Source organism: Tasmannia lanceolata, unplaced genomic scaffold (genome assembly GCF_043159265.1).
Source record: "Tasmannia lanceolata isolate RefF3 unplaced genomic scaffold, GAP_Taslan_0.1 ptg000008l, whole genome shotgun sequence".
Taxonomy (NCBI): Eukaryota; Viridiplantae; Streptophyta; class Magnoliopsida; order Canellales; family Winteraceae; genus Tasmannia; species Tasmannia lanceolata.
Genome location: NW_027518685.1, coordinates 38,073,337 through 38,145,425, shown reverse-complemented (window position 1 = coordinate 38,145,425; position 72,089 = coordinate 38,073,337). Strand labels below are relative to the sequence as shown.

The 72,089-nt window shown below is 39.2% G+C and overlaps 1 protein-coding gene and 2 pseudogenes across 1 annotated transcript; 1 reads left to right on the top strand and 2 right to left on the bottom strand.

Annotated features, from left to right (window-relative positions):
• Window positions 1–7,340: 7,340 nt before the first annotated feature.
• On the bottom strand, window positions 7,341–7,751 carry LOC143882952 (secreted RxLR effector protein 161 pseudogene; annotated as a pseudogene).
• Window positions 7,752–29,580: 21,829 nt separating this feature from the next.
• Window positions 29,581–40,225, top strand: LOC143882950 (histone-lysine N-methyltransferase ATXR6-like; annotated as a pseudogene).
• Window positions 40,226–43,026: 2,801 nt separating this feature from the next.
• LOC143885309 (small ribosomal subunit protein eS12-like) lies at window positions 43,027–50,532 on the bottom strand. The gene is made up of 5 exons (XM_077389418.1): window positions 50,427–50,532; window positions 48,742–48,794; window positions 43,725–44,016; window positions 43,428–43,493; window positions 43,027–43,260 (listed from the first exon to the last, which is right to left on the bottom strand). Exons 2-5 carry the CDS (start codon window positions 48,750–48,752, stop codon window positions 43,201–43,203), a joined length of 429 nt encoding a protein of 142 aa, XP_077245533.1. The 5' UTR covers window positions 48,753–48,794; window positions 50,427–50,532; the 3' UTR covers window positions 43,027–43,200.
• Between the last annotated feature and the right edge of the window lie 21,557 nt (window positions 50,533–72,089).

Here is a 72,089-nt window from a genome sequence, read left to right as displayed (position 1 = left end):
GTGGAGGCGGGGATACGTAGGCTTCTTTGGATGAACATCATATCATCCAAAGACTCGGGTTTAGGCCTTAGAGTCTTAAGGTCTGTTGTTAGCACTTTAGGGTTTGTGTTTGTATATTGATTATGATTTCTTGTATAGGATTATGATAGTGTGTGATCATTTCTTTACTTATTCACATGTTAGCATTTACCTTCTTATTTACCTTACTTATATGCTTAGTTGTAGCTCATTTATCTTTCTAGCTTATCGTATTTGTTATATCTTGTGCAGACCTTATACCTTTAGCTGTAGCATGCATGTGCTTCCCCATCAGAACTTAGACACCAATTAGGCATGACACTTAAAACCTAGCTATTCTTAGGTGACATTTTTTTTTATTTCTTTTGTGCGAGCTTATTATTCATCTCCGAGACATGCATGACTAGATAGACGTCTTCTCGGAGATATATGTTCCCATTTCACATGATTTTCGCCCAAAACTCTTCAAAATCGATAAATAAATGGCATAAGAGACTAGGTGCTTGCACTTGGGCGGATGAGGTGCTCTTCAGACCTTCCAAATTCGTAACCAGGCACGAACCTTTTATATATCTCTAGTTATCTATTGCAACAGAGCATAGTATGGGATCCAGGGCTGACTTCCTTGGATGACGACTCTTCTTTGTTTAAGGTACGTCTTGAATCCGGGCTGGTCCCCGAATCGAGAGGTATCTCATTTTACATCGCCACTCATGCTGTGAGAGATACTTTCTTTCAAGAGTTCCTTGGTAGAGCTCTCCTTTACATGGATGATCTAAAGACTTTCGGGGGCTCGTCCCCTGCCTCTCTCGGATCGGGGTCCACAGGAGCACTTGCAAATTTTACATGATTAAGCAATGAAATTTATTATATATTAGAATTATTTAAATTGACCAGAGCCATTTCAATTGAAGGTTGCTAAGATCATCAAAGCCATGAAAACCATGGCTCACAATAACAAACCCTATTGGGATGATGGCATTTTGTTATCTTAACATAGGTATATTTTAGGATTTTAGGAAATTGTGTATTTTTCATAAAACATACATGACTGAATTGATGCATGACATGAAGTCTGTATTTCAAACAGCTGTCCATGTAACAAAAATGATCGTAGTCATTCCATGACCATGAAGTGTGTATGGGCTATATTTTCAAACAGTTGTCGATGTATCTAAAATGATCATGGCCATGCCCATGACCATGAACAGTATATATATCACTGAATTGATGCATGACATGACGCATGTATTTCAAACAGCTGTTGATGTATATAAAATGATCATAGCCATGGAAATGACCATGAAGAGTATTTAGCGTAAGAAAAATAAAGGCAGGAGTCACATTGCATTTTTTTTTACGGATGCGCAGGGGTAAGCCGTCCAAGGAAATGCCAAAAATGACACCAATAAAGTAGGCGCAGTGGGAAGAGCAGTCCAAAAATGGGCACGACAAGGGGAGAATTTATCAAAACGATGGGAATAGAAAAGCCCTGGGCTTTGAGACGCGACTGGAAATAAAAGGAAAGGGTGGAAGAAAAAATTCCACGATTTTGCCTTTATATATAGTACTTAGGATTATTAGAGTAGTCGACTCCCGCAACACTGGAGGGGCAGAGCGCGGGGATTGCATGTATTATATTAAGATTATTAGAGTAATATATTTTTTAAAGACTCTAGGATTCAATTAGTTGGTGGTTTAGATAAAATAGGTTTTGTTTTTTGGGCGATAATTTTTTTGCCCGTGTAGGATTATGCGCCCTCTTTTTAACGTGATTTGACGTCAAAAAGCGTTAAAGTCGGCCACCATTCACGTTAAAGGGGGGCTCATATCCTATAGGTGGAGGGGGTCAAAAAATCATCTCCCTTTGTTTTTTCCTATTTATGTTTGAGCTAGAATATTGTTGATGATCAACCAGTCCACAAAAGGCATCCCACTTGATTCCTCTTTATGGAATCTCCAATCACACGCCTATTGATGGATACAATTGTATCGTAACATTTCCTTTTCATTTTGTTCATTGTTGGGACTCTATTCTTAGAACAGGACAACAGCATTTCTTATTCCATTTATTTCATTGTTAGGACTGTTTCCTAACATAGGAAATTTTTATTGTTGTCTCTCTTGGTACAATGCTATATTATGCAATGTATTTTTCTCTCCCAGTCAACCAAGACAGTGAGTAGCTTCTCTCAAACAACCATTCGTTTTACAAATACTGAGTCATTGTTTGAGTTCAAATATGAGTCATTGTTTGAGTTGGGATTGAGGCTGCTTTGGTTTTCTATAAATAGAGGAAGCCCATATGAGTTGTAGCCAAGGCTTTATATAGAGAAGATTATGGATGCAGATGAAGATTGCAAACTAAGACTGATGCGGGTAGCTTTGGATTTTAGTTCAAAACACGCACGAATCTTGAAAAAGTGGAGGAAAAAGACCTTATTACCCTTCCTAACACCATCTGTACCCAAATAGCCTCCTCGGATTTGTTGCACAAGACTACACCTCAACGTATTGCTCGCCTTTATAAGAGACAGATGTTTACGTGTAAGCCCAAGGGTGCACATGGGTTCAATCATTCTCCTTACCTTCTTGTTTTGATGCTAGCAAACACAAATTGATTAGCATTGACAGACTAATGTGTTGCTTTGAGATGTTGTGTTGTATACAGAACTTTCATGTCATAATCGCCATTACACAACTATTCACAACACATGACTTGTGGATCAAGGATCAAAGGAACCAAGAGCTTGCACCTACAGTGAAGACATCCTCATCTGAAGATGTTCAAGTAAAGAAGCTCATCATGAAGAAGATCCCACAAGTTCCCTAAGCAAGTGTCAAGAAGAAACTTGGTGTTGAACAAGTCATTGGTGACACCTCATGCACCTCACAACATGCAGTGAAGATTGGAGGGTGTCACAAGAGCCAAGACAAAGTCAAGATGTTCACTCAAGCCGAAGAAGTCAAAGAAAGTGCAAAGGAGCCAAGACATTCCAAGAAGACTCAAGGTTCTTATTTTTAGAATGTATTTGGAGTCCTCTTGATTTTATATAAAATGCACCTTCAAAAGGTTTTCAAAATGGTTTTTATACTTAACATTTTACATCTTTGAAAATCATCAACACACCCAAAAATGTGTTTAAAAACCTTGGACTAAAGCCCAAAGACCATAGCCCAAAAGCCCCTAGCTTTTAAAGTTAAAATGGAATTTTACTCAGGGCCGGTCGACCGGGCTAGGCAGCCCGGTCGACCGCAGGATGGAACCTGGAAATCCAGGCCATCTCGAATTCTATCGAGCCGGTCGACCGGGGCAAGCCGGGCGACCGCGAATACGTTTCTGTTTCAAACAGAAACAATCCAGTATGGTGTGGGCGGTCGACCTCCATGGGTCCTGTCGACCGTGATAGTGTTTTGAGCAAAAATTTAATTCAAACAGTAAGCCCTCGCCGGGCGACCGCCATTGGGCCGGTCGATCGCGCCGGTATGAATTTTGAATTTTAAAAGAAGAGCTTGATAAGGGTGGGCGACCGCCGTGCTTCTGTCGACCGCCGCGACTGGGAAATAGATCTGTTGGGGCTTTCGCATGTTGACTTTTTCAACCCTGTAAATTACAGTTTTACCCCCAAACGGTCATATTTCTTTGTGGGCTATATATACACTATCAAAAACCTTTCTACACAACATCTTGCAAGATCAAATCCCATCCTCTTGAACCTAAACTTTTATATGAAAGGTTAAACCTCTTTGAACTTGTAATTTTACTTTCTATCAAGAGGATCTTCATAGGCTTTACATTTGTATATATTCCTTGGAGAGTTTGCGAGCTTTAAATGTTGTAATTAGCCTATCAGAGGCATTGAGAGTTTCTTTATTTTTATTTCTTCATTCTATGTTTGAGGGTCTCCGATTTGGCCCGGAAAGAAACGTAAATCAATTGTACGGGGAAGGTGTCCTCGGAAAGGCTTCGTGCAGAAAAGGGTGTGATCCCTTTGAAGAAGGAGTTGATGTAAGGTTTTGAGATTCGCCCTTTGAAGAATCTTATTGGTTAGTGAAGAATCCCAAGGAGAAAAACTTGGAAGAGTGGAGTAGGTCAAGTTGTGAGCGAACCACTATAAATCTTGTGTCTTGTGGATGCTTTCTTCTTCTCCTTCTCATTTGCACATTGTGGTGATTGGTAATCTCTAACCCAACTTATGTCTATATTTTAATTCAGCAAGAGTTAGTGAATGCATATTTAAAGTAACATCAAAACCCTAGCTCTTAATATCCTTATTGATTGATCAAGGGTTAAACATGTTAAGGCTTAATGTGTGAATTGATTTTAGTAACTCAATTAATTAAGCCCCAAATTTCTAAGTAGCCAATTCACCCTCCCCCTCTTGGGTTGTCACCTTGTATTTCATGACGTTTATAGAGTGGGAAAAATGCTGGTTCGACTACCTTAATAAATGATGGTTCGATTAGTGGATATAAAGGTTCGAGTGAAAATACACTGGCTGTATATTTAAAAACGTCGCCCTTTCTGATTGGGGCAATCGATCACCGTAATCAACGATGGTTCAATTAGTGGATATGACAGTTCGAATGGGAAAAACATTGACGGTATATTTAATAAAGTTGTTGTTTCTGATTAGGGCGATCAATTAATCAACGATGGTTCGATCAGTGGATATAACGGTTGGAGTGGGAAAAACGCTGACGGTATATTTAATAACGTTGTCGTTTTATATCTACCAACTGATTATCTATCTTAATCAACTCGGATCTAGTGGAAGGGATGATGCCAGCATACTTAATGACGTTGTCGTTCTTAATTAAGGGTTTCCGTTGGTTGGCAACGATAGGTCTATGAATGTTGCTGGTATAACTAATAACATGGCCGTTCTTAATGGTAAGGTTTTCATTGGAGGACCAGGTTCTGAAGAGAATTGAAGGGAATTGATGTGTATTAAATGCTAAGTGAGAGAGACAATCAGTAATAATAAAATATTCAAAATGGGACTGCAAAAAGAATGATTAAGGTTGGGCTCTGATGGTGTCAGGAAGGGCAAAAGGGTCTTTGTACCTCCACTTTTTCAAGATTCGTGATTGTTTTGAACTGAAGTCCAACACTATCTGCATCGTGTATTAGTTTGCAATCTTTATCCACATGTCGTGCTTTTCTCTTTTATATAAGATTTCTTCTATAAAGTGAAAAGTGTGGTTTTTGAGTACTTTTGTTTGGGTGATTCTTCTCTCCAATGATTGTTCTTCTTGGTACTTTGTATTCTCATCTCCACTATGTGCATCGACCTTTACAAGTTGGTAGCGTATTCTAAAACATTGACCTCTACAAGTACGTAGTATCAGAGCGGGATGATTCTTATACAAATGGTAAAAAGATCCAATCAAGGAAGAGGATGGCTGATGACTTGGGCATTTTTGTTTTTTCGAAATCTTAAAAACTCCAACCACGATATGTGAAAGTAGTGTATGGAGTCGTACATGCAAGGGAGATTAGCTCTGGCATGTGCCATGCGGTGAAAGCAGAAAACTGAAATTTGTGTCCCATGGATTCTTTGCCTCCTATGCCAAATCCATATCGACATATTTCGACACGTGTTTTGATCATAGATTCACATGGGACACAGTTAGATCTTGTTGTTATCTCTTTTAAAATGTGAATCATATATATTTTCCCGTTAAATGCGTTTTCTTCTTAACTATTTTTATAAAGCACCAACCGTCCTCTCTTAATAAAAATCCTAATGTCTCGACCCTCCATCCTCGAACATTGAACCCCTTTCCCCTTTTCTTCAACCCTCTTAATAAAAACCCTAACACCTCAACCCTCTACCCTCAATTTTGTCATAAATATATTTAAATTTTTAATTTTATTTAATAAAAAATACCGAATCTATGAATCCTACTTTTGGAGTTTGAGTCTGACACCAGGAATCTGTAACAGATCTCGAGGCATGAATCCAAATCCATGCAACACATTTTGCAGTAGATCCCGCACTGAAGATGAAGTGAAACGCTAAAGCCGGTAGAGCTTTGTATGCACTCAAGCAATCAGTGGAAGATGGCATGCTTGTTCTCATGCCACAGCAAACACAACAAAGAAGTTATTTGAGAAAAAAGATCAAATACTGACCACTTTTAGAGAAAGAGAATGAAAGCCTCGAGAGCAAGAGAAATTCTCCATAGAAGAGTATTTTCAAAAGATTGGAAGACTTCATGTAGGGAGCTATCCCTTTTGGATACTGAGAAAAAGATTTTAGAAACCATAGTGCGGGGCACACATTGCATCCTTTGCTAGATGGCTTAAACAACTTACTATAGATGAGTTGGAAAGTTTACTTGTCAGCCATGATATGGTGCTTGTGAATGTCGAAACCATGAATATCGAGGACAAGAAAGAGGACATGTTCTCCAAAAGTTCAAAAGAGAAGAATCGAGGCAAAACCTAAAGTAGGACTCGGTAAGGTGAATATAAGAACGGGAAAGATACTAGTAATAACGAAAAAGGTGTCATGAAGACACAAGACACGAAAGTCATACTATCATTGTGGCAATGGTTACATTGTATGAAATTACGAAGTGAAACTTGCAGCTGTCAAAAGTAGTTCTGCCACTGATGACCCACTGCATGAAGACATATATACATGTAGGTGATTTAGTGCATGTAACTGAAACTGAAAGGAAATACAAAGAAATAGAGACAGATGTGGAAGAGGAATTTTTATTAGATGAGCCACGTTGGTTCTTCTTCTTATCTGTTTCAGAGAATACAAGCCATATTTATAGCTACGTATAGGAACACTATTTGAGATAAAAATACATTTTTAATAGCCATCATAAATGACTAAAATTTAAACATGTGTGGTATTGGTAGCCACCATGGATGACCATGACCAACCACCATAGATGACCATGACCAGCCATCATTGATGACCTAGGAAAGAAGGGAGAGAGTCACATCAACACTCCTCCTTGACTCTCCTCCAGTGTACTCCGAGTTTTTCCCTTAGGAATTCAATCTTTGCTTTTGGTAGTGCCTTTGTAAAAATATCTGCAATTTGGTCATCGGTGCTACAATGAATGAGACTGATTTCACCTATGCTTTCAGCTTCTCTGAGGAAATGATACTTAATCTGAATGTGCTTAGTTTTCCTGTGTTGTATTGGATTTTTAGCAATCGCAATTGCCAATTTGCTATCGTAGTATAGCTTGGTTTGTTTGTGCTGTATTTCGCCCTTGTCAGCTAAGATCCTTCTGAGACATATAGCTTGATTTGCTGCTGCACAGCCTGCTATGTACTCAGCTTCTGTTGTTGACTATGCCACTGTATCCTGCTTTTGTGATAGCCATGAAAATACACCGTTGCCAAAAGAGAATGTGTAACCGGATGTAATTTTCATGTCATCTAGCGAACCAGCCCAATCACTGTCTGTATAGCCAATCAACTCTGCATGTTCAGATGGCTTGTACCAAATTCTGAAATCAACACTACCCATTACATACCTAAGTAATCTCTTTGTTGTGCCATAATGCATTTGACTTGGCTTCTGCATGAACCTAGACAATAGGCTTGTCGCGAACATGATGTCTGGTCTAGTTGCTGTCAGATACAGCAAACTGCCAATCATGCTTCGGTATTGTCGCTCATCTGCACTGGGTGAACCGTCTTCTTTTATCAATTTTTCATTCAAGACCAATGGAGTCGTGACAGCCTTACAGCCTTCCATCTTGAATTTTTTTAGGAGATTCTCAGCATATATTTTTCTAGCAAATAAAGATTCCAACATCATTTTGGCTGATCTCCATGCCCAAAAAATAGCTTATTAAGCCAAGATCTGTCATTTCAAATTCTTTTTTCATATCTTTCTTAAATGTTGTGATCATAGCGGAATTGATTCCAGTAACGATCAGATCATCAACACATAAGAAGACAATCAAGATATCATCAGCTCCTTGTGTCTTCACATAAAGTGTAGGCTCGCTAGGACTCCTCCTAAATCCAAATTCGCTGAAATAGGAGTCAATCCTACTGTACCAAGCTCGAGGAGCTTGCTTGAGTCCATACAACGCCTTCTTGAACTTGAGGACTTTTTCTTCTTCGCCTTCTGCCTCAAAGCCCGGTGGTTGCTCAATGTAAATTTCTTCTTCAAGATAGCCGTTGAGAAATGCTGATTTGATATCAAGTTGATAAAGCTTCCATCCTTTCTGAGCTACAAGAGCAAGAATGGTTCTCACGGTATCTTGTCTTGAAACTAGAGCAGAAGTTTCATTGTAGTCCACTTCAAATTGTTGAGTGAACCCTTTGGCAACTAGTCTTGCTTTGTGCTTTTGAATTGAGCCATCTGGATTTACTTTTGTCTTGTAAATCCATTTGACTCCAACGACATCTTTGTGAACAGGTTTGTCAACCAGTACCCATGTCTCAGTTTTTTTCAATCATCTTTATCTCCTCCTTCATAGCAAGTTGCCATTCTTTGTGTTGAGCTGCTTCATCATAACTCGTTGGTTCATGAACAGCATAATGACATGACTCACAAAATTCTGGATCAACATACCGTTGAGGTGGTCTGATCTGTCTACGCTCTCTTCCCGTAGCAATAGTGTATTGCTGCGGTTGCACTGGAGATTGTGAAGATGATGATTCACCGCTCCTCGGTGAGTTCGTCGGGGATGATATGACTGTAGGTTCTTCTGCATCTGAATCTGAATTGAAAATTTCTTCAGTCTGCATTTCTGGACTTGTTGGTTGGCTTGGTCCCTTATTTTGTTGAGTCTTTTTTCTTATTTTTGCTCTTCCAAATTCCAAGAAGCGTCTTCATTGAATGTGACATCTCTGCTCACCTGAATTTTTTGGGTTTGTAGATTCAATATAAGGTAGCCTTTGGATTGGGAGCTATAACCTAGGAAGATTCCTTTCTCTGCTTTAGCTTCCAGCTTGTGCCTATTCTCTGGTGGAACATGAATATAACACATGCATCTGAATACTTTCAGATGTCCGATTGAAGGCTTATGTCCAGACCAAGCTTCAAGTGGAGTCACGTCCTGGACAGCTTTATGAGGATCTCTGTTCTGAATATACACAGCAGTATATATAGCTTCAGCCCAGAATTTATTTGGCATGCCTTTGCCTTTTATCATGGATCTGGCCATATCCATGACTGTTCGGATTTTCCTTTCAGAAACGCCATTTTGCTGTGGAGTGTATCTAACAGTGAGTTGACGATGTACACCTTCTTCTTCACAAAATTTGTTGAACTGGGAAGAGGTATACCCGTGCCATTGTCACTCCTTAGTGTCTGTAATTTACAGCCACTTTGCTATTCTACCAAGTTCTTGAACTTTTGGAATGTTCTAAACACCTCAAATCTTTCCTTTATGAAGTAGACCGAAGTCATTCTGGAATAATCATCAATAAACAAGATGAAATACCGGCTATTATCCAGAGATGGAGTGCTCATTGGACCACAGACCGTGCACCAGTTGAAGTTTCTCGGAGGCTCTCCATGCTTCTCCTTTTGGAAATGGTTGTCAGTGCATTTTTCCGAGCAGGCAACCTTGACAAACCTCCGTGTGATCTCTGATAGCCGGTAAATCTTTCACCATGTTTTTCTGAGATAACATCTTCAGACTTTGAAAGTTGTAGTGCCCAAATCTTTTGTGACATAGCCAGCTGTCAATAGCGGCCTAAGACTTGAAGGATTTTTCAGTGGAGTGATTCCATCGAATAAAAAATTATTTGTTCTCCATCTTCACGCTTGCTATATGTATCTTCTGTGGATCATATATGTCACAAACGGAGCCATCAAATAGTACTGCATAGCCATTAATCAGCATTTGAGGTACGCTGAGCAAATTTGCATCGAGATCTGGCACATAGAGAACATCTTTGATATGTGTGGGACATGATCCCGCGAGAGGGGCGTGGGGCGCGAGCCGCCGCGCGCTCTCCTTTGGTCTCTCGTTCCCACGCGATTGGCGTGTGCATTTTAATATTGATTTGAATTCGTCTTTCCTGTGGACTTGGGATCACTAAGGCAATCCGAATTCCACACGAAAGAGACTGACAGAGTCGCCACCTAGATGTGGGATCTAGGACCCATAATTAACCAGAAATCTAGACTCGCTACCTGGTTACGAGAATGGAAGGTATGGGGAGTTATCCACCACATGCATCATTCTTGTCCGATAATCGGTCTTCGATTCCAAAAGCTAACTCTTTTAAATTTATTTTAAATGGCTCATTCAACTCTATGTTAATGTGCGAACTAAGTGACATGCATCCTAGAATCTAATTTCAATGTGAATCCTAGATGTGTATCTTGATTTATTAATTTGTCTGGATTCATTCTAAGTGAAAGTTCTCCTAGAATTCTAATTTCATGGAAAACCCTAACTGATTGGATTAAGTATTTACAAGAAAATTAATATACAAAACACCACAATTTGTTGTGGTGCCGACTCGCGGGTGGTATGCCGTCAGACATCCAAGCTGCCTACGTACCCAAGCCTCACTGGGATCAGAGTCGACGTAGTTCGGTGCACCTAAGCTAAGCTACATATGCCTAACTCAACTAGGACACCGACTTAGACGGATTTGACTGTTTCAACAGTTTTAAGAGGAATTATTTAATTCAAGTTGAGGATTTTATTATCTTAGGATTTCATCTAAGATGCTATATGATTCTTATCTGAATGCAAGTTGTCCCTTAGACTAATGCAGGTTTTGCCTACATCCTAGTTTACTAGGCTTGTCCTAGGGAAAGATCGGGTGACTAGTGTAACTAGACCTATGGTACGGTTGCTATTCATAGCAAGCGTCCGTGATGAGGCTGGACTCCTAACTCTAGGACTCCCTAAAACCTAGGACACGGCACGACACCAGTGTTCCTAAATTGGGCTCTAATGGTTCTTATATTGGAAACCATAATCCAATGGTTCCGAAAGACACAAGATAAATCGATTTAAGTTCTCGAGGTTAATGAGTTTCAGATTTCGAAGATTTTCAGTTTCTAGACATTTAAGGATTACCAATGGTTCTAGGGTTCACCAATTTCGGCCTTGAATGGCATCCAAAGGAGGGAATCGTGCGCTCTTTCCTTGTGCAATTTAATACTTAGGTTATAGCATCTTATTGCCTGGCAGAATCTCAGGATTTCCGTGGACAATAACCTCGGAGCCAACAACATGCTATAACTTAAATATTCAAATTGTCAAAGATCAAGTTGCAATTGGGATACGATTATGGATGCACTGGCCATTTTTCCAGGAAAATCTAAAGATCCTAAAATTTCTGTTTTAATGGATTAAGGAGTGAACATGTGACAGAATTTTAAAGTTCTTTAGGAATTTTTATATGATTTTCAATTAATTTCGAATTTTCCATGGATTTTATCAATTTTAAGCATACGAGCGGTTTTACAAGTGAAATTGTTGCAAATAAATTCGAAATGATTTGAAATTTCTACAGCAGCAAGATGAAAATGTATGTAGCTTACAGGATGAGTTTTGCATATTTTTACATTAAATTCACATTTAATCTTGATTAATCCATTAAATGTCCAGATTGCACAATTAACACATAAACTAGTAGAAATACAACTCTAAATTCTATGAAATTTCTACAGAAATACTATATGAATCAAAATAGCATGCAGTGAGATTTTCATGAATTTTAGAAATTATTTACTACCAATTTCGGATTTTACAATTTCCAGACCAGATTATAAATTAACACTACATCCCATATTAAAACAGATCCAAATAACACGAAAATTTTACAGTAACAAGTAATATGGAAGATAAGACTACTGTAAAAATTTTATGAATTTTAATGATGATCTGAGGTTAGTAAAAATTCTCCTAAAATCTGATAAGTTTCAAAGAAAATATTAAATAATATACCAAATAAACTCCAAAAATCTTTATAAATTCATGGTAAAATGAATCAGTAACATATTATTTTCCCACGAAATTTCATTAATTTTAGAATCTGTTTGGTATATAATTTAATTTTTCTTCGTCAAAAGATGTTTTTTGAAGAGTTTTCCATTTTTAAAACACAATTTGCGGAAAAAATCAGAAAAATTCGGAAAAATACAGAAATATTTTGAGAACAATGCACCTACCTGTGGTGAAGATCTCCGCCCAATCCAAAAAAATATAAAAAATCCTGCCGCCGCCGATCCGCTCCGCCGTCTTTCGCTTTCTCTGGAGTGTTTAGAGGGAGTGATTGAGGGAGTGAAGAGATAATGGAAGAAGAATATTAGGGAGAGGGATGGAAGAATATCTTGAGGAAAGGGATTGGAGGGAGTGATTAGAAGAGATAATGGAAGAGAAAGAGATAATGGAAGATAAATTTCTTTTTTTTTCCTTTTCTCTTATGGATGGGAAGGGAGATATATATAGGGAGAGAAAGAGAGAGAGAGAGATATGTTGGTGGAGAGCTCATCATGTTGTCCCTCTTAGTGGAGAATCCATCATTATTGTTCTTAGTGGAGGGCCCATCATGTTTCTTAGTGGAAAGTCCATCATTATTGCTCTTAGTGGAGGGCCCATCATGTTTCTTAGTGGAGAGTCCATCATTATTGCTCTTAGTGGAGGGCCCATCATGTTTCTTAGTGGAGAGTCCATCATTATTGCTCTTAGTGGAGGGCCCATCATGTTTCTTAGTGGAGAGTCCATCATTATTGCTCTTAGTGGAGGGCCCATCATGTTTCTTAGTGGAGAGTCCATCATTATTGCTCTTAGTGGAGGGCCCATCATGTTTCTTAGTGGAGAGTCCATCATTATTGCTCTTAGTGGAGGGCCCATCATGTTTCTTAGTGGAGAGCTACCATCATTGCTCTTCATAAGAGGCCTCACAAGAGGCCCCACTGAGGCCCCACAACGCGGGCCCCACAATGTGGGCCCTCGGTTGATTCGATTTTAAACAAATGTTCAATGCGGGCCCACCAAACGAGTCCAAATTTAATCAAAATGCATCATGCGGCCCCACCAAATGGGTCCAACTTTCTCGATCCAAATTTAATCGAAGCACCCAATGCGGGCCCACCAAACGGGTCCCAATTCTCTCTGGTTTAGATTTTTCTGAATAATCATTCTCAACATTTAGCGGGAAAATACGAAACACGACGGAAACGACCAAAAATATTTAGAAATGTAACAAACGGATGCGGGAAAGAAAGACATTGGAAAACCGACGGAAAACAAACCCTAATTTCTTTATCGATTAAGGTAGAGCAAAATGGGGTGTCTACAGATGCCCCTCTTTGGTAGAGATGACGTAGTCATCGAATACCAAAGTCAAAATGACAGAGCCATTTTGCGTAGCTTTAATCGACAAAAGACTCTACACAAACGGAACTTAGACGCAAACATTTACTACCTAATGCAAGGCCCTAAATGAAATCCTAGAATTAGAACATAATAAGAAATCCTGATGCGGTGCCGTTCACAAACGGGCAACGAGAGAATGAGATACCACTTTCGAATGGATTCCGAACAGAAAGAACAAAGATCGTTCTCAAGCGGTTTTTTTTTTTTTTTTTTTTTAAAAAAAGAAAAAAGAAAATGAGACATCTTTCACAAGCGGGCTCAAGGAGGATAAGAGACCATTCACAAATGGATTCAGAAAATGAGGTACCGTTCACAAACGGGCTCAAGGAGAAGACGAGACCATTCACAAATGGACTCGAAAATGAGGTACCGTTTACAAACGGGCTTAAAGAGAACACATGACCATTCACAAATGGACTCGAGAAACGAGGCACCGTTCACAAACGGGCTCAAGGAGAACATGAGACCATTCACAAATGGACTCAGAAAATGAGGTACCATTCACAAACGGGCTCAAGGAGAATAAAAGACCATTCACAAATGGGCTCAGAAAATGAGGTACCGTTCACCAACGGGCTCAAGGAGAAGACGAGACCATTCACAAATGGATTCGAGAAACGAGGCACCGTTCACAAACGGGCTCAAGGAAAACATGAGACCATTCACAAATAGACTCAGAAAATGAGGTACCGTTCACAAACGGGCTCAAGGAGAATAAAAAGACCATTCACAAATGGGCTCAGAAAATGAGGTACCGTTCACCAACGGGCTCAAGGAGAAGACGAGACCATTCACAAATGGATTCGAGAAACGAGGCACCGTTCACAAACGGGCTCAAGGAAAACATGAGACCATTCACAAATAGACTCAGAAAATGAGGTACCGTTCACAAACGGGTTCAAGGAGAATAAAAAGACCATTCACAAATGGGCTCAGAAAATGAGGTACCGTTCACCAACGGGCTCAAGGAGAAGACGAGACCATTCACAAATGGATTCGAGAAACGAGGCACCGTTCACAAACGGGCTCAAGGAAAACATGAGACCATTCACAAATAGACTCAGAAAATGAGGTACCGTTCACAAACGGGCTCAAGGAGAATAAAAAGACCATTCACAAATGGGCTCAGAAAATGAGGTACCGTTCACCAACGGGCTCAAGGAGAAGACGAGACCATTCACAAATGGATTCGAGAAACGAGGCACCGTTCACAAACGGGCTCAAGGAAAACATGAGACCATTCACAAATAGACTCAGAAAATGAGGTACCGTTCACAAACGGGCTTAAGGAGAAGACGAGACCATTCACAAATGGACTCGAGAAACGAGGCACCGTTCACAAACGGGCTCTAGGAGAACATGAGACCATTCATAAATGGACTCGAGAAATGAGGCACCGTTCACAAATGGGCTCAAAGAAACAAGATAGCTTCAACCACGAAGAATTTAGAGATTTTTCATAAACTTGAATTTGACGTAGGATTGGATTTGATGAATTTTTGATTTTTCAGAAATAAGGCAGCGTCCACAAACGGGCTCAAGGAGGACATGAGACCATTCACAAATAGTCTCAGAAAATGAAGTACCGTTCACAAACGGGCTTAAGGAGAAGACGGGACCATTTACAAATGGACTCGAGAAATGAGGCACCGTTCACAAACGGGCTCAAAGAAACAAGATAGCTTTGATTGATGAACTCAACAACGAAGAATTTAGAGTTTTTTCATGAACTTGAATTTGACATAGGATTGGATTTGATGAATTTTTTATTTTTCAGAAATAAGGCACCGTCCACAAACGGGCTCAAGGAGGACATGAGACCGTAAATGGACTCAGAAAAATGAGACACCGTTCACAAACGGGTTCAAGGAGAAGACGAGACCATTTACAAATGGACTCGAGAAAAGAGGCACCGTTCACAAACAGGCTCAAAGAAACAAGATAGCTTTGATTGATGAATTCAACAACGAAGAATTTAGAGTTTTTTCATGAACTTGAATTTGACATAGGATTGGATTTGATGAATTTTTGATTTTTCAGAAATAAGGCACCGTCCACAAACGGGCTCAAGGAGGACATGAGACCGTAAATGGACTCAGAAAAATGAGACACCGTTCACAAACGGGTTCAAGGAGAAGACGAGACCATTTACAAATGGACTCGAGAAAAGAGGCACCGTTCACAAACAGGCTCAAAGAAACAAGATAGCTTTGATTGATGAATTCAATAACGAAGAATTTAGAGATTTTTCATGAACTTGAATTTGACATAGGATTGGATTTGATGAATTTTTGATTTTTTTGAACTTAATGAAATCGAGGATGTTATAGATCGTGCCTGACAAAGATATCGGAAACTAGGACTTTGACGAATGATGAAACGGCAAACCGAAGAACCATTACTAACAAGAATGGATTAGAAACACTTTTATGAAACTTCAACAAGATTTTTCTCAAAGAGACTGCTGGTCTTGTCTTTGGGGATTTGGATGACTGAAACCTTGAACAAGACACTTGAAATTGGTAATCTAGAACAACGGCTCTCTTGGATATAATCATGGAAAAGTGGGACTTGCCTCTTGATAGGTGTTTAGATAAACATTTCTTGACCAGGAAAGTATTTAACTAACTGGAAGGAAATTCTGAATTTTAACGGTTCATCTTTCTGAGAAATTGGCTCGACCATCATTGCATCTGAGGCTCTTCCAAGCTTAAGATGCCTTCCTGGGGTATGATCTTTTTACGGAAGCTGGGCTTTCTGATGTTTCTACTTCTGAATTCTTCTGGGTCGATCATCTTTGAAATATAGCTGTTTGACTAGATTCTTGAACTTTTTCAGGTACAATCGCAGGGAGCTGACGAGGCCGGGCCTCCTTCACCGAGACAGTTGCATCATTTGGACATATGGATGACGATTGACTCTTTTTAAATAGAAAACTTAGATAAAAGGCACTACTCAAAGGATTGAGGAGCTCTAAAGGAGTGAACATAGAATAACAATGATTGATTAACTACACTGACAGACACAGTAATGCTTCTGACTTAGTTAACGTTTTATTTGGTAAGTCTATCCTTTCAAGGAATATTTTTTTCAATTGGTAAACACTGGACTTTTTCCTTAAAACAGTAATGCCTCAATGATTTAATTACAACTCCTAGGATTGCTTAGCTCCAATGCCCCCAGTTTTGAGGATGTCACTTGAATTTGTTTGAACTTCAATTGATCTTCAGTCCTGATACCGGCTGTAAACTTCTTATAAATTTGCTTGAACTTCAGTTGATCTTCAGTCTTGATACTGGCTGTAGCCTTCTTATAATGATTCTCTTACCGTGACCAAGTCACCTCTTCAGGGTTTTTAACTTGGCGGACCGTGGTAGCCTTAACTTTTGCCTGAACCGTCTTTCTAGGTTTTCGATTCAGCAGGCTATCCCCTTAGCTTTTGCCTAAGCCGCCCTTTCGGGTTTTCAACTTAACAGGGGAATGATCTTAAATTTTGCCTAAACCGCCCTTTCAGGTTTTCAGTCTAGCAGATCTTCAAACTCCATTTTTTTTTATTCATCATCATTTTTTATTTTTTTTTTGTTTCGGGACCTAGATCATTAGTTCTGAACACCGGAAGGACTTTATAGGTAGGATAGGGCTTTTCAAAGAATGGCTTAAGGTTCAACAAAGATTTCGACCGAACCTGTGAATAGGTTGCCTACATATCCCAAGGTAGGAATCAGGTCGTGTATAGTTCAGGGCGAATGCCCCTAGTTTGAAGATAAATTGTTCGAAAGTTTATTGATTTTTCTTTTTTTTTCTTCTTTCTGGAATAATTGACTTCTCTTCTTTAGGAACTTGTCCCCTTTTTTTTCTGAAAGGATTGAATTTCTCTTTTTTTTTTTTGGATTGATTGAATTGCTTTTCTTTTTTGAATTGACCGAACTCAGTTTAACCGAGCTGCCTACGTACCCCAGTGTAGGGATCAGGTCTCGCGTAGTTCGGGGCGAATGCCCCTAGTTTGATGGGTTTTCAAGAAAATTTCATTTAGGCTCGAAGGGTTTGCAAACCAGTATTCTTTTGACGTTGGGTTCTGATTTTGGGATTTATTCGGCCAAAGGAGGCCTTCCGATGTTCAGATTGGGAGTCGATCTAGTTTACTAGAGTCCCTTTGGTACTGATTATTTATTTTTTTATTTTTTTTTCACGGAGCTTGACGGCATTTCCAGGTAAGATAATGGATCTTCTTCTTTCAAGATTCTAATGCGTGCTTTAGACTTTCATAGAGCGAAACTTGTTCTTTGACATCCTCCATCTATGGATTTGTAACTCTTGATATCTGATGATCACTTTTCAATGCTTGCTCTTGAACTTCTTATCTCGAATTTGATGGCTTTATGTTATGGATTTAAGAACCAAGGTCATTGATTGGAAATATGAAAGTTGTTTCCACTCCATGCCCCTTGCATAGCATATGATATTCACTTCATTCTTTCTTGAACCTTCTATCTGGGTCTTTCTCTTGGCATTAATGGTAACGCTTACCGGACCATCTTTTTATCCTCAAAATGGGTTTACCAATTCTTTACACTCTTCAGAGGGTAATGTATTTTCAATCGGCATTTACTGGATCAAGGTTTCAGTGCCAGTGTTTACCACTTCAATTTCATCTTTGAAAGGCTGAGATTGGCGCTCCTCCTCTTGTTCAAGTAATCGTTGTGACTCAAGTGGAGTTTCGTCAATTTTGTCCTCATTCGAGGAGGGAGTCTTATTTTAAGATCAGAAGCACACTTAAGAAATAGACACAAGTGAACTATTGGAACTGAAATTTTATTTAAAGAAAAAGATACTACATCTCACAACCTATCCTGAACATGTTCAGGATTCACAACTCTAAAAGAAAAGCAAAAGATAACTTGCCTGGACTAGGCATTAACCTTGAACTGTAGAACCGGACTCAACAATTGTACTGACCATGATGGCTGACTCAAAATAAAATAATAAATGACTAAAACTTTAACTGCTGCAACTGTCTAGCTTCGGAGGCTCGGCGAAAGCTGGTTCACAAGTAGTTGGGACAATAGAATGAATCCTAAAGGACCAAGACATGACAATGATGACAGATTCGCATAGGGGAATGCCCTTAGTTCAAGGATTATGAGAGTAAACTCTGAAGGATTTAGCAGAAATATTCTTGAAAAATGTTGCCCTTAGAGGAGGAAGAGACCAAGGGTACAGGCAAGATTGGATCATCAAGATTGCACGATCAAATGATTGAGACACAATTTCCGCCAATGAAGACACAATCGAATCCCACAAGAGACAAATGATAGACACATGATCAAAATGTGAGATTGCATAGGACTATTTTCAACGGATAGATCATGAATGACTAATCCTATGAGATCTTTGAAAATGATGGGATTTATATCCTAACCCCAAAGGGAAAATTTTTAATCTTCACACATTTTATCAGTGTTACCTGAAGGCATCAACCTTACTCCTAATCTAGCGGAGTGGAGAGAGGATCTCGACTCATGACTTTGTTCGTGTATCTAAGGACCGATCGTAGCCATTGGAAAATGGACTACGGCCTAATCTAGACACAAATGGGTAGGATATCCTAAACTAGGCTCACACACGTGATGCACATGTGTTCGTATACTACATGCATGTGTGGGTTAATCTAGGGGTAAGGCCAAGAGTTCCCTTAGCGCGAATCCATGTTCGATATACTGTACCAGTGTCCGGCGTATCAGTACGTGAACAAGAGATCCGTTTACGCACCATAAAGGTACTAGGCTAAGGGTGGAATGCTTCTCTAGCACAGAGGCACCAGGTGATGAAATCCCAGTCAACCATGCTAGATAACACTCCGGGTTCCTAAAATAGGATGTGTGTGCATGTGAGATGCAGGGGTTTAGATGAAAGTGATGTAAGTGTGTGCAATAAGTTCGCGCAATCTATGATGCCTTCAGGTTTTGTTAGATTAAGTTTGAGTATATGTGATGAGAAAATAAAGCATACAAACTAATCTAACAAGCATAAAAGAGATAGAGTTTTCATGAGCCAGTTAAAATAGATTCAAATGAGTTATCCTTTGGAATTGTAATGAAGTTAGGTGGTCCCCAGCAGAGTCGCCAGACTGTGGGACATGATCCCGCGAGAGGGGCGTGGGGCGCGAGCCGCCGCGCGCTCTCTCTTGGTCTCTCGTTCCCACGCGATTGGCGTGTGCATTTTAATATTGATTTGAATTCGTCTTTCCTGTGGACTTGGGATCACTAAGGCAATCCGAATTCCACACGAAAGAGACTGACAGAGTCGCCACCTAGATGTGGGATCTAGGACCCATAATTAACCAGAAATCTAGACTCGCTACCTGGTTACGAGAATGGAAGGTATGGGGAGTTATCCACCACATGCATCATTCTTGTCCGATAATCGGTCTTCGATTCCAAAAGCTAACTCTTTTAAATTTATTTTAAATGGCTCATTCAACTCTATGTTAATGTGCGAACTAAGTGACATGCATCCTAGAATCTAATTTCAATGTGAATCCTAGATGTGTATCTTGATTTATTAATTTGTCTGGATTCATTCTAAGTGAAAGTTCTCCTAGAATTCTAATTTCATGGAAAACCCTAACTGATTGGATTAAGTATTTACAAGAAAATTAATATACAAAACACCACAATTTGTTGTGGTGCCGACTCGCGGGTGGTATGCCGTCAGACATCCAAGCTGCCTACGTACCCAAGCCTCACTGGGATCAGAGTCGACGTAGTTCGGTGCACCTAAGCTAAGCTACATATGCCTAACTCAACTAGGACACCGACTTAGACGGATTTGACTGTTTCAACAGTTTTAAGAGGAATTATTTAATTCAAGTTGAGGATTTTATTATCTTAGGATTTCATCTAAGATGCTATATGATTCTTATCTGAATGCAAGTTGTCCCTTAGACTAATGCAGGTTTTGCCTACATCCTAGTTTACTAGGCTTGTCCTAGGGAAAGATCGGGTGACTAGTGTAACTAGACCTATGGTACGGTTGCTATTCATAGCAAGCGTCCGTGATGAGGCTGGACTCCTAACTCTAGGACTCCCTAAAACCTAGGACACGGCACGACACCAGTGTTCCTAAATTGGGCTCTAATGGTTCTTATATTGGAAACCATAATCCAATGGTTCCGAAAGACACAAGATAAATCGATTTAAGTTCTCGAGGTTAATGAGTTTCAGATTTCGAAGATTTTCAGTTTCTAGACATTTAAGGATTACCAATGGTTCTAGGGTTCACCAATTTCGGCCTTGAATGGCATCCAAAGGAGGGAATCGTGCGCTCTTTCCTTGTGCAATTTAATACTTAGGTTATAGCATCTTATTGCCTGGCAGAATCTCAGGATTTCCGTGGACAATAACCTCGGAGCCAACAACATGCTATAACTTAAATATTCAAATTGTCAAAGATCAAGTTGCAATTGGGATACGATTATGGATGCACTGGCCATTTTTCCAGGAAAATCTAAAGATCCTAAAATTTCTGTTTTAATGGATTAAGGAGTGAACATGTGACAGAATTTTAAAGTTCTTTAGGAATTTTTATATGATTTTCAATTAATTTCGAATTTTCCATGGATTTTATCAATTTTAAGCATACGAGCGGTTTTACAAGTGAAATTGTTGCAAATAAATTCGAAATGATTTGAAATTTCTACAGCAGCAAGATGAAAATGTATGTAGCTTACAGGATGAGTTTTGCATATTTTTACATTAAATTCACATTTAATCTTGATTAATCCATTAAATGTCCAGATTGCACAATTAACACATAAACTAGTAGAAATACAACTCTAAATTCTATGAAATTTCTACAGAAATACTATATGAATCAAAATAGCATGCAGTGAGATTTTCATGAATTTTAGAAATTATTTACTACCAATTTCGGATTTTACAATTTCCAGACCAGATTATAAATTAACACTACATCCCATATTAAAACAGATCCAAATAACACGAAAATTTTACAGTAACAAGTAATATGGAAGATAAGACTACTGTAAAAATTTTATGAATTTTAATGATGATCTGAGGTTAGTAAAAATTCTCCTAAAATCTGATAAGTTTCAAAGAAAATATTAAATAATATACCAAATAAACTCCAAAAATCTTTATAAATTCATGGTAAAATGAATCAGTAACATATTATTTTCCCACGAAATTTCATTAATTTTAGAATCTGTTTGGTATATAATTTAATTTTTCTTCGTCAAAAGATGTTTTTTGAAGAGTTTTCCATTTTTAAAACACAATTTGCGGAAAAAATCAGAAAAATTCGGAAAAATACAGAAATATTTTGAGAACAATGCACCTACCTGTGGTGAAGATCTCCGCCCAATCCAAAAAAATATAAAAAATCCTGCCGCCGCCGATCCGCTCCGCCGTCTTTCGCTTTCTCTGGAGTGTTTAGAGGGAGTGATTGAGGGAGTGAAGAGATAATGGAAGAAGAATATTAGGGAGAGGGATGGAAGAATATCTTGAGGAAAGGGATTGGAGGGAGTGATTAGAAGAGATAATGGAAGAGAAAGAGATAATGGAAGATAAATTTCTTTTTTTTTCCTTTTCTCTTATGGATGGGAAGGGAGATATATATAGGGAGAGAAAGAGAGAGAGAGAGATATGTTGGTGGAGAGCTCATCATGTTGTCCCTCTTAGTGGAGAATCCATCATTATTGTTCTTAGTGGAGGGCCCATCATGTTTCTTAGTGGAAAGTCCATCATTATTGCTCTTAGTGGAGGGCCCATCATGTTTCTTAGTGGAGAGTCCATCATTATTGCTCTTAGTGGAGGGCCCATCATGTTTCTTAGTGGAGAGTCCATCATTATTGCTCTTAGTGGAGGGCCCATCATGTTTCTTAGTGGAGAGTCCATCATTATTGCTCTTAGTGGAGGGCCCATCATGTTTCTTAGTGGAGAGTCCATCATTATTGCTCTTAGTGGAGGGCCCATCATGTTTCTTAGTGGAGAGTCCATCATTATTGCTCTTAGTGGAGGGCCCATCATGTTTCTTAGTGGAGAGCTACCATCATTGCTCTTCATAAGAGGCCTCACAAGAGGCCCCACTGAGGCCCCACAACGCGGGCCCCACAATGTGGGCCCTCGGTTGATTCGATTTTAAACAAATGTTCAATGCGGGCCCACCAAACGAGTCCAAATTTAATCAAAATGCATCATGCGGCCCCACCAAATGGGTCCAACTTTCTCGATCCAAATTTAATCGAAGCACCCAATGCGGGCCCACCAAACGGGTCCCAATTCTCTCTGGTTTAGATTTTTCTGAATAATCATTCTCAACATTTAGCGGGAAAATACGAAACACGACGGAAACGACCAAAAATATTTAGAAATGTAACAAACGGATGCGGGAAAGAAAGACATTGGAAAACCGACGGAAAACAAACCCTAATTTCTTTATCGATTAAGGTAGAGCAAAATGGGGTGTCTACAATATGTCGCGCACCTTTGTTCGTCTCGATGGTGATGGTGCCTTTGCCTTTGGATTCAACAACAGCTCCATTTCCCTTTGATAGGAATTTTGACTGTAGGGTCAAGCTGGGTGGAAAAATATCAACTTTTTGTCATATGATTAGTGCACCCGCTATCAATAAGCCAATGATCATCTTTCTTTGCCTGATTTGCTTGGCAGGCATAAAATAGATGATTTTCATCGGCTATAGTCTCTGACACGCCGGCTTGTTGGTTGTGCTTGAATCTGCAGGTTTGGTCGGTATGACCAAACTTCTTACAGTTGATGCACTGGGGCTTCCCTTTGTACCAAAATCTCTCTCTTGGTAGGACATTTTTTTGCAGATTCTGCAAGGAAGGAATTTACCTTTCTTTTCTCCTTCTCTGTATCTGACTGTGTCTCCATGCTTGTTACCGCCATTTCCTCGGTAGTTGTTCTGACCTTTTGTGGATTGGAATTTATTTTTGTTCTTCATTTGGAAAGCACCTTTGGTAGAATTTTCTGTCCACCTTGACAATCTTTGCTTATGTGCTTGCAGAGAACCTACAAGCTCCGTGACTGAAAGAAGAGAGAGATCCTTTGATTCTTCAATGACACTGACAACAAAGTGTATTTGTATGTTAGCGAGATAAAGAGTTTTTCAACTACTCGTTGATCGATGGTACCATCGCCATGCACCCAGAGTTGATTAACAACTTCGATAACCCTAGTAGAAAAATCTTTAATTTTTTCTCCTTTCATTCGGAGATTTTCAAAATCTCTTCTAAAGGTTTGAAGCTTTATCATCCGAACTTTGATGGTACCTTGAAATTCTCCTTTCAAGGTGTCCCACGCCTGCTTTGCAAAGGTGGAATTCATGATTCTTGGAAATATCGAGTCTGAGACGGCTTGATGAATTTTGACAAGTGCATCAGCATCTTTTTTGTGCCATTCCTTCATCAAACCGATTTCGGAATCGGATGAGCTTTCTGTCGTGGTTTTAGTGGGGGTACCTTCTGCAGTATCCTTTTTTGCTAGTGAAGGATCTACAATTTGTGGAACACCATTTTCCACTATTTCCCACAAATCATAGGCTCGAAGAATGGTTTTGATTTTTATACACCAAAAATCATAATGTTCTCCGGTGAAGAGTGGGACTTGATGAGTCAAGTTTGAAGCCATAATCAAGAAGTTGAGTGGTGCGGAATAGTGCTAAAGATTGTCCAAAGGATAGTGCCCTTCTTTATCGATTCCAGCTCTGATACCAGATGTAGGTGATTAGTGCATGTAACTGAAATTGAAAGGAAATACAAAGAAATAGAGACTGGTGTAGAAGAGGAATTTTTATTAGATGAACCATGTTGGTTCTTCTTCTTATCTGTTTCAGAGAATACAAACCATATTTATAGCTACGTAGAGGAACATTATTTGAGATAAAAATACATTTTTAATAGCCATCACAAATGACTAAAATTTAAACATGTGTGGTGTTGGTAACCACCATGGATGACCATGACCAACCACCATAGATGACCATGACCAGCTATCAATGATGACCAAGGAAGGAAGGGAGAGAGTCACATCAACAATACACATGCACACACACTTACATGAGCACACAGACATACACGCAAACACATACATATACACACAAATACACATAGGAACACATACACACATATATAAACATACACACGCAAACACACACATACAATCACACTTTCACATACACACAGCCACACGTACAAACACACATAGACATATACACACATGCACATACACACCAAGAGACACCCGTGCACAAACATTAGCCGAGCTAATTACGACGAGATGCACAAAATGACAAAAACTATGGCTGGGTACAACGTCTGGAGGGCAGTTCGTCATATCAGGTTCGTCTAAACATCAACCAAACTAAATATGACGAGGTGCATAAAACGACAAAAATCCCTAGAGACACTTCGACGTGTCCAGCTCCGCTTAAACAAAAGCCGAACTATGTGTGACGAGACACACCAAATGACAGAGGATCCCCTACTCGGAGGGCACATTGGAAGGCGCACCTTGGATTATTCATGAGCTGATCTACTTGCACCAGAGCGAACTAACAGAAGAATACCAATTATCCTGATTCACCTCGTCTTCGAAGTTTGGCTGACCGTCGAAGTGACTTCTGTCCTCCTGAAACCCTTCGAGGACTCAGACTTCTTTTGGAAGTACCAATTCGGCACTTCAGCCTCATTGGGCAACCGACCTCACCAAGGAAAACTGTAGAGGACGAACTTAAGGTTAGAAGTGTTCCATTTAATTCGCTGGTGCCTCCTTTCTTCGCTACTCCCTTGGCCAGAATTTGCCCAAGGAAGTGGGGACATCTGATGTGGGTAAAAACAACTACCCAATCATGGGATGCCGCGTGTCCAAGGGTAACAGAGTAATTCCTCCTCATTAATGGAAACCTTAGAGAGGATGACACCTAATCGCAGACTGCCATGTGTACAGGGGTAATAGCGTAATTCCACTCCGTGAAAGCCACTACAAACCCTAATGTACTTTCCCAAAGCCAAGGCCCTCCGTCTATATAAACACCCCTTTGGCTCAAAAGTAAGGGACCAAAACCCAAAGCTTTTTTCCATTTTCATTTATCTGTTGTTGGTCACTGACTTTAGCAGCAGAGGGCCTTTCCGGAGACTAAACTCAGAGTAGGTCTTCTGACCGTTTATTCATGCTCACAAGCAGATCTTCTCATCTTTAAAGCCACATCAGCATCATCCAGATTTTGGCCACAACACCGCTATAAATATATTTTACCGCTATTAAAAACTCTGAATAAGTTTGCCGCTAGAAGTAAGATTTACTGCTCTTAAATCATTTATTGCTCTAAATTTTTCAACTCTCCAAAAATATTTTTATTGTTCTAAATAAGTTTTATCACTCTTAATATTTTACTGTTCTAAATTTTTATCACTTTAAATTAGATTTACTGCTCTAATTAAGTGTTGCCTCTTAAAAATTATCGCTCTAAATATGTTTTACTACTATGATAAAGATTTGCCACAATTGGTGGTGTATTTTTCTTATAAAAAAAAAGGGGGTTCGAAGATATACCATTCATTTGTTGTGCCCCGGATATCATCTCTATCGGATGATCTTAACCCTCGGATCTTTAGAGGCATGGTACATTATAGAAACCTATACCGATGGAAGGATCAGGATCATCATATCGAGATGATATTCTGGGCACAACCTATTTACTTTGCGACCCAACAAATATATGATTTAGATCTTCAAATAAGGTTGGACTAAATATATTTTTTAAAAGGGATTTGCTAGCGTCCATCGCAGAAGGCATTTCGTGGATGGTGTTTGCATGTCAACCACCTCATGAATGAAGACAAATACTGAAAAGTGAGCCTTGGTGGCTGCTCTGACATGCAACAAACCATCCGCAAAATGCCTTTTGCAATGGATGCTAGCAAATCCCTTTTTTAAAAAATATGCTTAGAATAAATAAAAATTTATTTTCGTGAATAGTGAAATTCTAAACTAAAGGGTGCCCTTGCAAAAATCGATGGCAAGCGCCAGTCGGATCCACTCCATCAAAGTGCAATTATAACAGTAACACAGATACAACTCGGGTCGGGTTGAGGCCAACCGTAGCCCAATCCAAGATAGCGATCTCTCAACCATAACCCAACCCAACTCGGGTTGAGAATGGTCAACCCCAATCCTAGTCTCTCAACCCTAAACCGACCCGTCCAACCCGTTTTTTTTTAAATCGGGTTAGGTTGAGCCGGATAGGGTTCAGGTTGGTTCCGATAAGACAGGAGCACAATGCACAATAAAATTAATTAGAGGATGGAGTCGGGTTTGGGTCGAGTCGGGTTGCCCAAGACCTCAACCCTAACCCAACCCAACCCAACCTGAGGAAAAAGTCAACCCAAACGGAGCCAAAATCGGGTTGAGCCGGACCCAAGTTTCAACCCTAAATAGTAAAAGATAATTAACGCACTTAGATCACGTGAATCCAGTGGGGGCGCCCTTGTGGCTGATTTGTAACGTTCCCTTTTGGCAAACCTCTATTCCGTTTTGGTAAACAAGGGTTTGATTCTATTTGGCTAGGCTGGATTGAGGAATGCATTAGGAATCCTTCTTTTTCTATCCTTCTGAATGGCTCCCCCCAAGGTTTCTTCTCTTCCTCTAATGGTCTTCGCCAAGGAGACCCTCTCTCCCCCCTCCTCTTTTCTATCTCTATGGAAATGCTTTCGGTGCTTCTGGAAAATGCCATTTCTTCTAATGTTCTTTCTACTCCCTTCGTTCAAGGTCCTTTATCTATTTCTCATCTGCTATTCGCAGATGATCTTATGATATTTGCCAAGGGATCTACCGAAAATGCATTTGTTCTCTCTTCCTGTCTTAAGCATTTCAAGAGTGTCACTGGGCTGGAGGCCAATCCCTCAAAATCTGAAATCTTTTTTCGTGGTTCTGTGCTCAAGGATAAGCAGGCGATCCTTGGAATCCTGGGGTTTAATGAAGGAGTCCTCCCCATTAGGTACCTTGGTCTCCCGTTGTATACTTCGAGACTCACAGTTTCTGATTGTGCTCCTTTGATCACCAAAGTCCGTAAGCGCATTGCCAGTTGGTCTAGCAAATGCCTTAGCCAAGCTGGCAGAATTGAATTAGTTAAGACGGTGCTAAACAGTTTCATGATCTATTGGTCATCTGCTTTTGATATCCCCAAGGGTGCCATGGACACGATAGAGAAAGTTTTCAGATCTTACATCTGGGGAGGCTCTGAAGGCAAAAAAGCCCACCATTCAGTGTCATGGAATGAATTGTGCAAACCTTTAAGGGAGGGAGGTACTGGCCTTAGGCTCATCAGGGACATCAATGTATCTCTCAGAATCAAGCAGGTATGGTCTATCATTTCTGGCACGAGCAGCCTCTGGAACAGATGGTTCTCTTTGAAATACATCAAAAAAAAAATTTATGGACCATTAACCAACCTTCTAAGCCATCTTGGGGGATTAGGAGTATCTTTAGGAGCAGGGATTTGGCTAAACCCCATATCTGCTACTTGGTGGGAAATGAAGCCGACATCAACTTTTGGAACCAGCCATGGCATCCGCGGGGGGTTTTATCATCCCTCATTCCCAGGCATAATACTGTCTCCTCCCTTTCATCCTTGACTTCCCTAGGCCAAATTCATCTTGATGGACCCTGGAATCCAATTCTGGACATCGGATCTCTCACCCGAGAAAAAGCCCTTCTTTCCGAAGTCCTTTTCAATGATACAGCTAGAAACCTCCCTATTTGGAAACCAAACAGTAATGGCCTTTTCACCGCCAAAAGTGGGTGGGAAGTCACAAGACAGAAATTTGTTAAACCTGGCTGGGCCTCAAGAATTTGGTTCAGCTGTCATATTCCAAAGCATGCTCTTGTTTCTTGGAAAGCTCTCAAAAATGGCCTAAGCACCACTGATAACCTCCCATTCCTGGACCCCTCTGTAAACAGGAGCTGTATTTTATGTAATTCTGATCTGGAATCTGTTAACCATCTCTTCTTTCAATGTAACTATTCGAAATGGATCTGGAATATTATTCTTGGGAAGCTTGGGCACAGGTGCAATCCAAACCCAGACTTACTACAGGAAGAGCTGTGGCTTGCCAACAATTTCAAAGGTGCAGGTCAATCATCAAAATTGGCTTACATTGCTTTCGAAGCAGCCATCTACATCATCTGGATTGAACGGAATAATCGTGTTTTCCACAAATGTTCCCTCCCCAACTCTGCGCTGCTGTCTGAAATTCTAATCCTGGTAAGATCAAAGGTCCTGGGTATGAAGATTGAGGAGGAGGACAATCCAAGCAATAGGGCCATAGCCTCTAACTTTGGCTGTACCTTAAGCCCCAAATTCCGTCCTCCCCAGTTTTGTTCCTGGCTAAAGCCGGTTCAAGGGACTTTTAAAATCAACTCTGATGCTTCTTTGGATGCTGAAGGAGGAGGTATTGGCGGAGCAATTCGGGATAACAATGGATTCCTTGTTTCTATGTTCTCTGTTAATGTGGAGCGGGAGGAGATTCTTGCCCTGGAAATCCGTGTTGTTCTTGCGGGATTGCAGATGGCCTCATCTTTGGGTCTTGTTAGTATTTGGATGGAAGTAGATTCTAAAATTGCAGCCGATGTAATCAATGGAAAATCTAAAATTCCTTGGAGATGCTTCAATCGTATTCAAGTAATTCACCAGCTCTTATCCCATTTCCAAAACTGGAGGATTACTCACATTTGGCGAGAAGGAAACAGTGTTGCAGATTTTCTCTCCAAAGGGAAATGCCCTTGCAAAGGGACAGACATCCCTCCTTTTCTGTCTCCCCCGGCTCTCCTTCACCTCCTGGATTCTGATAGGCAAGGAAATGAGTACTGCAGATTGTAATTCCTCCATGCTTTGTAAGTCTTTTTTTGGATTTTCTGTTGTTGGGAGCTTGTTCCCTTTTGGTTGGCGTTTCAGCCCCCTTAGTTGTAACCTTTTCTGTTTCTTAATGGCTGGTTGGGGTCCTGCCTAACTCCTGCTTACTCATCAAAAAAAAAAAAAAAACCTCTATTCCATTCGCGCCAAATCTATTTTTTCCCGCGAAAAAAAAAACAGCCCCAAAAAACCCTTTGCTCAATATGTATAAAAACTCTCTCTCTCTCTCTCTCTCTCTCTCTCTCTCTCTCTCTCTCTCTCTCTCTCTCATGGCTGCAACTACAGGCAAAACCACCTTCACCAAAAGAACCCAAGCTCCAAAACCCCAATCTGAAACTTATTATATCAATATATACTGCGAGGAATGTGGGTCTGGTGACGTGGCCAAAGAGCTTCTACTCTGTGACAAATGTGACAGAGGATTTCATCTCTTTTGCCTCCGTCCAATCCTTCCTTGTGTGCCCAAAGGCCAATGGTTCTGCCCCTTGTGCTCCAATCAGAAGAAAAAGCTCAAACATAACATCGATTTTTGCCTGATCTTACATTTAATTTCATTAAATGGTTTATTGGGTTCTTTTTGTAATGCAGAGTTTCCTCTAATTCAAACCAAAATAGTCGATTTCTTTCGGATTCAGCGGTCCCCCAACTTTACGCTGAAGCCATGTCAAGGTCAGGATTACTATGCTTATTTTTCTTTTTTCTTTTTTCTTTTTTTTCTTTTTTTTTTCCTTTTGCTTGTAGGACATTTTATTTGATTTTTTAGCTTACCTAAATTATGATACTAGTTGAATTAGGATTCAATCGCTTTGGTTAGAGTTGTCGTTATAACAGGAGTTAAAAGTTAGATTAGGGTTGGTGTTGGATTAGGAATTTGGTTTTGAGTGGAAGAGAGGAAAGAAATTCAATAAATAGGGATTATGCACTTTTGTACAGGACATTTGTTAGGTACCTAACAAATACACCCAAAGCTCAAGAGCTGATGGATCTCCTTAGGCTAGGCCCTTTAAACCTATCTCATATCAGGTCGGCTCCCACCAAGTCTCATACTTAGGCATGCCCCCACTCATGACCGTAACATACCACCATGCTTCTGCATCCGCTGTCCTCGGCGGCCCACGTAGTGGCAACTTCACTCTGGCAGCTTTCACTCTAGCTTTTAACCAAGTAGCCTTTTCTAGTCCTCTCCACATGTCGCTCCTTCTGTGATTCGAATATGGGACGTGGTGGTTGCTCTGATACCAAATGTTAGGTACCTAACTAATACGTCAAAAGTTCTAGGCAGACGTGGTGGTTGCTCTAGGCATTAGGCTAGGCCCTTTAAAACTGTCTCATACCAGTCTGGGTCCCACCTAGTGCCATACCTGGGCAGGCCCCCACTCATGACCGTAACAACATCTGTCATTGAATAAAGTTTTTAAGTTTTTCCTTATTATTTCCTCGTGGATCCAAGGGATGTCATAAAAGGGAGAAGATGTTCTTCAACAGGTTGAAGACGGGTGATCTTCACCTTCTTTCTCTAGATTCCATTGCGTCACTTTTGTTTCGCTTTTTTGACACGTGGATTTGGTTTGTATTTTTCTTTATGTTTTACAGATATTAGGAAGAAGCGAAAGAGGTCGGGGAATTTGGTGGTGTCGAAGAAGAAGAGGAAGCTATTGTGTTTCAATCCGATCGAGGATCCGGCGAGGAGAATGAAATAGATGGCTTCTCTGGCAACTGCGCTGACGGCGACGGGAACGGAGTTCAGCAACGAGCTTACTTACATGCCCGGCATGGCTCCAAGATCGGCTACCCAGTCCCTTTTTGAGAAAGGGGGGATGCAGGTAAAAAGAATAATTATTCCTCTTGAAAAATAGCAAGATTAGTGTTTGAGGCGTGTTTACTGCATGAGAACTTGTATGTCTACCGTTGGAGTTCTTATATTTTATATTCCTGATGGCATCATTTTTTTATGGGTAAGCTGGGGTTAGGCGGACCCCTACCAGTATATTAAATAAAGAAAGATGATACAATAGCATGAACAAGACCACTGCCCAATCCTTAGAAAAATGTCCCAAGGACAAGCACAGAACTACGAGGGTCACGATTCCTTAGGATACAAATTCAAAACAAGCGAGAGAAGAAAATACATGAGCTGGTATTGGATGAATTGGAAGAAGGTTACGAAGCTGAAAAGGCATGAAAGTTAAGGTATTGGTAAAATTAAACTGCGAAACATGTCGTTACTGAGGAAATGGCTATGGCGGTATGGGGCGGAGAAGGACGCTATCTGGCGCATTGTTATTGGGGACAAATATGGTCGTGAGTTGGGGGAATGGAATGCAAAGAGCCCAGCTGTAGGAAAAGGGTCAGGAGCATGGAAATATATCTGCTCTTCAAGACCAGAGTTTGAGTCACGTATACGGTTTAAAGTTGGAAATGGAAATGAGGTTTGATTTTGGCATGATGTGTGGGTGGGGGACATTCCATTATCTCAATAAATTTCCAGACTTATTCATGCTTGCCGATAGCAGCGACTCGAAGGTATCAGACTACTTGGTTAGGGGTGAACAACTTGGCCGTGAATTTTGGGATATTAGACTTCAGAGACATCTTAAAGATCCGGAGATCATACATTTTGCAGCACTTCTGAATCTATTAAATTCCACCTAGTGCTCGCCTTTTCAAGTGGATGACAGAATCAGGATACCTGAATCACAAGGTGATTTCTCGGTTAAATCATTCTTTTCTTCATTAAACAATGGAAGCAGAAATGCAACACGCAAAGCACATATTCGGAAATCCAATGCTCCCCCAAGGGTGGTGGCATTCGCGTGGACTGTGATACACAAGAGCATCAACACCTCTGAAAGGTTCAAGAGGAGAAATTTTCATATGGCAAGTTGGTGCGTTCTATGTATGCAATCGGAGGAAACTCTAGATCATCTTCTCCTACATTGTTCCTTCTCTTAGCAGATTTGGTCTGGAGCAATGCGATCATTTCGTGTTGCTTGGGTCTTCCAAAAAAGAATCAGTAAGGTATTGCTTAGTTGGATCGGTGGTGATTTTGGTAACACAGGGCAAGCGTTGTGGAAACTCCTTCCATATGCCATTGCATGGAACATTTGGAAGGAAAGGAACAATCGAATATTTGAAGAAAAGACTAAAAGGGTGGATCGTGTAGCACTTGAAATCAAAATGGAACTTATCATGGGTAAAAGAAAAGAGAAGCCTCACCTATGGATTTGGTGATATATTACGAAACTGAATCGCAGCAATTGAGGAAAAGAAGATTGTCACAAAGATAACCCCTAAATGGACACCACCGCCGATTGGTAAATGCAAGTTAAATTTCGATCGCAGTTCCATAGGCAACCCTGGAAAGGCTGGAATTGGTTGTGTAGTTTGAAATGCGAATGGAAAAGTATTGATGTCATACTCGGGACCAGTTGGAACCTATGATGCAATCGAAGGTCAAATTAGAGCATTTCTATTTGGGCTCAAATGGTATTGTGCAAACGAACAGGGACCTCTGATTATCAAAGGTGATTCAACGAACGCAATTGCATGGGCAATGGGAATGTCTAACGGACCTTGGAAACTCCAAAATTACATTGCAGAAGTCAGAGACTTGTTGCGTGTGATTTGCCTTGAAATCCGGCATAGAAGGAGATCGGCTAATGAAATGGCGGATAGACTGGCTAAAGAAGGAGTACTACTGGAATCTATTTCAGTTTTTGTATCTGCTGAGTCTGAGGGAGTTAGGGATGAATAGACTTTACCTTTTTAAGTTACAATCATGATTCATTGTATGTAACCACAACGGATTTCCATCCTGCTATCTTTGGGGACTTCTTGTCCCCTCTTTGTAATTTCACCTGGGTAATAAATGTCAATTTTAAAAAAAAAATACATGAGCTGGATCTGTGCACATGGGACACATGAGCTGGCATCATTTTATATAAAATAATAGAGGATATTAATTATTAGAAAATAGGTCTATCACCTCTGTCCCAGTTTTTGGTTTGGAAACCACTTCAATTCCCATCTAATTACATATACAAGGATTTCCTTTCAGTGTTTCTAATAAAGGCATTTTATCTGTGTTTCAAGTAATATGGGGATTTAACCAGAGTTTTCTTGACTATATTAGTTATGAATTTTTCCATAATCTGAAAGTCTCTACAAGTAAAGAAGCAGAAAGTTACTGTTAATTCGCCTAAATACCATTTTCCATACTCAACCAGGCTGGATATACGATAATGATCAAAACTGAAATTATTTCTAACAGTTCAAACCCCAGTCATAAGGCTGATGATATATCACCTCCTATTTTGTGCCTACATATAGTATTGTAAATTTTACGTACTTAGAAACATTTTCTAAGAAGATACTCTCTTATAACTTATATCACTAGATTTGTCTATTAAGGCCCTGTTTGTTTCAGACTATGACAACTGATTGTAATCCCAAATCCTATTATTGGACTCAAAATTACATTTAAATTTGAGTCCAATAATAGGTTTTGGGCTGACAATCGGTTGTCATAATCTGAAAAGCACAGGGCCTAAGTATTAGAAATAAGAGATTATTTTTTTTGAAAGACGACGAGTGTATATATATATGAGAATAGAGTTCCTAAGGTGTCACCTCATATAGCTTATATGAGTTGGTGCTTAAAAACATAAGGGGCCCACTTTGTTTGGGGTAATCCAAACCACTCATTTGAAAGGCCCTTAGATGGATATGGTGCCTACAAAAATCAGGTCCATAGGATCATCCTAACCCTTCCATTTATTGAGGTAAAAAATGGGCATATTTATGGAGGTTTATACCCATCCATTTCAACCTCCACAAATGGAAGGGTTAGGATGATCCTATGAAGTTGATTTTTTAGGCACACCCTATCTATGTGAGGGCCTATCAAATGAATGCTTTGGATCATCCAAACAAAGTGGGCCCCTTTTGTTTTTAAGCGCCACCTCATATAAGCTATATGAGGTGACACCTTAGGAACTCTATTCTCTATATGTGTATATATATATATATATATATATAGAGAGAGAGAGAGGGAGAAAAGTGTTCTGCGCAGGGAGCTCCCTGTGCTTAAGTGGCTTAAAAAGCCACCGATTGGTCGCTTTTTGTGGACCCCGCAAAGGTGGACCCGCCATACAAACCAATCGGTGGCTTTTTAAGCCACTTAAGCGTAGGGAAGCTCCTTGCGCAGCTGCGCAAGAACAGTTTCCTCATATATATATATATATATATATATATATATATATATATATATATATTATAAATCCAATCGAGAATTTACAGAAGATAGGGACCAGTAGTCCCCTACATATTAACAGCATCAAGGAGGCCAAGAACCAAAAGTCCCAAAAATCCTTATAATTTGTCTTTCGTCCAGGACCACCCTTCCAAACTCAAAACAAATTACCTCTAAAACACTAAGAACCGGAGCCCTGAAAAGAGAACTTCTTGTAGAGACTTCCCTTAAGATGAGCACCTCTGTAAGTCCGTGAGGAGCCCAACTATTTCAGAAGCAAATACCTCCTCATCAAGACTGATGACCGAGAGTTCCTCATCCGATGGCTCTTTATCTGTTGATGCCTTCTTCCTGGCAATCATAGCCTCCAATTTTTGAATCCCCAATTCCCCATCTCCTTATCCTCCTCCCAACGGAGAAGTCTTGCTGCCTTTTCGTCTGACATCACCTTGATAAAGAAGGGGTGTTTGTGCATGGGAGAATGGGTTTCTTTCACATTGCGTGACCCAGTCAAACTGAAAAATACTTATGGCCTTCTGTTGGCCTCCTCTTTAAAAAGCTTCCATTGACGTTTTAAAAAAATCTTTAATGACTTCTCTATGCGTGGGCGCTTTTTTGGAGGCTAGTTCTTCAATATACACGATCGCTTTCATCCTTTTCAAAGAGTCCTCCATCTCCGATAATTCCACCGCTTGATTCCTCTTCCGGCTCGGAACCAGGGGATTCGAAGAAGACGGGCAATATGAGGATGAAGCATTCTGGTTTTCCATCTTGTGTACAGATTTGATTTTTCCTTCATTCGGATATATCAGAGAGAAAACGAAGAGGCGGGAGGTGGCAATGATAAACCGCCTCAGGAGGATTACTGACTATATGCCAGGTGTCCAAACTCGCATTGGATATTGCGTGCAAGATCTCCTTCTATTATACATGAATATTAATCGCGCCGTAGTAGCCATTTCCGTCTATCCCAATAAAGGTAGATCTTTACGGCTTCCTATCATATATTAAAGTTCCAAGGAATGAATATTTTACTCATATCTCGAAGCTCTCCTTGTGGGTTCGGCCCAAAACAGGTGTTTCTGTCATTCCTCCATTAAATGAGAGTAATCATTCATCCAATTGGCAGCGACGCTACGTCGCCAATCAAAATAAAAAATATTACCTTCCCAGACACAATCCCCTAACCCCAACCAAGACTTGGGGCACCTCCTCATCCACAAACGACACATACATTGGGTAGCAAGGGGGCTCCAACACCTCATTTTATTTATCTTTAAAGCTTCAGCCCCTTCTGATATGAATTTCAAGGGCATGCCCCTTTTGTCCTTGGATAACCTTTCACAAAGTGACCTCGGGATGGAATCATATGTATCCGTTCTGAATCCTTGTTTCCCTAGACGCGGATTTTTCGTCTTACTAAGTTCCGGAAATGTCCTTGGGTGGGTAGTCCAGAAATCCCAACCATGTTGATACCCAGATCTTTCCTTAACTTCGTAAGTTTACACTTCAGTAGCTTTTGACGCAAGGAACTGACTTGCCAGTAAGGTTGCTTACCTCTTCTAGACCCTCTCTTAGTAGGTTTCGATATCGCGGGGAGGGTACAAACTAGACTAGGAAGATTTGATAATCCCAAAGCCCTATCGCCATTCATAGGAAGGGACAGAAAGGAGGGAGGCGCACTGCCCTGCAAGAGACCTGACACTGTTGTCAGTTGATGAGATTTGAAATTTGAATTTGTGGACCCCATAGGGTCAACGGTCTCCCTACTCAGAGTTTCCGAGGAATGTGGTAGCATCGTCCTTGTCACCGCTGGTAGCTTTTTCAGATTCTGAGTACCAATCTTATCTTCGAGGAATCAAACTCCAGAAGGGTAGAAATAAGAGATTATAAATTACCAACGCAAGAACAATGTCAGTTCTTGGTCTGAGCATAGGATATAAGAGATTATATATGGAGCATTAATTATGAGAGCTCCAACTGTATTTAAAAATTAAACGACTTTCTTTCAATAAGAAGAAAAAATAAACCAGTAGGCTATGATGGATTCTAATAAAATTTTGATTAGCTTCTGTTGTATATTATTCCTCTCCATCAGTGCCTCAAAGATTTTGGGTCTTGTTATTCCAGGTCTTATCTAGAGAAGACACTGAAACCTTAAACCTCTGCAAGAACATGATGGAAAGAGGTGAATGGCCTCCCCTATTGGTTGTTTTTGATTCACAGGAAGGGTGAGTTAACCAATCGCGGTTTAGTTTTCCTCATTGATGCTTCTTTTCTTAGTGGGTTTTAACTTTTATTTGTTTGTGTAGTTTTTTTCTGTTGAATCATCCTATTTATTATCCTTTATGGAATGAAGTATGATCAAACTTTATTGTCTTCAAACAGGTTTACTGTAGAGGCAGATAGGTTTATAAAAGATTTAACAATAATCACTGAGTATACCGGTGATGTTGACTACTTGAAGAATCGTGAACAAGATGATGGTGATAGCATGATGACTCTTCTTTCTGCAACAGATACTTCACAAAGCTTGGTTATCTGCCCTGATAAGCATGGCAATATTGCCCGTTTCATTAACGGCATCAACAATCACACACCGTAATTTCTCCATCTCTTTCAAGTTTTGGTCTCACTTTCTTTGATTTGCTATGAGGAAGGTGTTAGAGTAATTAGGTCAAGCAAGAGGTTGCTTGAAGCATTACACCCAAGGTATCTAATTTGGAATACCAAGTTTGTTGCCTCCAGCCCTTATATATATTAGATACACTAGGGTTTAATAGGTTAGTGGGCTCTAGTCCAAATCAAGACAAGCTCCTCCTTTTTCGCCAATCCCTGTGAATTACCAAATATGAATTTCATGAAAATGAATCCAATCATTTGTGTAAAACACTAAAGTATCTAGTTCTACCTGAAGCAAGAGGTTGCTTGAAGCATTACACCCAAGGTATCTAATTTGGAATACCAAGTTTGTTGCCTCCAGCCCCTATATATATTAGATACACTAGGGTTTAATAGGTTAGTGGGTTCTAGTCCAAATAGGCCCACTACACCGGTCCATTATCTTATTGGGCTTATATTAGAACATACATGGGTTATATTATATACCCAACAGAAGGCAGGGTAATTTTGGGCTTAAAATATCATATAGAGAGAATGTTAGTCATAGGTTTGTGATGATGTAGAACGTGTTGCTGAAGCTACCTGGAACAACTAGATCAGAAGAAACCAATTCAAAAGCGCAAGTGACGTTTTAGTGCGCACCTTAGCTTCCAAAAGGCTTAACTTGAGCTGCAGTTGTCAAAATCACTATTACCGCATACCATTGGAAAGAGGATGACGAGTCCCTGCTCCGTTTGGATGCCGGAATTTTTTTGGTTCTTGGGACTTTTGTGGAATTTCCGCAGGAAACCCACGTTTGGTTGCTGGTTATATAGTGGGCCCAAAAGAATCCCACGAACAAAAATAACCCCGCATGAAGTCCAAAGCTGGAAAAAAAATCCCAGGAACCAAAATAATCCCGCACGAAATCCGAGGAACCAAAATAACCAAAAGAACTTTTTCTTCCCAACAGTTCAAGCAACCAAACAAAGTAGGGTCAATCAACCAAGGTTCATTGGCAGTTCGGAAGTGCGAAGGTCATTTTGAGGGTCAAATTTCAGTTTGAAGTACTACTTACTATTTTTACTAACTTTTCAGCTTCACTTTTCAAGTTGTTTTAGCTTGTTGAGTGTCCCATTAAATTAGAACTCAATTAATGATTTCTGGTGAGTATTGGATGGAGTCAAGTTTTAGTGTTCTTAGAAAGTCAAATTTTACTATTTTAAGAAACTTAGAATTTTTATTATGTACTCAAATAGGATTGTGTCAGTAGTCTTGGTCGGATTGGGAGTCTATACTGCTTATATTATATGAGACTTAAAGATGAACTGTAATGGACTTCTTTGGATTATTATAATAGAAATTTTATTCTTGTAGGAAATTTTGAATCTCTTCTTGTGGATTCAAGGATTCTTTTTTAAGGTTGAAGACGGTGATCTTCACCTTCTTGTCTACTACAGCCACCGTGTCAGTTTGATTCTGCCACCTTTTACAAAGTACAAGTAAATAGCATAAGCATATATAAGTTCCATGTTTAGGTCTAACATCCTCATGGAAGGCATTGGAACAGTTGGGAAAGTAAACATACAAATTAACTTTTGGAATTGATTAGGCAGTCCATATTCTATATGCACTCTTGCTTTACATTATTATATTAAGTTTGTGCATATAGTGAGGGGGAGCTATGCTCTATGGTTATATCATTTAATGCTTATTTGTCTATTATTTTGATATATCCTACCTCCCTAATCAATCTGGTTTGCCATTATCAAAAAGGGGGAGAATGTAAGCCCAAGGGTTCCCATGGGTTCAAGCATTCACCTTTACCTTCTTGTTTTGATGCTAGCAAACCTAAATTGATTAGTCTTTATGGACCAATGTGTTGTCTTTGAGTGTTGTGTCTTAGACATGAAAGTCATATGTCATATCGTCATTACACAACTCATCACAATACATAGCTTGAGGATCAACATGCACAATGGACCAAAGATATTGCACCTACATTGGAGACTTCGTCATTGGAGATCCTCTTGATAAATGAAAAATGCACAAATCAAAGCATAAAGAGGATAAAACTAAAGAACCTTAGATTTGCAAGTTTAGGCTCTAAGGATTTGAAAATGATTTGCCAAAAGGTTGCTTAATTGGTCTTGGATAGGGTATAAATAGCCCATTTGAAAATATGACCGTTTGGGGGCAAAACCGTAAAAAACTGGGTTGAAAAAGTCAAGCTGCGCAGGCCCCAACCGTAAAAAACAGGGTTGAAAAACAGGGTGCAAGCTCTTTGGTCCATTGTGCATGTCGATCCTCAAGCCATGTGTTGTGATAAGTTGTGTAATAGCAATATGACATATGACTTTCCTGTTAAAGACACAACACTCAAAGACTACACATTAGTCCATAAAGACTAATCAATTTAGGTTTGCTAGCATCAAAACAAGAAGGTAAAGGTGAATGATTGAACCCATGGGAACCCTTGGGCTTACATTAACATGTATCATATTGCTAACACAGTAAAAAAAAAAAAATTGACTTGCACGTGTAATCTCTCGTCTATTTTAATATAGTTATCTTTCCCTCAAAAAAAAAATATTGCTGATACAGTCAAAGAAATCTTAACTTGCTGAAGTCATGTTAACAATAAGAGGCTTTCCAAAGTCCTCTATAGTAGTCCAATTGTGGGAAATCCAATCGTTCCTCTAAATGCCATTGATGGGATCCCTGATAATCCAATTGGGTCACTCCATTGCTCCACCAATGGAATGTTTGAGGAGAATCTCCTGCTGAGTATTGAACTTCTCTTCGAAAATTCAAGCTGAACCCATTTGCCTCATAGAATAAATTACAGAAACGGTTTTTTATTTTATTGAAATTGGACTGAAGACATGTTTTTTGGAAGCAGGGATGGAAAGAAGAAGCAGAATTTAAAATGTGTGAGATTTGATGTTGATGGCGAATGCCGGGTTTTGCTTGTTGCAATCCGAGATATACCCAAGGGAGAGAGACTTTATTATGATTACAATGGGTATGAGCAGGAATACCCAACTCAACACTTTGTGTGAACCTCTTCATCAATAGTCTTCAATTCAAAATCACCAAAGAACATGGGACTTCATGTAACATGTGATGTATTTTTCATGGGGGAAAATTGATTGGAATGCTTATTCCATCCTCAAGATTGTGATGGGTACATTCCCCAAAGAAGTGCAAAGAATGGAAACATGTACTAAATTTATGAAATGAAGAATATCTAAAACAAGTACAACAGTTTTGAAAAAAATGAATGTGTATCATTTTGGGTGTTTTGTTCTATAGTTGGGTGTTAAACTTTAGGCTGTTCCTTTTCTTTCTGTTATTATCTGCTGTCGGCTTTAACAAAGCTTCCAATCAATAATTGAACAGAACATTCTGCTGTTAAAGTATGCCAAAGAACAAGCCACATGTTCTGTTATTTGGAAATAATAATGGGAGGAAGAAAAGCTCCTATCATTTGCTGATTAACTTGGAGATTCTCTCAACATATCTAGATGCTTTCCTGGATTGGTCCTATTCAAACTTTGATAACTTTGGAAATACTATAATCCTTGGCCGAAAAAACATCCCAATCCTCACTAGGTAATTGCTCAAGATGTCAAGGAGAATGTAAACATAACAGTTTGCACTTTTGCACACCAACGAATCAACGATAATTGGTAACAAACAACAAAAGTTTTTAGTCTCCTCTCCCATCCCTTCCTCCATTGTGTGACTTGGAAATCAGCCACTGAAATGGGAAAGGAGTACAAGCATTTTGGAGATAAACTATATATAGCTGCTTACATACTTATCTGTGATCAACTAATTGAAATGGAGATTCTCGACATCGCGGGACAAACAGCGCCAAAGAGAGAAATATGCACACACTGCCTGTATTTTTTACAAGCAAGATTTCGAGGGAAAAACTACATGTGAGATTCATGGTTTGAAACGAGCATGATTTTAAATTTCTATTCGAAAAATGTTTCTGTTTTGAGCTCCCACAAAAAAGCTTATTGAAAATGCATACCAAACTAAAACTATTCGCACCACTTGAACGTGAATTGATGTTAAAAAGCGTTAAAGTCTGCCACATACCCTCCTTAAAAGGGGTGCGAATTTATCATCACCCTATATTTATATGAATATCAAATAAAATGTGGTATATGTATCATATGTGAGAAAAGTGTTGGTACGCTTGTGTGTTTAAAACGTTTCCTATTGCGTTAAATGTTTGGGTCCCACATACAGGAACCAATAGGAAACATTTTAAACACTTAAGCGCACCATAAAATGGTGCGCTGTCAGCTCACCAACACTTTTCTCATCATATATAAATTAAAATTAAAATGATGCATTGGATTAACAGATATCCCTAACAATATAACACTGGGTGTTTGATGTAAAATTATTATCGCAATTTTAATTACTTATGTGATAGTTTTTAGTATATATTTGTACCGGGATTTGCTAGGGACCATCGCAGAAGGCAGTTTACTCGATGAGAGAAGGCGGGAGAGGGAGAGACCTAATAGGCATGAGTGGGGAGAAGGTGAGGAAAGGTTGAAAACACAATGAAAAAATACTATACCCAAAATATGATTTATTTTCTCCCTATTTTTTAGCCTCTTATCCTCTCCTCACAAGTCTCCTCCTCCCATCCTCGCCTCTTTCACCCTGTTATAATATTGAATGAAAAAAGACCTTATGTTGCAATAACACCCTAAATGTCAATCATTTGTATATGTTTCGATATGTTTCTATGATTTTACAGGATTTCAATCAAAATTTTCATAGGAAGCCGATGTGTTTTTGTTTCCGTTAGATCAAAATGCACATTGAAATTAAACCTAAAACCTAGAAAACACGCCATCTCTTTATATTAGGACTTATGGTGGAGGAACCACATGTCAATTTCTCCTACGTTGGGCAATCCTAATCTTCTCATTTGTTAGGATTTGGAGGCATGATCTCTCCACGGTGGGTCAGCCAGTGACTCATTTGGATCATTGAACAAGTGAAACCTACACGTAGCTTTGAAAGTGGCCAATTGGAGGCCCACTACATATGCATTCCTCCTTATAGCTGGAGTGAGGGTAAATTCTTCCCATTTTCAACCATGAACAACCCTTATACTGGTTTTATCACTAGGGCTCCGTTTCTTTCCACGTAAAAATGTAAATTTTTTTTATGTTGTAAAAATGAGCATAAAACAAATGTTACGTCAAAAGAAACGATGCCTAATGAACTTTGGGAGATGATTTTTTCGCCCCCAGAAGGATTATGCGCCCCCTGTTAACGTGAATTGGTGACATTAAAAGGGGGGCACATAATCCTAAGGGGGTGAAAAAATCATCGCCCATGAACTTTTCTTCTCTTTATCTATTATATAAAAGAGGAATAGGGTTTAATGTTCACTGCTGATGTGTACAGCCCCCCTCCTTCCAGAATGACAACTACATGAGCATACAATATCCAACCTGGACCAATGACAACTTTCGATGCCACCCATCAATTTTGATAATGACACCCAATTTCCATCCCTCATACTTCCTCCTGATTCTCAAACCCTTTCGAAGTTTGAAGATTATTTTAATAGTTTCTGATCTTGGAGCTCTTCCGTCATTCCCTGTGAATGAGAAAACTTGGTTCTGTTCATTTTTTCAGTTCTATTATACTCTCAAATTGTAATATGAATTGACCACGTTAAGAACTGGCTTAGGACACTTAATGCTGGTCATTTTCAGAAGTTCTATTCCACTCCCAAATTGCATAAAAATGAAGATGGGGAGTTTTATTATGGTTACCATTTAGTTTCTTTTTCTTTTACCTCGCTGGCAGGAAGAGAGAAGATAATCAGTCTGCTAACATTATATTAATAAAAAAACTCTTTCCATCACCCAAACATTGTAGAATCAGTCAAAAAACGCTCAAACAGTTCACTGCCTCAAAATAAAGGGTCCCCACAAACAACCCTAAACAGAAATCTTACCAAATTTGACTGCACCATTAAACTACTAACTCAGTGGGACTTAATGTACTCCTGAACAATATGAAGACCTTCGGATTCTTCTCCATAATCCTGCAAACCCCAGAACAACAATTAGATAACCAAAGAAGTGTTCATTTTGGATTTTTGGGAATTGATTTTGAGTCCAGAACTGACTATTGGACTTAAAATTAAATGCAATTTTGGACTCAACATACTCAATGCAGGAAGAACTATGAAAATGTTTACAATTCTTTTACCTTGACAACAATACAGGAGCAACCCACCACTTTCCTGGCCTTCCCCTCCGAGTCGATCTTGCATAGCTATAAAAGGCATAAGAAAAACAAGAGAGAAAATCAAGAGAACAGACATAAAATATGAACAATCAAAATCAGTGTTGAGAATATAGCAGAAATATCAACTGTGGATAACTTTCTCGTGATAAAAAACATTTTCAAGCAAAAAGTAGCAGTATGATAATTCAGTGTCCTTTTTTTTTTTTGAAAGGTATGATAATTTGGTGTCTTGAGCACCTTCCAATGATTTCTACTTACCCCTGCCCACTCGCCAAGAGTTTTAGCACTTGGCACTGCTATGAGGCTTACGTTGTGGTCAGCACAGAGTGCTCTGACCAGTTTCACGAAGTCTGGCTGGTCGCAGTCCTCGGCTAGCACACAGAGTTGAGCCGCATGCTTCTCGATCACTTTGGCACCTTCATGGAGCCCACGGGCAAGCCCATCATGGGCCAGTGATTTCTTCAGCACCAGCTGCAAAGCTGTCATAATGTCCATGGGCTCACCTAGAGCGGGGCCGGGTGTCTCCACTGCAACACTGGAACCCTCTTCTCTGCCAAAGGAAAATGGACGAAATTAGGTGGGATGAAAATTTCTGCAACTAAGACACATTTGAAAGACTATATTATTATTTTTTTTGAAAATTGACATTTTATTAATTCCCAAAAGAGTCAGTTAGGGACAAGATGTCCCCCAACTGATGTTACATCATATGCTTACACAGGACTATTACAGATCAGGGCTATGTGGGAATGATACAATAATAACAGAATCACATAGGACCCCTTCTTTGGCCAAGAGTCTGCTGGTTCATTTGCTGATCGCATTGGCTGAATCTCCTTCCACTATTAAACGACGCATAGTGTGATGTGGGCCCATCAAAGACCAAAAAGGAGAGCTATCACTTCAGCTTCATTTGAAAGACTATATGAGACATTAATGAAAAGCAAATGCAACAGTTTCAAACCTCTTAACAGATTTGACCATCCCAATCCTAATGCAATCCTAAGCAATGTTTTCCTTTTCCTTCTTTTTTTCTTTTGTTTTTGGCTCGCTTCATTTTATATTCTCTCTACCACAAAAACGTCTCAAGGCTCCGTACTTGATGCAAGTGATCTATCTTATCTTGTTTTATTTAGTGCGATTGGTAAAGCTGAAAACCCAAAATGGAAATAAATAATTGGAAATTATTAAACTTCCAAGAAAGAATTGGAGCCCACAATGATGTTCCAGATGATTCTTTTCTTGGCCTCGCCATATTTTATTAGACTAGGATGCCAATCCAAGAGATGCAACCAAAATCTGTCTCATAATGAGGCCAAAGTGGCACCTATAAAGTCCTCCACAACTTCTTGAGCGGTGTTTTACCCATTGATTAGGTTCACATCAAGAACAATGAAATGGGCCTTATTTAGAAGACAAGGATGAGCAGAAAAATTGACTCCTCTCTCGACTCCCAACAAAAAGGTATTCTATCCCAAGGGTTTCTGCATATTTACTGCATTTACCCCTGAGGATGCGCTACCCCAGTCATACATACACATAGGCCAGTAAGTAGCTGTAAAAGTCATGAAGAGTATGAAGGGAAATCTACTATGTAAACTGTATGAATTCATTTCCTGGTCAATAGTCAATAAGTTCATTTATCCTCACAGACAAAAAAAAACACCAAGGGAAATGGTTTCTCCTAGATGAAGCCATTGTTCCTGTTCTTAATGGAGTACTTTTAAACGTTTAATTACAGAATAAGATGCATAATGGAGCTTTCTTGCTTATACCTGAATCAAGGTTATCATTTTTTTACTACCAGATCAAAGTTCCACAGTCAAGGATATTCTGCCGGAATAGTCAAATAGAAGAGACTGCGACAATGAAACTAGAGGGCGGTTGTACATATAATAGCCAAGAAGTTCATTTGTCCTCACAGACAAAAAAAACACCCAAGGGAAATGGTTTCTCCTAGATGAAGCCATCGTTCTTGTTCTTAATGGAGTACTTTTAAACGTTTAAATACAGAATAAGATGCATAATAGAGCTTTCTTGATGATACCTGAATCAAGGTTATCATTTTTTTACTACCAGATCAAAGTTCCACAGTCAATGATATTCTGCCAGAATAGTCAAATAGAGGAGACTGCGACAATGAAACGAGAGGGCAGTTCTCTACAACCAAGAGGGTTTGATAAGATGAATGCTAAGAAGATAAGTCAATCTTTTGACTAGATGTCAAGACACTGAAGTAATGGGGTGAACTATAAAGTCCGACCAACATGATATTTTGGGGGATCAATCACATTTCGGATTTCTTGTAGTTGTCCATTGAAAAATGAATGAGTGAAAATGTCGAAGAGCAGATCATGCGGAAATCTTCACAAGTAAACGGAAGGCAGAAAAAGGATGGAGTTGAATGGGTTAGCCAACTTTCAAAAATTACGGTGGAAGAAATATAAGATATTAAGACAATCCTCACTCCAATCCCATGAAAAGTACTTGGTCAATTCGAAAGAAAAGATCGCCGTAGACAGCACATGGCTTACTATGTGTGAGCTACAAAAATTGGAAACTGATTTTTATGAGCAATATATAGAAATTCACTTGTTGAAGCAACGTATTGTAGCTAGAAGGAATTGATACTGAATCTAATCCAAAAGACGGGCAAAATCTTCAATCATAGAAGAAAAGAAAAAGCAAGAGCAAGAAGTGAGCTCAAAATTAAGCCCAAATTCAACTAAGAGATGATGGCATAGTCATAGGGAGGTCTCAAGGTGGCAATTGGGCCGTGCCGGCCAGCGGCACGCCCAGCACGGCACGTCGTGGGCCGTGCCGGCACGGCACGAAGGCGTGCGATTGTACACTTTTCTTTCCTAGTTATAACTTACATATTTATAAATAAATACGTATAGTGGTTGGATCCAGCAGCCTATTCTTGAAATACAGAACTCACGCACACTCCTTTTCCAAAAAAAGATAAATAAACCAAGCACTACACTTTTAACTTCCATTTATGGAGTAAATGCAAAATCTGCTAAAACAATATGGTCTCGAAAAGACAGAAATAGTGGCAAGGAGCAGGGTGTCTGAAATGCCAGCCAAGAGAAAGAGGTAAGGAAGAACCTCATAGGAGAAAAAGGAAGAGGATTACACAAGTTAGGCAAGAGAAGAACATGGAAAAGACTGTGCAAGTAAAGAAGGAAATATGATCGGAGAGGAAGCAAAAGGCATCGCCGCTGTGGTCACACTGAAGGAAGAAGCGGTTAGCAAAATCAATCAAGAAATGGTGGAGAAAAGGCAGAAACTACTGAAGAGATGCTTGATTATAGAAATATTTGGATATGACCTGCAGATTATTGGGCAGTCAAACTTGTGACAGGCATACTATAAGTATAGAGTTGCAAAACTTCTACCCGATGGATTCGAAGACTCGAGAGAATGAGCAAGTCGGAAATGGAATATAACCTATAGTTTGAAGATCAAACATCCTGGAGCATGAATCTATCTAGATCCAATTACCAGATGGAGACATGAGGCACATTTTTCATTTAGGTGGTGAAGCAAATGGCAACATGCCGGACAGCCTCCACCCTTGGTACCCGGCCAGCCAATCTAGTCCCAAATCAATATGAGTGGCGGTGCTTGCTTGGTGTCCTGCGACATGCACGGTTCATCAAGACATTTTCAACCATAGGATCTATATTTGAGGAAAAAGGCAGCATGAATAGGATTCTCATCATGACACGCGAATGACATACGATGGATTCCAAGGTGGAGATACTAAATTGGAATCAATGAACCCTATGATCAAGGTTCCCAAATCCCAATCCATCAATTGTAAAAAAAATCCAATGCTTTACGGTGGGGTTTTCAAAAATATGAAATTCATTTTAATCATCAGCATCAATTGACTATTTTTTTATATAGACCGTCAGGTGTCTATTAATCCTACAGTTGGAACGACTTCTCATCCAACAAGCTTTAGGGTCCAGGAAAGGATGCCTGATAATGTTGTTAATGTTAGAGTTGACATGTGGCGCTTAAATGGAGGCTATAACATCTTCTCGGCCATGATTATCTCCCTCCTTGATTTTGTATTTTCTTTCTCTCTCTCTTTCTGTAATTTGTTTTGAACCAGCTCGGTTCGCCTTTTAATATATTCTCATTTTACCGTCTCAAAAAAAAAAAAAAAAAAAACATCTTCTCTGCCAGTTGAAGTATTGACCAACATAAATAATGAGGTTGTGCTTCAATTTTCAAAACCCAAAATTCAAAACTTGACTTGAAGATGCCACAGGATGCTAGAAAGTTGCCTATCAGGGAGGGCAACACAATTTGTGAGTACTTGGCCCATAGGAGGGACGGCAACTCAGAACAGGCTGAGTCCAACTCCAATTTAGCCCTAGAATTGCAGTGGGGCAACTCGGGAGTCAACCGAGTTTGCCCGAGTTCGATTGGCTCTTCGCCTTCCTCTCACCCTCCAAAGATAAGTTGCTCCAACTCCTCTCTTCCTAGTCTCGAACCTCAGACGTCTGTTCCTTCAAGACTGGGTGGTGAATCACTTAATCAGGTTGGAGGCATCTGATCCATAATCCCTTCCTTTTTGTGTTCACATGACTTGGTTGGTACGCAATCTTAGAAGGAGTTCACCAGTTGTGATCTCCGCACGTCGCAAGCATTTGACCTCTAAAACAGACTAAGGAGAATCAAACAAGATTATTTCATAGATTTTATTTTTTTTGAAAGGTGCATTAAAATATTTAAGAATAGCATACTTCATCTCAATGAATAACAAGCATTTTGTGCAACATCAAAAGGAAAATTCAAAGAATAATTATTCAATTAAAAAGATCCATGTACACCAAAAAGAGACTACAAATCAAAATCAATGACAACAAACTCTAGCAATAAAACAAGAAAGAGCGTACAAAAAAACAGGAATAGGTTCAAAACAGTAAGTGCATAACAAGCACCAATAGATAGCAACAATAGGCAGGAAAAATATAAGCATTGGAATGTAAGCATTAATCTATCCACGAGAAAACTAAAAATCAATAATCTCTCTAACAAGACAAGCTTACATTACCGGAATAAAAACAAGAATGCAATATACTAGAAAGCACATTTCAAAAAGCATAATCAAAGCAAAAAAAGAATCCCACTAAATCATATAAAATGTAAAATAAAACTCAAGTAAGCAGATCTGCATCCCATCAAAGCAAAAAAATTCTCACTAGATCATGTAAAATGTAAAACGAAAGCCAAGTAAGCAGATTTGTTCACATACCCTCCAGACATTTTTTTCAGATTGAAAATGGAGCTAACACCTTTCTTCTGATGCTGGAACCCAAAAAATAAGAAAAAAATAGTCAGGATAAATCTTCCACATCGGTAAGCAAATTACTATGCCTTAAATGTTTATCACATTGAGTCAACTACAAGTTTGAAACAATAATGCCCAGATAGTTCAAATTATGTAACTAATCGAAACTGTGTCCTTAGAGTTCCAAAAAAAAAAAAAAAAATTGAAACCGTGTCCTTGTCCAACAATTGAATTTTAAATGTACTTGTGTTGCACCAAGCCCTGAGGCCATATAGCATGGTAGTGCCCAAATATCACATTGATTGGATGATCATAACCATTCAATCAGGATATCTCCGTTCATTCAATGGGAACCACTGGACAATTTTTATTGAGGGCTGCTAGCAAAGCAAAAATCCATTTTGTAAAGAAAAATAGGGGTGCAACTCGGGTCGGGATGGGTCGGGTTGAGGCCAACCCGACCTGACCCGAGGAACCCTTTTATCCAACCCGACCCGACCCGATTTCCAACACGACCCGACCCGAGGAAACCTTTTTTCCAACCTGAACCCAACCCAACCAGAGTTTTTAATCTTACAAAAAGAAAATGTCATAAAAAATGTCGGATTTCACTCGGGTCGGGTTGCCCAAACCCTCAACTCAAACCCGACCGAACTCAACACGGGTTGGGAAAACTCGACCTGAACCGAACTCGACCTGACCCGAACCAAATTTTTCGGGTTGAACCCCGACCCGAGTTGCACCCCTAAAAAAAGACATGACACGTGCGCAATAAGACAAGGAAGTGAGCTCAAATCCCTACCAAATGAAAAGATCACTGTGAAAATGACAAAATCATTTGTCAATTTCACTTTCATCTTTATTTAACCATCCTTTCAAAGGCCACTGATGGGCAGTAATTGGTTTATCTGATGACTATGATCAATAAAGGGCCGTTTGGATACGAGGATTTTATAATCATTGATTGTAAAATTCTGGATTTTACAAGCTAGAACCAAGATTTATAAGCTAAAGCTTGGATTTTATAAGCTAAAACCTGGATTTTACAATATACAAGCTAGAACCCGAATTTTATAAGCTAAAACTTGGATTTTATAAGCTAAACCTGGATTATAGCTTACGAAAATCCAGGTTTTAGCTCATAAAATCTAGGTTCTAGTGGATTTTACAATCCCGGCTAATAAAATCCATGATGACTCTCAGAGTAATCATGCTTTGCAGTTGAACTTAAGTTGAATCCAAAAAATAGTATAGATAAAAATCTCAGAAGATTAGGTTACAGTGATCTTCCAAACCCAAAAAATCAAAAATTGTTTAGGGTTTTGTAAAATGCACACATGAATATCCATCCTATCCTTCTCTCAAATCTCTCTCTTTTTTCTTCCCTACTTTTCATCATCTGTTTCTCATTACATATGCATATTGCTTATTCAATCATCTATGAAATAAAAAGTGCAAATAAAAACAATCTTCCTAACCTATAAGACTAGATTTGACATAGAAAATTTAAAACCAACCAAAAATTGAAGAGAAATTTTAGTTAGATGAAACATAAGAACACAAAATGCACTGTTGTGTCATCAAAATCACGTTACATAAATCAAAATCTCAGATCTAATACACGAGAGATAAAGAGAGAGAGAGATTACCAGGTAGGGTTTCGGACTTTGAGCTGCGGCGAAGGCTTGAGAAAAGGATGTGTTTAGAATTTAGGGTTTTAGAAGCTGATATGCGCACCTGTATTTATATCATTTGGACGTTATTTTCTATCCAACGCAACTAAAGTGCGTCGCCCGAAATCAGCCTTTCAATGTTTTGTGAAGGGCTGAGATTAATACAACTAAAAATCTTTTCTTTAGGGAGAGGATTTTTTTCTCCCACTCTATAGGATTAAGCGCCCCGCTATTAACGTCAAATCACGTAACATGTGGGGCGCATTATCTTACAGGGGGTAAAACTAGACCGGGCAAAACCAACCCGTGCGCGCGGGTTGACCCGACCCCACAAATTTGCGGGGTTGGAGTTTTAGTGACCCGTGAAAATCAACCCGCAGGTCACCCAACCCGCCAAAATATGGGTATGGTCGGGTTAATCCGCGGGTACCCACGTGTTTTGTGGATTTTTTTTTATATTTTTATTTTTTTTTTAAAAGAGAAAAAATCAAGGCTTAAGATCATATGATCAAAAGCCAAAACAAAAGGGGGTTTATTCTTTTTACTCTTTTATACTTTTATCTTTACGCCCACATAAATAAATTTGTTACTGTCACTAATTTTTACAAAAAATGGGCTTTACCGACTCAAGACCTCATCCCAGCTTCATGGGCATTCCTATGCATGAATACACCCCCTATTATTCAAAATGGACGATTGGATGGTACAGCCCCCACCATAGGATGATCCAATCCGTGCATTTCAAACCCTAAAATATATGAGATCCTCTTCTTCCTTTTAAAACAAAGGCAGAGAGAAAGGCGGTGGGGATAGATGATGGTGTTGGTAGTGGTCTTTGGTTTTTTTTTGGCGTACACGATGGAATGGGTTTGGGCTATTTTCAACAGGGGAAGTGGGAGTGCTGATGGTGGAAGATAAAGAGAAATGGGGATTGGGTTAGAGATGGAGGTGACTGGTGGTGATGGAAGTGGCTGTGAGAAGGTGAAGAGGGGTGGCGGTGGATTTTGGTGGGGTTGGAGGCACCAAGGAATGCCGAAGATGGTGTCTCAGCTCCTTTTTTCTCCTCTCTTCTCTTTGCAAACCTTAGAAGTCCCCTCTTTTGATTGCATTTTGGGTTTTTATATAACCCGAAGTTGAAAAATTGATCTAAGCCGTCCATTTACCATCAATGACCTAGATGGCCTTTTTACTTTAGAATTCTCTAGAAGCTATGCCATCTTCTTTCAATCACCATCATCCATTTGTCTCTTTCATCCTACAACCCACATTTGTTGCTTCATAAAGAAGCCATGTCAAACTCCAAGAATGCCCTTAAAAAGGGGAGATTACTTCATTTCCAACCCAAAACACTTTTTGTTTTTGTTTTTTTTCTAAAAAGAAAATTCACTTTTCTTTTACAAACAAAATATAGTGTGTCATTACTAAAAATAAATTTGAATGATATTATTAATAATAAATAAAAAGGATTTACTTCTCGGATTCGGATGTTAAACGGATCGGATATACCATTTACCAAATTCGCATCCGCTAAGAGCCGTATATCTCATAAACGGATTCTGATAATATCCACTTGAAACGGATTCGGATAATATTCGCTTTAAACGGATTCGGATGCGGACGGTAATCGAATTTTCAAATATCCATTTACACCCCTATCCTCCCCCCTTTTTAACCTAGGACAACCAGCTCCAGTGTGGAAATGATGTACTTCACATTGGAAGGGTCTGACGGGCCTGATTGCCTCATACATTGGAGCTAGTTGTCCCATGTAAAGAAAAGGGGAGAATTTATCATTTCCCAAAACCAAAATACTCTTACGTGAGAAGTAATTTTTTCAAAATAAATGGCCTGCGATTAGTCACATCATAGAATGACCATGGCATTTGTTTGAAAATCCAACCCTTAAATAGGGGAATTTCATCATTTTGGGCATTTACCAAAAGGTTAATTCTATCTTAGCAGTATTTTCCATTTTTAAATAATCACCTCTCCTTTCAACTCTCAATATATATATATATATATATATATATATATATATATATATATAGGCCACATCTTGTTTGAACTATGATGACAAAAGACCACTTGCGGTCGACTAGCTTATGGAAATAGGAATGGTAAATTGTCTTTGACTAAGAAAAGAGATGCAACTTTCTTTCATATGGTAAAATATTAAAATGCTTGTAATTTATACCGTTGTTATAAAATTTAAGACTATTCTTAGGGAGTTGATAAATTCGCACCCTCTGGAAGATAATTCGCACCCCTTTAAAGAAGGGTATGTAGCAAATTGTAATGCTTTTCAATGTCAATTCACGTTAAAGGAGGTGCGAATTATCCTACACGGGTGCTAATTTATACATTGCCCTATTCTTATCTATTATGTTTCTCTCGTGGTTTTATCTCCCTCTATGTACAACTAAACTAGCAGCTCTCTCTTAACTAGAGCTCATTCACCTCGAATCTCATGAAACCCATCATAGGTTTTGTTTTTTGCCCTGACGTCTATCAACAATCCATCATCCCTTTACATGGAAAAAGATAATCGTACGAGAACCTTTTAACAAAATCCTTTCATAGGGAGAAATATGAAGAAGGGGGACAATTTTTGAGATTCTGTTGAGAGAATTTTAGTGGTTTTTCCATTTTTCTCATTCTTCTTCTTGAACAAATTTTAGGATTTTGTTCTGGTTTTTTTTTCTTCAGCCTCCACTACTTCTTTGTGCATGAATATTACCGGGTTTTTTCACTATTTCCTTTTAATTTTCTTATTTCTCTTCTCCTTATCCGAATCTTAAGGCTTTTCAATATTTCCATTTTTCTATTTTTCTTCTTGCACAATTTGTTGGAATTTTTTTTTCTATGGTTTTAGTCTTCCTCCTTTTCCTTCTCATGCTTATTCTTCTTACATGAATTATAATCCAAAAAAAAAAAATGTTTATCAAGATAAATTCCTATTACGGTATAAATTTATTGGCATAAAAGTTGGGTTTTTAATCTATCACTATAAAATTTTGAGTTTCTAACCCATTTTTTGGTCGGTAAGCTGGATTGAACCTTTGACCTCAAGGTGGAGAACAGAGCCTTAACCAGCTGAGCTAAAGGCTCCATCCGTTTGGTAGGTGAGCTGGATTGAAACTCGACCTTATGGTTGGAGAACATAGGCTTAACCAACTAAACTAAAGGCTCAACCCAAGTTTTTAACCTATTACTACTTCCCTTGTTGTCTACATGTAATTTTCCAAATAATAGCTTTTGAGTTTCCACCTAAATCAAAAGAAAAGGAAAAGTAAACTAAATAATTTACCTGTATTTATATATGCAAAAATAAATAAAAATACATCATTTAACTATCTTTCTACTTTTACTTAACTTGCATCCAAACAGACCGTATGGCTCATTTTAATGAACTCATTGTATGTCCCTTGTAGAAAATATTTGTTCCCACTTGCAACATTATTATATTTTGTGCCTTCACAAGGAAAAGTCATCACAGAAGAAACATCCTAGTGATCCAAAAAGAACATGGTGACCTCTCATCCGTTCTCGTACGTTTTTCCGTATGAGGTTTCAAGTTAAAATCAAGGAGATAATGTGCCTTTATAAAGAACAAGGAGTGCCCTTATAAAGAAAAAGTCTAACACCAAAATTGCAACCACTAATAAAAATTTACCAATGACACAAAAAGTTAATTTTATGATGAGTGATAGAAAGACAATTTTTCGACTCCTATGAGGGCATAGGGGCATGTGTATGAGATCAAGAGAGTTGGTTGTGTAGATCATCATTTGGTGACCCAGATGGTATTGAGCTCATCCCGGACGGACATCGCATGTGTAAGATAAAGGACTACAGAAATCAACGGTTAATTTTCTCTTGGCATAACCCTACACTAGCTAGGTTCGATCGAGGTTTAATGGATCAATGGCCCATATCATCCCAACAAAGTGCTTTCAATGCCATTCCACCGACCTTAATGTTTCGGTTCAATCTACTGATCTGATCACACAAATGAGGTAGAAATGGGGTCCTATAAGTGTCTTTTAGTAAAAAAAAAAAAACTTCCTATTTAGCATTTCCCATAAAAACTTTACTGTGAAAATGTTTTTCATGTAAAAGTTTTACTCAGGAAATTATTTTTACGAAACTTTTACTGCGGTTCCAAGGATTGAGTCGACATGCTTGCTATCATTAGTTCATGTTGAGAACTACTATACAACCAGTCCAAAGGTTTTTCCAATATAATATTATCCAAGCAGAGTAGCCTACTAAGAACAATTTATCCAAGGATTTCTATCTTTGTAGAGAACAGTCCCATGACTACTACTTGTATAAGCTATTCTCCACAGGCATACAAGTCCTTGGATGCTCTATTCCAGGGCAGAGTTACCCTACTTTGAGAGTTTGATCTTGAATAAACCCCTCGTACTTTTCTACTGTGCTTGACGTGAACAGATGATCGGAGATAGCAATTCCTATACGAGAGTAGAATAAACCCTATTCCCATTGAGAGCAGCCCCATTCGAGAAAAGAAATCAAAGAATAGACGTATGACAAAACAAGGACGGTTGTTCCAACTTTATATGGGCAGCCCTTACCTTAGATTTAGGGAAACGATATCACCACAACCAGGTTTTGTTATAAATGCGTTCTGGCTTGTCTTTCTCTTTTAATTGGCATGTGAGAGCTTTTTGAGAACTTTTATAACCTTTTGCCAGCTCTTTAAATGCTAAAAGACAAGATAGGTTAGCGCAAATATCAAAACATGGTGGTGGTGCTGATATCATTTTCCTAAATTTATTAAGATGCCAATGTTTGATGTGTAATTGAAAATGACATGAATGCTCTTAAGCATTGTTTCACTTGCACGAGCTAAAGAGAGTAAAAGAGGATAAAGAGAGAGAGAGAGAGTGTGAGTTTTTTCTTGCAAGCGTAATGAGTATATACAAGGTTTGTAACCACACCTCATGTATATATATGTGGAAAAAAATGCAAAGGCTTTTGTTGAGTAATACTGTAATTCATCGGGTAAATTCCGATTTGGTCTCATGCAAACAAACCGAATAGTAGAAATAAACAAGCCACAAGATGGACACACCGAGCTTTTACATGGTTCGAGATTTTACATGATTCAGCTAAGTTGTATATATATTGAGAGAGGAAAACAAAAGAATTGTCCCTTGTACTCTTTGTGGCCTCAACTTCCCCAATCCTGTGCTTGCCCTTCTGATCACCGTAAAAAAGAAGTGAAATACAGGATTACAATGGGATTAGCCTGAAAGCCGCAAACCAGTACCCTTACTCTTGTCCAAGTTCGTACACAAGCCAGTTTATTTTTTAGATCTATGAATAAAGTAGGCCCCACTATATTATTTGGGAAACTATATAAAAACAACTTGGAAAAAATAGGGGGATTTTGAAGACGTGTGTGCTTGTTTAAGGTGTGGCTGTTGATCTTGTAATTTAGCTACTGTAGACACCCCATTTTGACCGAACCCTAATAGAGTCGTTAGGATAGAAACCCTGTCAAACTAGTGTTTTAGTGTCCCAAATTTGTTACCAAGCTAGGTTAGGGTCCCACTAAAGTTCCCGTAAAATTTTGTCAGAATCCGAGCACGTTTGCCTAGTAAACGAGCCGAGGTAAGTGTTGTGGTGCAAGTTTATAAGGGTGGCGATTTAGCCAGAAATAGGGGTGCGCTGGAACCTGGAAAACCAGTTCAAATTTTCCGTAATGGGTTGTCCAGGGATATACAGGGGGTATACGGATTAGTGTGTAACAAAATTAGTTAGGAGAGAATCTTGGGAAGCTTCCTGGAAGCTTCCTAGGTGGTTAGAAAGCTTTTGATCTTAGCCATTTATTGATAAAGGCATTTTGAAGGGTTGAAATCAATTCTCAAGAAGATATATTGTCAAAAATTTTCCCCTGTTGTTATTTTCTTGGGCACCCCCTGTCAGTATAAAAGGTCTTAAAATGCACTATAGGTGGCTGTCCAGGTAGGGGGGAAGGGGTGTAAATATATCATTTCCCATTATATATATATATATATATATAAAAAGGGCATCGAAGGGGAGATTTTTCGGTTTTCTATCTGAGAAAATAGAGAGAGAGAGAGAGAGAGAGAGAGAGAGAGAGAGAGAGGGATTTCGGTCTTCTTCTCCGGCGATTCCGCCGGAAATCCGACGAGCTCCACACCTCATCAGCCACACCTCCATTTCACCACCATTCCAACCTTCTTCTTCTTCTCCTCTACCATCATCCCCGCCATCCATCACAGCCACCACCTCCATTTTTCGGCCAAATCCTCCGAGAAAACCATCGGAATCCGGCCAACCCCATCACCCCTTCTCTGCAAATCCATTACAAAACCCTCTTGGTCATCTCCAACCCCATCACCCATCTCCCCACCACCGGCCAACCCCATTAATTCCGACCAAACCCACTTCATTCCTACCCCCATCTCTACCATCTCCGACCATAAACCCCTTCCATTTCTTTGCAAACCCATCTCAAAACCCATTCTCTTTTCTAATAACTAACCCCATCCTCTCTTCCCCAAACCCATCTCAAATCTCATCAAACCCTCTTTTATTTCATTCCATTTTTTTAGCAAAAATCAGAGCACCAGAGGGGAGCCCATTTTTGTTTGGGAAATCAGAAATAGGGTGAGAGAGAAGAGCCGCATTTTTCTACCAAAAGAGAAGAAGCAGAGGAGATAGCTGAAAGGGAAAGAGAGAGGCCGGTCATCTTCCCCGGCCTCTCCCTCGCCGCCGATTGTCTCCATCTCCTCCATAGTCACCCATTTTTCTCCCCTAAGCCACCATTGTTTGTACCTTCATCCACCTTCCCTATTTTTACCCTTTTCCCAATTCAGCCTACAACCCCATCCATAACCTCCATTGATTCCGGCGAGAATCTGACTGGAATCCGACCAACCCACCTTCATACCCATTTCATTTCCACCATCTCCTTCTACCCCAACTCCTTTTCCCCAGCAAGATCCACTGATTCCGTCCATTTCCTTCTCTCCGATCATCGCTTCTTTTCCGCCAAAATCCAAGGATCCAATGATCCCCGTCTCAGGATCTAAATATGTCCAAGTTTCTGCAATTCTGGTATGAAAAAAAAATAGCATTGATTTTCATGCTTTCAGGCATTTTCTTTATCCATCTTCTGTTTTCCCATGAATTGTGCGATTGTTTTTCTTCATTTTTAATCTCTTCTCTGATTGGATGATACCTGGTTCATGAGTAATGATTTTAGCTTGATTTTGTTTCTTTAATTTTAATCCCTGAACTATATTGCGCTAGCTGATTTTGAATCTTAGTATGAGTCCATGTTTCAGCCCTGCTAGCATAAATCCAGCCCATGATTTGGCACCTGTTTTGACATAAATTCTGCCCATGTTATGTGTTTATAAGACCAATTCAGTCAACAATTTAATTCGTGTTCTGTTGTATTAGCATGGTTGGATATGGAGTGGTGTAGCGATGATCATGATAACACCATTCCATTGCTTTGCTATGATGTAGTTAGCTTTTAACCCTAGGTTGAATATCCTTAAGGAATTGTAGCGCATATTGAAAAGTTTGTTTAGCCGCGAAATTCAATGATTCCAAATCTCCTTGCATGTCATATATTCGGTGGATTGTTGGTGCCTTGAATAGGGTTGGAATATTCAAGGCAAGTATTTCTCAACATATATGAATACTTAGAGCCCCCCTTGTTTGATTTTTCTTATGTTGAAGCACAATAAATGGTATCACTTCAATTACGTTTGGATATGAATGAGGCCCCTTTTGTTGTCTGCAGGAAATGATATTAGCTTCAGGTTGTAATTCATATATCACTTGTTTGTTTGTATTTTTCCCCCTGTTGGCATTCATCGAATGACATTGGGCTGATGATACTTAAGGGATTATATATTACCACCTATATTGATATGTGATAAACAGTTGCTTGCGTGTAGGGAATAAGTGCATGTTCATTTAGCTTACTCTAACTCAAGATTGCGCGCTTATTTTTATTTTCGTACCTTTGATGACTAGATAGAGCTGGTGTATTCTCAGTGGGCATTCTCAACAATATGTGCTATTCTTGATAATATGTGCTGAAATAAAATGCTTGGTCATTAACTTTGTTGGCGTCAGGGCAATGATGACGATAGTCGGAGCCTCCCCTTTAGAGAGACAATTTGTGTTTCTATAGAGCAAGCCCAGCCTTAGGGGACTTGCTTAGTCCAAGTAGTGTTCCCCTCTCTATTTAGTAGACTTCTCTAGTCTTTTAGAAACCATTAGATGGTAGTTTCTCTTCCTCATTTAGGAGACCATGTAGTCTTATTAGCGAGTTCTATTCTAGGAGACACGCTTTGTCTCGTTAGGCAGCTCTCCTCTGGGAGCAAGCCTCGTTGCTTAGAGCTCGCCTTTTCCCATTGGAGGCATACAGTGCCTCATTTATAGAACTTCCCTTGTTTGTCTCTCTTTTGAGCTAAAAGACATGCTATGTCTTATTTGTCCTCCTTTATAGAGTCTTGGAGAGTCTTTGACCCATTTATCCTTTAAGTTGTAATATTAGAGAGCCATTGGCTCATTTGTCTTCTTTAGTGGTTTTTATTAAAGAGTCTTTGACTCATTCCTCCCTTATAGAGCCATAGAGAGTCTTGGACTCATTTGCTTCCCATTTAGAGTTGGTTATTCTTTATGTTAAGAGTTCGCCCCATAGTTTTATGGTTTGCCTGTTAGATAGGAGTTTATCCCTTAGGGCTGTTAGCACTTTTCTTTGTTAAAGACTATCTTAGTCATATAGAATCTTCAGTGCTATGGATCTTAGATTATTTTCGCTGCTCTTGGAGCACTTGTTTGCTTGTTGTGGATCGTCTCTTTGAGACATTTGTTGCTTGTTCGGGGTTTTCCCTTTTGCTTTAGGGCTTTGCCCTAGTTTATGGTTATGCTTGTTTGTTCCCTATAAGAGTGAAATCATTTTAAGATCCAAAAGCTTTGAAATCATTTAAAATCCAAAAACATTAGAAATTTGAAATTCAAAAAAACATTTGAAAACTTTAAAAATATCAAAAATATTTGAAAAACATTAAAAAACCTTAAATCAGCTAAAGTGTTGAGTTTTATAGCGTATTAGGAGAGTTCATTTTGAACTACGTTGGCTTGATCCTCTTCCACGAGGTACGTAGTGCAACTTGGGATCCATATCCCAAGTCCAGCTAAACTTTTGTAAATAACATTTTAAATCTTTTTGAATAAGCAACCTTTAAAACCTGGTTTTCAAAAGATCTTCCTCTAGAGTTAGGAGTTTCTCCTAGATAGATAGTTTTAGAGTTAGGAGTTTCTTTTGATAGGTTGTTTGTTTGTTTGTTGTGTGCTTGTTTTAGAGTTAGGGGTCTGTCCTAGAGTTATAGGAGCGCCTCCGTCTGGTCAGTCGGCGATCCACATCGCCGAGTGATGACTAGAGTAGGATACGCTAGTCCACCCTTTGTTTTTCTTAGAAAATACAGCCTAGTTACACATAGGTTGTAGGAACCACCTGCATTAGCTTAGGGCTAATCTGCATTTAGTTAAGGCATATAGGGTGTCCTAAAATCCACAATTCACTGGAATTTAAATAATCGTACAAGAAACTTTTAATAACTGGTCCGGTCTTTTAGACCGAGTTTAGGATAGAGGTCTAGGTGTCTTAGGCATCATAGTTTAGAATAGGCGCGAAGAACTACGTTGCTCTGATTCTTGAGGAGGCGGGGATACTTAGGCTTTTTTGGATGAATATCAGTCCATCCGAAGACTCGGGTTAAATCGTTTAGAGTCTTAGGATTTGTTGTGTTGTTATTGTATGTTTTGATATGTTTTCTTACTTTCTTGTACTGATCCTATACCTTTAGCTGTAGCTTACATGTGTTTGTCCATCAGAACTTAGACACCAGTTAGGTATGTCACTCATAACCTAGCAATGTTTAGGTGGCACATCTTTTATCTTACTTTAGGTGTGCTTATTATTTCATCCCCGAGCCATGCATGATTAGGTAGACGTTCACTCGGGGATATTTATTCTCATTTCACATGATTTTTACCCAAACTTCTTTAGAGTTAATGAAAATGGCATAAGAGACCAAGTGCTTGCACTCGGACGAATTGGGGGCGCTCGCTTCGGACCTTCCCCATTCGTAATCAGGCACGAACCTTTTATATCTCTGGTTATCCGTTGCAGACAGAGCATTTATTTTGGTTCCATGGTATATCCATGGATGACGACTCTGAGTTTATTTTAGGTATGTCTTGGTTTCGAGCCTTGGCTCCGGATCAAAACATATCTCTTTCTTTTTATATTGCCACTCGTGCTATGCTATGAGGGTGGCATCCGTTTTGAGAGTTCCTTGGCAGAGCTCTCATTCACGTGGATGATCCAGAGGCCGCTGGGGGCTCGTTTCCTCATCATCCTCGGATCGAGGTCCACAGCTACCATTCCAGAAAAAATGGGATTTGCTAGAGAAATTCACGGAAATGCATTTCATGGCGGTCTTTTCGCATGAGAGAACAACAATCTCAGATGAATTAAATGAATAAGACAAAATAGTTGAAAAATGAGCCTGTGTGGCCGTTCTCTCATGCAAAAGTCATTCCTGAAATGTCGTTCCATGAAATTCCCTAGCAAATCCCCCAAAAAATTAGTGTTATGTTGCTGAGATTTGCTATGGACCATCGCAGAAGGCATTTGCGGAACGGCTGTTGCATGAGAGTGCATCACTTTTCCATAGATCTTGTCTTATACATTTAGGGCCCGTTTGGATACCTCATATTTTGTATTTGGATTTGGAATTGAGTTTTCAATACAAAGTGAATAGATCCGCTAGTTCATGTTGAGGGAGACAGCGAGGGAAGGGGGTACTTTCTACTGGAGGGGAGAGGTTGAGGAGCAAAGAGGGTTACGGAAATTGCCAGATCTGTGGATTTCCAATTACTTATTTCCACAACATATTTGGAAATCTGATTTTTTCACTGCCAGTCACTGATTTGGAAATCAAAGGATTTGATCCGGATCCAAATCACAACACAAAAAGGGCTGCATATGTGAGAAATCCAAATCAAAATCTTCTCGGCATCCAAACATGGCCTTAATTCTTTTGAGCTTCATGCAACAGCTATTGTGCAAAATGCTCTCTCTGATGGTCCCTAGCAAATCAAATCCCTTATTTTGAACAGTTTAAGCTATATGAGGGCAACCAAGTAAATTAAGAGGTGTCAATATCAACAACTCCTTTGGTTAATAATAATACTAAAAATCAAAATTGAAGTAGGAATTTGAGGAGGTGACAAGCATGGAAGATGTGCAGAGTTGTCAAGAGAAGAATAGGGGAAAAGTGGTAGTGTGTTTGGTTGGGCCTCAAACCATGTGGAAAATATAGAGATGTCATTACCAAAATAAATACTAGAAGAGAGAGAGAAAGGGAAGAGAGAGAAAAATGTAATGATTACACAACACAAGACATATCCTACTCTTCTTCCTTCTAAAATCCACCAAAATGGAGTTTTTCCATTGGAAGATTAGTAGAGGGGACAAGTCCGCCACGTGGGCACCACCTAGGAAAAAAGCTAATAATGATGTCCCCTCCATGTCTTGGAGTCAAATGGAATTTGAGCTCAAATATGGCAACCAAACAACATCTTGCATTTCATATTCAGGGAAATGCCAAGCCGTCTTCCACGTTTTTTGCAACCAAACAGGGCTATAGTGAAAGTGTAGGGAGGTTTTGGTCTTCTTATGCTTTGTTTGGTTGCCAGTGAAAATTTTATCCTAGGGAGTTTTTAATCCAAACGGTGAAGTCAACTGCTAGGTTTTTTTTTCCCCTATAATTCCTAAAATTCCCGCCAAAATTTAGGGGTGTCATTACCAAATATGGGAAGGGAAGAGAGAGAGGGAAGAGAGAGAAAGAGAGAGGACATCATTCCCTAGGGAGAAAAGTACAGAATGCGGGCCGATGTTTAGTGAAATTACGGATTACGGGCACCTTTTAAAACAAGAACCAAAAAAGAGCTAAACTTCAAAATCGGGTGGGAAAAAGACCCCAATACCCTTCTGACACCAGGACTCCTCGTATGTTGGTCCTCATCATTCTGTTTTTCATTATTTTACTAGTTTCTTCGGAGGGAAAACCCCCTGTACTTAATGCATATCACCCCCATTTAAGTTTGGTGCACTGCACGAGGTTTCGTTGGGTTCGTCTGAATGTATATTTGAACCGACAAAATCTTGGGTTCGTTTGGATCCTGACCGTTGGAAATTAGTGTAGACGGAAGGATGCTTGACACGTCGTAAATAAACTTTTCCGAACGGTGGCGCCTTTGTTGACAGCTGGTTTGGTTTGGTTTTGAAATTTGTGTTTGAACCAAAGTCCCTTGGGTTTGTTTAAATCTTGGCCGTTGCTGATATGGATAGACGGCCGGATCAACGACATGTGGACATGTACATGAAACGGTGGCATCCTTTATTAATATCGTCGGCGTTAGTAAAAAATTTAAACCAAAACCGTCCCACCCTTTGCGCATCCCTGTCATTTCAACCGTTTCCATCTGTCTATATTCACCATCTTCTTCATTCGAACCCTTGCCTTTCAACAGTTTGTTCAACCCACCCTTGCATTCGTTCATCAAACTCCCTCCGTTCATCAAATCCCCCCCAATTCTAAAGGCAAAATGGGACCGAAGAAATCCAAGAAGGCCGCAACAACTGCACCAACGGCGCAGGTTCCTCCTGTGGAAGCACCTTTGAAACCTGAAAGGATGAAGAGAGAGGTATGAATGATTTTTTTCTTGCATTTCTTACACTGTAACTGTAAGTAACGTGGTATTTGAAAAGAGAAGGTGGGGACCACACCGGAGTAACGTCATTTTCTAGGTTAAATCGTCATGTGAAAATAACACTTACCTAACCAAACGGTCATGTGAAAAAAACACTTACCTATCTACTCGACCTTTTCTAATTACTGGGTAAATTTCGATAACGCTGGCATTTTAGTTGGCGTTTCCTCAATCGATATCTAGTCGGCCTTGTCGCTGTGTTAGGGTACATCCTATAACACTGGCTTATTAGGTGACGATACCTGCAATGCTATTGATTCGACCCTTCTGTAGTCATATGGTTCATCCGATAGCGTTGGCGTTTCCTGCAACGCTATCGATTCGACCCTTCTGCAACAACGAGGTTCAATTAAGAGCGCTGGCTTTCAGGTGGCGCCTCCAATGTTTATTTGAGAGCACTACCGTTTTCGGTGGCATTTCCGCTAGCGGTTTTGATCTGACCTTCCCTCAATTTATGGGTAAAATCGATAGCGCTGGACGTTTCCAGCGACGTACTCGCTTCCCGTTGGTGTTATTTAAATCTTCTTTGGCATTTTTACATGGCGACAGGGGGCTGCCATTACTTGAATTTAAATCTAGGGCAAATGACCTAAAAAAGCTATTTCTTGTACTATTGACGCTAAAGAAGTCGAGAGTTGAAAACAACCAACTTGAAGTGCTTTCACCGTTCATTATAATTTGAGGACCCTTTTGCCCTTCTCTGCATACGAGTAAAACAAAAGTTTCTTTTTAGTGTTTTTTAGGTCATTTTCTACTTTGAAAAGATAACAGTTCTCTCTCCTTCTTCTCCCCTCCCAACAAGTGACGGCCCTATCGCCGTTTGACCTCCCTCCGACGGAGACGAAATCGCAGGCCGGTGAAAACCCCATTCGACGGAGAAGAAAAGGGCTTTTCCTAACGCCTGCGAATCCGCCGTTATTTCCACAGCGGTGAATCATTCACTCCGTCATTTATTGACGTGTTTCAATCGTTCGTCCGGCCGGTTTTGCACGGCGGTGAACCCCCATCACGTCTTCTCATAGTTGAAGCAAGTTGAAGTATGTATTTTCCTCTTGTGATAGTTTTTTTTTAAAATATCAATGGGTTTTACAAATGTGAGAGATTGAAAACCCATTGCTTCTTTTTTGTTATCATCTTCCATTGGTTTGTAGTTTTGCAATTTGTTAGGGTTTTGGTAAACCAATTTCAACAATTACTTGAGGGTTTTGTTAGGGTTTTTGTGAACCAATTTCAACCCCTATTCTTTTAGGGCTTTGGTAAATCAAGTTGGAGTAGTTAGGATTTTGAAAACCAACTCTTTTTAAGGGTTTTTGTCTGTGGAGATTGAGTTTAATTAGTGGTTTCTGGTGAGGAATTAATGGTTGAAATATGTTGTAGAAGTTGAAATGTGTTGAAATAGTGGTTGAAGTTTTTATATTGGTTGAAATACTGGTGAAATTCTGATTTAGTGGTTGACATTCATTGAAATAGTGGTTGGAATATGTTTTACTGGTTGAAATAGGTTGAATTAGTGGTTGAATTCTGATTAGTGGTTGACATTTGTTGGAATTGTTGTTGCAATCAGTTTTAGTAGTTGAAATGGGTTGAATTACTGGAATTGTTGTTGCAATCAGATTTTAGTTTTGCAATTTTCAGGGTTTTGGCAAACCAATTTCAACCATTATTTAGGATTTTGTTAAGGTTTCAACCATTATTTGGAGTAATTTGGGTTTGGGTCTCTTTGAGTTTTGAAATCCATTTTTGAGTACTATTCCTAGGGTTTTCTCTTTGGAGATTGATTATAATTTGTGATTTGTGGTGAGGACTTACTGGTTGAAATCTGTTGTGGAAGTTGAAATTTTTTTGAAATAGTAGTTGTATTTAGTTATGTTGGTTGAAATACTTGTTGATTTCTTATTTAGTGGTTGGATTTTTTTGTTATGTTGGTTGAAATGGGATGAAATACTGTTTGAAATTTGTAGTTATTGTGTTTGAAATTTTGGTTGAATTGTTGTTGAACTTGGTTGGAATCTGTTTTAGCAGTGGTTTTTATTTATTATAGTAGTTGGAATGTGTTGATATACATGTTGAATTTTGTTTTAATTGTTGAAATTGGTTGAAGTAGTGGTTGAAGTGTATTGTAGTAGTTGAAATGAGTTGACATATTGGTTGAAATATGTTTAAGTGCTTCATATAGTGGTTGAAATTGGTTGGGATTGTTGTTGATAACGGTTTTAGTAGTTGAAATGGGTTGAATAAGTGGTTGAAATATGTTGTAGTGGTTGGAATGTGTTGAAATAGTAGTTGGAATGTGTTGAATTTTGAAATTTTGGTTCAATTGTTGTTGAACTTGGTTGGAATCTGTTTTAGCAGTGGTTTTTATCTGTTGTAGTGGTTGGAATGTGTTGAAATGCTGCCTGAATTTTGTTTTAGTTGTTGAAGTGGGTTGATTTAGTCATTGAAGTGTAGTTGAGATATTGGTTGAAATGTGCTTCATTTACTGGTTGAAATATGTTGAATTAGTGGTCGAATTCTTATTAGTGCTTGACATTTGTTTTAGTAGTTGAAATATTTGAAGCTGTTTTAGTTGTTGAGTTTGGTGTGAAATGTGTTTTAGTGGTTCAAATAGGATAAAATAGTGTTTGAAATCTGTAGTTATTGTTTGAAATATGTTTGAAATTTTGGTCGAATTTTTTGTTGAAGTTGGTTGAAATCTGTTTTACTGGTTGGAATGGGTTGAAATAGTGGTTGAACTCTGTACTTATTGTGCGAAATTGGGTTCAATTTGGTCGAAATGTTGTTGAATTTGGTTGAAATCTATTTTGGTTGTTGATAGTGTCTTTTTTAGTTATTGAAAGTTCTATGGTTTAAAGTTCCCACTGTTCAAAGATGATTTCAATTAGTGCTTGAAATATGTTTTATTGTCTGAAAATGGGTTGAAATAGTGGTTGAACTCTGTACGTATTGTGTGATAGTGGTTTAATTTCAGTAGTGGTTTAAAAATATATGTGGTTGAAATCTACTATTTGTTCACATACTGCAATTATTTTGTTTCTGCAGAGAAGGGCGGAGTAAGTAAGCCTAAGCTGATATCATGGTGAGTGACTGTGACTTCTATCCATATATTTAGTCACTCATTACCAATGTTTTGTAAGTGTGTTTGCTTTTACGATAATGTGTTTATGTGCAGGCACCCTATGTTTGGTCTAGATGTTGTCCTTCCCTTTTTCAGGAATGCATGCAGTCCTTAATACTTAGGGAAGAGCATAAAGATTTAATAAAGAGAAGCCCATTTGGACATCTGGTCAATCTAGAAGGCGTCGAACTACAAAAAAAAAATTATGACCACTTTGGTAGGTTGTTGGCAAAAAGAACATAGGGCCTTTAGAATAGGTGGTGTGATAGTTCGGTTCGAAGTAAGGGATGTAACACAAATTTTAGGGTTAAGTATGGTAGGGGAAAGAATCCAAATTGATTGGCGTAGCACGGATCCTGTGCAAGGTTGGAGGTTTAGTGGCAAGTCAGCTACATTTGATGAGATTTTGGACGTAATCAATGCCGAGTTGATAGGGAGGAGAAAGAATCGGTAGAGGCGGCTGTGAAGCATGTCTTCTTGCTACAGTTTAGCACTTTCTTGTTCCCCCAGATGACGCATAAGGCATCTTCATGCATGTTCCCCTTGATAGATATGGATACCATAGGAAATGTTGCGTGGGTATATGTCGTGTATGACTACTTGGTAAAGTCTTTAGATACATATACTGACAAGAAGAAGATGAGTATACTCGGATGCTTGATTCTATTACAGGTGAATTTGACAAACTCTGCAAATTTCAAATATTTTGTAACTGATTTCTTATCTAATAAATAAGTATGTCATCGTTTCAGGTATGGCTATTTGAGCATACGGATCTGTGGGAACCTGTGCATTCCGATGCGAGTCCCCGTCTATTCAAGTGGAGTGGTGACATGGATACGAGGAGGAAGGAACATAGTAATTTGATTGACATTATCAGTGGTGGAGAGCTGGAAAAGAAGCAGGTGAGGTGCAAGTAATTTGTTTACGTATTCGCATATTGTGGTCATTCTGCTAAATGTAAAAAGTAAATGGATTTCAGGTGGTCAGGAGGCTAAAGCCTCTTGCAACAGAATTACGTCTACTACAAGATAGGGAAGCAGTATCCAGAGGCAAGGAAGCAGTATCTGGAGGCAAGAAAGAAGTGGCTAGCTCCCTTGATGTGCTGGTTGATGTCTCCATTGCAGAGACGGAGACGATGGGCAAATCTGAGCCTGTATTGGTAATGAATTATCATTTTCAGTTTATATATTCCATCCTAATCTAATGCTATGAAATTCTCATTCCGTCTTCTTTAGAAGAGAGAAAAGTTTGAAAGAAAGGCACGTGGGAAAGAGAGGCAAAATGAGCGAGAGATATGTGTTTTCCTTACATAATTCAATTCGATGAAGAGGAGATTAAGCATTCTTGAAGAATAATCCTGTAGGGACAGTGGAGGAGAGGCAGGGTGGAGACGAAGGAGTGGATGTGAATGAGATTGTGACTCCTCATGTACATGAGGAGGAATATGAAAAGGAGGATGAGGTCCCAACTGTAGAGAACACTTTAGAGAGAGAGAGTGGAGAGAGGCAGAGTCGAGAGAGGCAAGTTGTTAGGGAGGGGGAAGTGAAGGAAGATGTTATGGAGGAGGAAGTGAAGGCTGTAGAGGGAGAGAGTGGAGAGAAAAAGGAGATGGTGATAGGTTGGGAGGTGATTGAGTTTTTAGTGAAACCTGTAGGGAGAGTGGAGGAGAGGCAGGGTCGAGAGAAAGGAGTGGATGTGAGTGAGATTTTCAATGTACTTGATAGTCAAGAAACTGAACAAAAACAAAAAGAGGCTCCTGGCAGCATCATTAGAGGGGTGAAGGAAGGCATGAGGCCAAAGAAACCAAGGCCACTAAGAAGTCACCATTTACTTCACCTGGTCCGAAGAAGAAGAAGAACATCGATGCAGATGTCAAGAAACGAAGATCCGATAAGCTCAAAGCTATTCGGGCGCTATCTAGCTGATAAGCTCAACCCTTATGCCGTGTGGGAAGAGTTTGAACAACTCCTGACATACATCAACAACTACTCCCAGTTTTGCAACCACTATTCATACCCTTTCAACCACTAATGAAACAGCTTCAACTACTACTGAAGTAGATGAAATGCAATTCAATGACTCCTTATGAACCACATGGAATCCAATCCAACGAACAATATTTGGACAACCCTTAGGCAGTGTGAGAAGAGTTTGAACAACTCCTGACATAGCAAAATCTATTCCTAGTTTTGCAACCACTATTCATAACCATTCAACCACTAATCACACAGGTTCAACTACTAGTGAAGTAGATGAAATGCAATCCAGTGACTCCTTATAAGAACCAGATGGAATCCAATCCAATCAACAACATTTCGACAACCCTTAGGTAGTGTGGGAAGAGTTTGAACAACTCCTTGCACACATCAACAACTACTCCCAGTTTTGCAACCACTATTCATACCCTTTCAACCACTAATGACACAACTTCAACCACTACTGAAGTAGATGCAATGCAATCCAATGACTCCTTATGAACCACATGAAATCTAATCAAATAAACAACATTTGGACAACCCTTAAGCAGTGTGTGAAGAGTTTGAACAACTACTTACACACAACAGAATCTATTCCCATTTTTGCATCCACTATTCATACCCTTTCAACCACTAATAACACAGCTTCAACCACTACTGAAGTAGATGAAATGCAATCCAATAGCTCATTATCAACTAGATGGAATCCAATTCAATGAACAAGATTTGGACAACCCTTAAGCCGTGTGGGAAGAGTTTGAACAACTCCTGACATACATCAACAACTACTCCCATTTTGCAACCACTATTTATACCCTTTCAACTACTAATAAAACAACTTCAACCACTATTGAAGTAGATGAAATGCAATCCAATGACTTCTTATGAACCAGATGGAATCCAATCCAATGAACAATATTTGGACAACCCTTAGGCAGTGTGGGAAGAGTTTGAACAACTCCTGACACACAGCAGAATCTATTCACAGTTTTGTAACCACTATTCATAACCATTCAACCACTAATCACACAGGTTCAACCACTAGTGAAGTAGATGAATGTAATCTAGTGACTCCTTAACAACCAGATGGAATCCAATCCAATCAACAATATTTCGACAACCCTTACGTAGTGTGGGAAGAGTTTGAACAACTCCTTGACACATCAACAACTACTCCCAGTTTTGTAACCACTATTCATACCATTTCAACCACTAATGAAACAGCTTCAACCACTACAGAAGTAGATGAAATGCAATCCAATGAATCCTTATGAACCAGATGGAATCCAATCCAATGAACAACATTTGGACAGCCCTTAGGCAGTGTGGGAAGAGTTTGAACAACTCCTTACACACAGCAAAATCTATTCCCAATTTTGGAACCACTATTCACAACCACTCAACCACTAATCACATAGGTTCAACCACTAGTGAAGTAGATGAAATTCAATCCAGTGACTCCTTATAAGAACCAGATGGAATCCAATCCAATCAACAATATTTCGACAACCCTTAGGCAGTGTGGGAAGAGTTTGAATAACTCCTTGCACACATCAACAACTACTCCCAGTTTTGTAACCACTATTCATACTATTTCAACCACTAATGAAACAGCTTCAACCACTACAGAAGTAGATGAAATGCAATCCAATGACTCCTTATAAACCAGATGGAATCCAATCCAATGAACAACCTTTGGACAACCCTTAGGCAGTATGGGAAGAGTTTGAACAACTCTTGACACATAGCAGAATCTATTCTCAATTTTGCAACCACTATTCATAAGCATTCAACCACTAATCACATAGGTTCAACCACTAGTGAAGTAGATGAAATGCAATCCAGTAACTCCTTATAAGAACCAGATGGAATCCAATCCAATCAACAACATTTCGACAACCCTTAGGTAGTGTGGAAAGAGTTTGAACAACTCATTGCACACATCAACAACTACTCCCAGTTTTGCAACCATTATTCATACCCTTTTAACCACTAATGACACAGCTTCAACCACTACTAAAGTAGTGAAATAACCAAGAGGGGGGTGAATTGATTTTAACACTTAATTAGCCATTTTGAAAATTAATTATAAACCCTAATTTGAATTTTCTTCTCTTGATTAAATTTTTTGGTTAGTGCAAATAAGATTGAAAGACAAAGTGAAATGATAAACCAAAGAGAATGAAAGTGCAAGATAATGGAAGAGACACACCGATGTATAGTGATTCGGGCAAAGCCCTACTCCACTCTTCTTAAGATCGTCCTTAAGGATTTCCACTATCCGAGACCTCCACGATGCCCGGCTCAGAGGCGGTTACACTTCCAAGGGATATTAAATGAGGATGCCCTTACACCTTTACAATGACTCTCCTTCTTCGCCGCGTTCTAAGCGATTGCTCTCTAGGGAATTAAGATAGGATGCCCTTACACCTTTACAAGAATTAGAAGAGAGATAGCTTGGCTTCTTCTTGAAAGCTTGATGCTCTTTGTAGTCCCTTGATTGCTCTTCAATGATGGTTGCAAGTGAAAGCTCTAAATCCAAACTCAATAGATTTGCAAGTGCAAGGCAAGTTTGGAAAAATCAAAATCTTAAGCTTGAAAGGGTTGCAAGTTTGCTTGAATGCTTAGGGGAGTTTTTTCAAATGATCAAGAGAGAGGAAACAATCCTCTAAATGTTGTATAAATAGTCTCTCCTCAAAATATGACCGTTTGGGGGTGGGAATAACAAAAACCACAAATTAATTCAAATCCCAACGGCTATATTCTCAGCTGTCGCGAGGTTCTCGGAGTTCCGAGAGAACGGCCAGAAGATGGAATTTTTCTACTGGACCATTTCTCGGAGTTCCGAGAAAATGGCCAGAAGCTACTGGACCATTTCTCGGAGTTCCGAGCTCGGAGCTCCGAGAAAAATCTCGGAGTTCCGAGAAGCCTAAAAATCAGCAGTTTTTATATTTTTATTGCTTGTTTGATTTTTGGCTTTTGGAACTCAACTCCTATGATAATTTTGGAATGTTTATGAGGGTCCCAACATGTTGGTCCACCACATAACCATTCACTAATCGTTTAAAGTTCTTTAAGTTTTTTGAAAACTATTTTTAAAACACTTTGCCTTGACTTGAAAATCTAAAGAGAAGGGATGTACAATGATACCTATGCAACCTTCAATTTCTCTTTAGTCTTGGTCTTCAATTGATCTTCCATTTTGTGTATGCTTGCTTGAGAGATGATGTGAGCTTCACTTAGCTCCTTTGACTCTTGTTGGGTACATCTTCAAGCATGACCATGTAGTGTGTTTGTTTCATCAATGATCAATCCTATCTTAAATACAACACTTCAAGGTAAATTGATTAGTATTCAATAACACAATCAATTCTGTTTAGAATCATCAAAACAAGATAGGAGAGTAGACCCTTGGGCTTACAAGTAGATGCAATGCAATCCAATGACTCCTTATGAACCACATGCAATCCAATCAAATGAACAACATTTGGACAACCCTTAAGAAGTGTGTGAAGAGTTTGAACAAATACTTACACACAGCAAAATATATTCCCAGTTTTGCAACCACTATTCATACCCTTTCAACCACTAATGACACAGCTTCAACCACAACTGAAGTAGATGAAATGCAATCCAATGGCTCATTATCAACCAGATGGAATCCAATCCAATGATCACCATTTG

Bases quoted from the DNA above. Each gene is read 5' to 3' on its own strand.
- LOC143885309 (XM_077389418.1), bottom strand. The intron at 43,494-43,724 runs GTAAGTAGAAAT...TGCCTTTTATAG, and splicing joins CTCTTGGCGAGTGGGCAGGG to CTATGCAAGATCGACTCGGA. The intron at 43,261-43,427 runs GTAAAAGAATTG...TGGGGTTTGCAG, and splicing joins GCTCCTGTATTGTTGTCAAG to GATTATGGAGAAGAATCCGA.